Source organism: Euprymna scolopes, chromosome 2 (assembly GCF_053919585.1).
Source record: "Euprymna scolopes isolate OS-2025 chromosome 2, ASM5391958v1, whole genome shotgun sequence".
NCBI lineage: Eukaryota > Metazoa > Mollusca > Cephalopoda > Sepiida > Sepiolidae > Euprymna > Euprymna scolopes.
In genome coordinates this window covers 26,588,850-26,660,938 of record NC_136483.1, presented here as the reverse complement: position 1 = coordinate 26,660,938, position 72,089 = coordinate 26,588,850, and the positions used below count along the sequence as shown (strand labels likewise).

The following is a 72,089-nucleotide window of genomic DNA, read 5'->3' as shown; positions in this document are numbered from 1 at the left end:
AATTTCCATTACTAACGATTACTATATTGTCCAATTGACTACTGTACACTCTTTAAGCCTTATCCTCGAGTGGCCTCTTGACCTTGATAAGTGGTGATGCCTATGTAAAAAAAAAGGCAGAAAACACGTTCAAAGTCTCGTAACTTTGTAACCCGTGTATATTAGAATCTAGTAGAGATATTCGTTTGGGAAATGAAGTGTAATATTTAAGCTATCGCATCACGTTTTAATGAACAGAACATGATGTGGTAGCTTAAAAGTTACACTAAGTATTATTTTTTAATGTATAATTTATATGATTTTATTAATATTAAATGTATATTTTACATTACATTATTATAGCAATGATGATAGTTGTGATGTCATCGTGAGTATTGTGAGAACGGTGACAATGAAAGGTGTTATTATTGCTTGTAGATAAAGTAATAAAGCTTAATAAAGTTAAAGAAATGAGCCAAAGTTTCACTGCACTTACATTGCTTCTTCGCCATTTTGGCCTGATGTTCATGCCAATTCATAAATTATATACGACATAATCACGTCCATACACCGGGTCCCGTTAGATCACCGGTTAAGCAACGCTGAGCTTGGTCATGACTAAAATGGGTGACCAATTTGTGAATTCCAGGCACTGTATGTAGGAGGATGTCAACACCTTCAACAAGAGTTTCAAAAACCTAACATCGTCATCTCCCCTAGCGGGGCTATACATGCGACTGGTGGCCACTTGCGAATTTCATACTCCTATGGAACTTCCTCCTTTGGAGGAAGACGGTTAAACGCAAATAGGGTTAGTGCTGTTTCACATACACACACACACACACACACACAATTCATGAATGCGTTGCCATCAGCTGAATCAACAATGTCATCAGATTCTTCAATAACAACCGCAATTGCCTGTCTGGTCGGGTTTTTTTCCATGTCTTGACGAAAATATTTTTGGTCATCTAGAACACCACGGAGATAAGAGACATGTGCAAGAGGTACAAAGGTAAGCAGACCGTCCACATCAACCAGAACAGGTAGTGTTGGATATCATTATAACATTGAATTTTGACTGTATTGTCAGATGCATTCTGCACCTTCGACCTACGCTCCATGTATATTACCCGTTTTCCCCATACATGACGCTTAGTACTGCATGATGCTGGGGGTCTCATATATTCTTGGGTGTAATTTATTATTTTTTAAATATGTCATTAATAACTGAAATAAATTAAAATAAAATATGCTCAATGAGACATATCTATTGTTTCATTTTTAGATAAAATTTAGACTTTTAAACCTATAGGCCTATCATTTATAGCATGCGAAATGCAATAAAAATGTGTTACTTTTAGACAACATTCTCTTCAGTATATTAGACAAAACGCGTTGGTTTGATGAAAGAGTTTCTGTGAAACGAACCGGATCCGAACTTGATACTCCCAGGGTTTTAGTCCGTGTCGTTAACTACTTAGTCACCGTCACCCCCTTTACAGAAATCCTTCATTGATAATATCAAAATTATATTTATAATGTTTACTTGTTTTTCGTTTCTTGCATTTTGTTTCGTGTTTGTTTTGCTTTTGTTTGTTTTTGTTTGTTTGTTTGTTTTTTGCGGTGCATTGATTTTTTATGGGAATTTTTGTTTGTCTGTTTGTTTTGTTTTGTTGTTTTTTTTTTTTCTTTTTTTGTTTTTTTTTTCTTACTCACGGACCAGACAAAACATGCCGTGAGCCGGAGTTTGTTCACTAGACGTAGTTTGGTAACCCCTGCCTTAGATTATAAGACCAATAGTCCTTACCCTTGAGATCAGACTTTTGACACGTACCCCCTGAGATGTCTATCGACTTTTACTTCCAAACTTATCAAACAATCGATCAATAGCGCTTGGTTATTCGGCTATCTACATTTGTTTTCATTAATCTCACACTGAATATAAAGATGTAATGATATGGTTCTGTTTAATAATAGCGAATTAAACTGATTTCAACAAATTACAATGAAACAATTGAAATCATTATTAACTTAAATCATTTCTCGCTAAACTTCCCCGATCACCGAGTCTATTAAAAACACGCTACACTGTGAACCATCGTAAATTAACTTGGCTCTACAAGTGCTTCTCTATCGACATTATTCGAGGAAACGTCTTGAGCCTGCTCTCGACCTACCAAGCAAGTGAGATATCTGATGAAACTTCTTGATGTTCTGGGTATAATCGTTTGTAAATGTAGCAGTCAAAATATTTAGAATACTACGGCATTGAAATAATTAACACTAAATCATTCCAATCAAGTTGTTGCTTATTCAAATGATTCATTTCATGAACAAAAATGTAAACGCGCAATATTAAAGGGAGATAACTTTATAGTTAAACTAGTACAATCTTTGACATTATTTAAATAAAGGTGTTGATTTTTAACTGAGTTTAAAATCAATATATTTTGTTCTTGTCCTAAATATGGATACTGAAACTTTGATTGTTGGATTTTTCAGCTGATATTAAAACGAAAAGTGTCTTATCTAAAATATGAAGGTAAAATAATCGTCAATCTGTCATCTTTTTTGTTTCATTTTACTTCAATCGAAGTTCTCAGAAATGAGGGGGCCCTTTCTTGGGACTAAGATTTGATTTCTGCATGAGATACATAGATATTCAAATATTCCATTAACGTTATTCCCTACCGTTCAAACACTAAGTCAGTAAAGAAGTTGAGAATATATTTTTCCTCTCAACAATTGACCATTTAAATATGTTATCCCTTTCTAGTTGTCTCTTTTTTTTTCATGGTAGTCACCACTTATCAAGGCCCGGAAGCCACTCGAGGATAAGGATTATTGCGTGTACAGTAATCAATGGGATAGTATCGTAATAATCGCTAGTATTAGAGATTTGATAAAGTGTCTTACTTAAGGGGAAGTTCATCAGGAATTTGTTTATGTTGGACTTGAAGACATCCAAGTTGTAATCAGGTGGAAAACAGGCAAACGGAAGAGAGTTCCACAGGCGTGCACCTCTAAGAAAGAAGCTTTGTTCATGGAAACTACGTTTTGGTTTAGGCACAGATAAAGAGTGGGGAAAATTACTAACAGTGGTTTCAGCTAGACAGGTGTTTATCGTGAGGGGGACTAGAGATTTGGAGCTCAGACGAGCACTTGCCATGGACGTAACGATAAAACAAAGACAGGCTCGCCATGTCTCTTCTGTGGGAGAGAGGTTACAGGTCTTTTGGTATTACTGGATCCCAAGACCAGAATTCGTCTAGTCTGGTGGAGTATCGAGCTTTGTGCTGTTAGTCGAGATAACATCACTTGGAGAAGAGGCACCATTCTTTGTAATAGCCAGTATGGGTTAGCGATACTGAGAAGATCTTATTTGTGCTGTGAATACTATGTGATTTTGAATATTTAGTCAGAGTTTACTTGTAGGTTAAAGTATCCTCATGCCAGGTTATTCTGACAAGTCCCTGTACAAAGAGACCTTAGACACTCAAGGAAAGTATCTAGTAGGCATTCAAGTTCTCTGTTTTTTTAATCTGTGTGTATGTGTGTTTGTATGCCTAGCTAAACGTCATAAACTACAAAACAAGCACTTACAAAGCTGGTATCAGCGTTGCTCTGGATAAATAATATCTAAAAGTTAGATGCAAATTATTCCTTCTCTGTGGGTCAACTGGGCCAGGTTTCATCAGGGTGTGTCGGTTTTTCAGTGTTATAATGTACTACTTTGGAAAGATTCTTTACTCGAGGAATCTATAATATAAAAGAGAGTTGTATGTGTGTATGTATCCAGCTACTAAGGGATGGGTTGAGAGAACAAAAGAGTGTTGGGAAGAGAAAGATAGAGAGACGGATAGAAAGAGGTAGAGAGATATATCTTAATAAATATAGATTATTTTTGCTCCGCACCATGTCGTGTAGACCTGCTAGTGTTTTAAATATGACAATAGTTACGGTGAGTTTCTCAATACTCATAAACTCTGGGAATCTCGAGTAACTTTATATAACCACACCTGTTTCTAATCGGTTGTTTTTAAGGTTACTTGTAGAGTTAATGATAAATTGTTCTCGGAAATTAAAAGAAAATTGGAAACGGGAGTAATTTTACTGTTTACCAAGATACCAGTAACCAGGGTCTATGGCCTGAGTTTGTTTGTTTGCAAAAAATATGTATAATAGTTAATACTACCGTGATGTGAATGCGAATGACGTGTTCTTGTGACAAGTTTGGTCTCTCACTAGTGAAAGCGCTTGGGCTTTTGCTTATACAGATAACGTAAAAAGGTGCCAAGCTCCCACAACAAACTCTTTCTGCTTGATTCAAGTTTGATCTACACAACTAATCAAGATTGGGTATTTAGATCTAATCAGTATTAAAATCCCAACCAAATAAACACTGAATATCTCAGCGGTTGTTTCTCTGTGGTTGTTGTTGTTGCTGTTGTTGTTGCTAATGGATCGACAAATCTATGGCTTAAAGTACAACGTAAATATGCATTATTAAAATGATCATTCATTTTACTTTAAAATAAGCATAGCTTTTAATATATTTTTCAATTTTAGTTTTCACTAATCTACTGTTTTCTTAATATGGTTCCTTTTTGTTCCTAAATCAAATAAAAAATTAACTTTCACGTGCATTTTTGTCTTATAAATGAACCATTTTATATGATATATGCTTTAACTAGTATTTCCATTTACGGTCGAATTTACCTATATAATTTCTGTGGTACCTTATAATTTAAAAAAGCACCGGTGAGATAGGAAAGTTATCTCCCTTTAACTTCCTATGTTTTGAATTTTCAATTAAGTTAATCATTGAAACGTATTAATTATCGAAACCAATTTAGAACGAGTGACTTTCGCCATTCTAATTGCCTCCCGCGTAAATGTTTATGATTAAACTCACCATTACTTAGCAATACACACATTTTGTAATATCTTTTAAAATTTGTTTTTCACTAATTTATTTTTTCTTTTCTAAAGTTCAATCAATAAATCACAAATTTAGCCGAACCTTAATCTGAAATGATCATTATATAATATTATATTTATATTATGTTTATGAATTTTTGAGCTGAGAATTGATTATTCATATTATTTGGATTCTTACAACTACTGTTCTCATCTTGAATATTATATTCACAACGTTTCGGTCGATGCAACCTCTGACCTTCTCCAGGTGTATTTTGTCAGGCTTGAGAATCTTTCTGTCAAACTCTGGAATTTGCACGAGATTTCAAGAACCTGTGGCGCAGTTGATAAAATACTTGGTACAATTCAGTTATAAGTGACACTTTTCTGGAAGTTGAAGGTTCAGTCCTCAGTGCGGGTGACACTCAAAATAAAATAGTGAATTATTCAGGTCTTCTCCGCAATCATGGTTGACGGAAAGAGAGAATGCTACTCCTCATGGCTTAAATAATGGATTCTGTTAGAAATTCCGTGCAGATTTCCGAGTTCAACAGAAAAAATTCCCGAGTTCAATAAGATACAATAGAAGAAGGTCGGAGTTATATCGATCGAAACATTGTGAAAATAACGCTCAAGATGAGAACAGTAGTCCAAAGAAGCTAAATAATACAATTATATTTATACATATTTACCGCAAAATGCGAGCAAAGGTTTGTGTTGGCATCATTCGGTCAATATAATGATTATCTTGATTTTTTGGTAAAATTTTCTTTGTCAGAATGCGATATGCTTTGGTTCTACCCTAGGAGACATTCATCCCAGGTATAACCCCATTATTCAGAAGGAGTTGTATATATATATATATATATATATATATATATATATATATATATATATATATATATATACTGCTGATCGTCTGGGGCTCTCCTATGGATAAGTCCCAACGTATCCATTCTCAGTAATTTTTTTTTTTTTTTTTTTTACTCAATCAAAATGGCCTTCTAGAGGGCGCTGATGTATTTCACCTTCCAACCTTCTGTGACATCTTACTACTGTAAGGAGCACTTTAATAAGGAAGTGTGTGGGCACGGTTGCACTGACTCCTCACTCTCTAGAGCTTCCACATACCTTTTATAAATAAACACATTTCAGGATATCCTGGGCCCCCAAAATGAACAGAGATTAGACTATTCCTGTAATGATCCGGTCTTTGTTTATTTTGTGATGGGAGTTGGGTTCTGTGCAGTTCCAGAAGGTCCATACTCCCAGGCCTTGGTTTCTCCCTTTGCTAATCGCCTGAGGCGCCCTCACCGGGGAATGCCGACGAGGCTTCCCAGGCACTTTTTGCAGGTCAGAGTGTCCCTTTTCTGTGGTGCTTTCCGACCCTGGTGTCTAAGTTCTTGCAGTGGGAGAGAACTAAATACCTTCAGGATTGATTCAATAAATTATATTCGAATAAAAGCTGGACACATCCTTTGAAAAGGTTTTTTTTTTTTACGTACACTTTTGCTGGAATCCACTTTTATCATAGAAAACTTTGTAATATGTGTATTTTTTTTTTCTCATTTTTATTTCTTCATTTTGTCTTTTCATTTTGCAAATTTACTTAATATAACCGTCAATAAAAGCGGAAGTGCAATTCTCTCTTCTAGGACAATCACCCGTGGACTTAACATCATCATCAAAATGAGAGAAAAAACGCGCATATTACAAAATTTCCTATGATTAGGGTAGATACAACCGGAAGTCTCAGAAAAGAATGGAATGTTATTTAATGAATAGATAACTCACAGAAATTACAATTGGAAATCCATACAAAAAATCCCCAGAATATATATATATATATATATATATATATATATATATATATATATATATATATATATATATATATATATATATATATATATAAGTCAAGCGACGTGTAGAGGCAGGCTCTAAAACTCTTCTGGGGGACATGTGATTGGAGCTTCTATTAGCAAACATCATTGCGCTCGAACTGATGGATGGTCAAAGAGAATACAAAGCAAATCATCTATTACAGTGTGATAAATGAAAAGAAAGAAGAAGAAGAAGAACTTTTTAAAGTGTCTATGCATATTTTCCCGTTGTTAAAGTAAAGCTTGTAGAGAAAGAAAGGGTGCATTAGATGTTTTATTAAGAGATTTAGGAAATATAATTGCGATATTTTCCTGTGTAGACACCTACGTATACATAGTTCAAGGTGAATTAAAGAGTTATGGAAATGGGTGGAACTTAGGACATATTTTAATACGACATAAACAAAATAAATCTCCAACTCATTACTGAGGCCATCATTTCCGGATCATAACTCCCCGTTTTTTACTTAAATAAAATCACTTCCTAGTCCCCGCAGTAGGATTGGAATCACTCTACTCAGAGTGTTTCGGAGTTGTTTTTTTATGCTGGTTTTGAATACCTGATACTTGGTGAGCCATTAAACCTGGGCTGGGTTGAGCTGGTTTCCTCTGAAGGGGAAAGTTTACAGGGAATATTAAATTTAAAAACGGTCCCCCTTTCAGGAGAGATGACTACGTTAATTTTGCAGTTTTCTTTTTTTAGGAAGATGCCGCCGTTTCCCCACATACAACGCTTGATATTAACAAATCGTCACCCATCTGATAATAAACATCAAGATAAACATAAAGATCAACGTTGCTTAACTTCGTTGATCTAATGAGAACCCGTGTGTTCCGAATATGCTGTACATGGTTAGATATGTTTTAAAAAGTAAACATTATTGGCATAATACTTGAATATTCTTTTTCAGGTTTCTCGTCTTATTAGGTAGACAAAACAAACTTGTGCGAAATTAAGTTTGGTTTTATTTGAGTGAGTTGTGTGTGTGTGTGTGTGTGTGTGTGTGTGTGTGTGTGTGTGTGTGTGTGTGTGTGTGTGTGTGTGTGTGTGTGTGTGTGTGTGTGTGTGTGTGTGTGTGTGTGTGTGCGTGCGTGCGTGCGTGCGTGTGTGTGTGACTTGAAATATTCTTACATGGGACACTTTTAATTGTATCTAAGTAGTTTTTTTTTTTTCCTTCAGAATAATGCTTTCCGGTTCATATTTTTTTTTTTTTTTTTACCTGCGACTACTAAATTGTAACTCATTGAAGAACATTTTGAAGGCCACTTGGGCCCACAGACATCAGGTTGAGAACCCCCTTTAACTAAAAACGTTAAATTTGCTTTCTTGAAGCATTTGATTTTAAAAAAGAAAATACAAAGGTACGTGCATTTATATGCTATAAAACAAAGATGACCTCTTGTTTTGTTGTTCTTGTTTGGTATAAAATCAGATTTTTACTCGATTTTGCTTTGCTTTGTTTTCTATATGGCTTGACAATTTTGTTCTTCATTTTCGGAATAGAGGCCGCATCGAATTCTAAATTTGTTTTAGAATTAAGAATAAACATTTCTATCGACTAAACGTTTTTAGATACGATTTCACAGACAACAGAAATTAATTATCCCGTACTAACTGACCTTCGAGCTAGGGTTAACGTTTATTATCTAGTCTGCCCTCAGTCAGAGGGAGGAGGAAGAAATCCTGCTTGATAAGAGCAATTTATATTCAAGTCCAAACCCAGAGTGTCTCTTTTGTGTGAGTTTTTTGGGGGTTTTTTATATAAAAATATTGTTTCACATCCAGTCCTCGTGGAGAGACACATAAATAGTAACAACGAAAGTATAAATGCATCCATTAAATTTGTACGTTCAGCAATTAAAGAAAAATTAAAGCATAACAAAACGAAAATGTGATCAAAAACAAATATATAACAAAACAAACGGTCGTGCATACGTTTAAACATGATATTTTAATTTATGTAGATTGCATATGTATTATTATAGAATCAATCCTTTATTGAATATTATATATTACAAAGAATAATTTGTCCAGTGGACTAATTCGCAAAATTTTTTTTTTTTAAATATTAGGTTGATGCAAAAGTAATGTCGTTTTTTTGACGTTCAACTATATATATATATATATATATATATATATATATATATATATATATATATATATATATATATATAAACGGCATTATTTTTCCACCAACTAAATAATGATAATATTGTTCACCAAATTCCGTCTGTGTTGGTTTGCAATATCACGTCAACTGATATTTGGGCTTGACGATCTTAAAAATAGTCTTTCTTCTCTCATAGATAAAAAAAAGGAGAATTTTTACAGGGGAATATTTTACGTTACATCGACGAAGGTTACACTGGTGTAACGTAAAATATTCCCTGGTAATTTTTTTTTTTATCTATGAGTGAAGAAATACTATTTTTAAGATCAGATTCTTTTCGATTTTGGATATTTCTCGGATGAATTTCTGTAGAAAACATATCTAAGAACACTGCCAGGAATATAAATTAGCTTTGTATGAAATTTGTAAAAGATGGGCTCAGCCGTTTCAAAACCTGTGAGGAAGGAGCTCACACACACACACACACACACACACACACACAAAGTGACTTGGATATAATAGTAGAAATACTACCAAGGAAAAGACAAGTTACTCTTCTACTTCCATGCATAAGTTTTGAGTGTGTGTCTGTACGTTTTTACTTCTAGTAAAAACGTACTGAATAAATGTAAATGGCACATTTATTGCGAGGTTTTCTACCAATTTTATTGTTTAGATTTCTATTTTGAGCCATTATCGAGACTCTCCAGATGACCGTCTAGTATCAGGGATTTTTTTGTTTGTTTTAACTTAATACTCAACACTATTTGTGTTTTAAAGTAAATAAACGTTTTAAAATAAGTTAAAACACATAAAAAATTATCCAGTTATATAGAAGAGTAAATTATATTGCCTTTGGTAACATTTCGTTGTTATATATTTGTTTTGATCACTTTTTGGTTTAGCAAAATATGAGAAAAGTGTTATTTCAAAATTAAACATGAGAGACCGACGAATGTGACGGATTGAGGAAATGTAATATTTACTAAAATTCCAATGAAAATCTTGAACTGACGAGTTTATGTTGATTTGGTTAATTAAAGATACACATAAAATAGGAAAAATTAACTCCCTTTATAAAAAATGAAAATAATAAAAATAAAAATTTCTTTATTGGTTAATAAAGAGACCATTTGCTGCGGCCTCTTTTCCAAAATAAATGCACTTCACACACATGCATATATATATACAAATAAATGACAAAAGATCTATATTCCAAATTTCAAGATGTTGTCCATCTTACCGTTTATTTCTTTCAGGATGTTAAAATTTTCAATTCTTGACAGCACCTGTTTCATAGCGCAGAATCATTCATGTAATTAATATCTCAGATTAATGTGCTGAACATCATTAGTTGGACATAGCCAACATACATCCTCAGTGACAGTTCCATTCGCTTCCAATGCTATTCCCATAGTGAAGCAGCTTGTATTCACCCAGACTGTAATTTCTTTACCGCCCATACTTCAGTTTTTTCCAATGGGATCTGCTTCTTGTACTCTGTTCAGAGTCTGCTAATACAAGAGACGTGCAATAAGTAATACCCCTGACCCACTTCCAATTATCTGATCTAGCTGAAATTTTGCATGTGCAATGATTTATATCTCTGCATGTTATGTGGCAAATTACAGCTCTGAACTAATTGTGGTTTCTGTTTTACCGGTGTTTGAACTGAGTCAGGTGTGAAATGGAACCTGTTGAATGTCGAACAGTGATCCGGTTTTTGTATTTAAAAGGACGCACACCACAGGAGACTTTTGATGAAATGAAAGAAACTTATGGTGATAATGCCCCATCATATGACCTTGTAAAACGCTGGCATCGTGAATTCAAACATGGCCGGAAGTCTGTGGAAACAGCTCCCAGACCTGGTCGCCCCCATTCTGCCATTGATGAGGCATATGTCCGTCAAGTTGAGGTTGCCATTTTGGAAGATCGGCACATTACTATTTGCCAAATAGCCCAAGATATCAAGATTAGTACAGGGTCTGTGGAAACTATCATTCATGACCATTTGCATATGCATAAGGTGTCTGTGAGTGGATTCCCAGGTTGCTCACACCATTCCAGAAGCGAGAACGCGTCAAGTGCTCGAGGATGAATTTGGAGATGTGCCAAGAAGATGAGTCAAAGTTTTTCAAAAGACTGATTACACAGGATGAAACCTGGGTCCATCACTATGATCCAGAGACCAAAGCCCAGTCAATGCAGTGGAAGCACTTGGACTCACCACCTCCAAAGAAGGCAAGGGTGCAGCCCTCCGCTGGCAAGGTCATGCTCACAGTCTTCTGGGACCAGGACAAAGTAGTGATGACAGATTTCCTGGCAAAGGGTACCACAATTACAGGAGCCTATTATGCTTCACTTTTGAGGAAATTAAGAGAAGCTATCAAAATCAAGAGGAGGGGCAAGATCAGCAAAAGTACCTTCCTCCTGCAGGACAACACTTCGGTCCACAACTCGCATGTTGCCAGATCAGAAGTACAAGCATGTGGTTCTGAAATCCTGCCCAATACTCCCTACTCTTCTGACCTTGCACCCTCTGACTTTTACCTCTTCCCAGCCATGAAGTTGTTTTTGAAAGGAAAGCGTTTCCCAGATGATGCAGCCTTGATTTCTGAAGTCACATCGTGGTTGGAGGACCAACCTGGGGTATTCTACAAAAACGGTCTCCAGACCTGCATCAAACGATGGGAGAAATGCATAACTCTGGGTGGTTCCTATGTAGAGAAAGACTAATAACTGTGCCAAGTTTCGTTGCTGTACTACTATGGGAAGTGGGTCAGGGGCATTACTTATTGCAAGCCCCTCGTATGTGACAGAGAAAAGGATTTTCGATCCTATCATCCCAGCCATTTGTTACTACAGGAACTTGATAAATGCAACTGTTACCCTAAACCATCCGCACTTGATAAATGCAACTGTTACCCTAAACCATCCGCTACAAGTTTTCTGCAGAGAAAAAATATATGCTGACGGATTAATCGATCAGGAATTTCCGGAATTTGATTTTTTCATTTCCATCAGAAAGTGCAATCCTTATCCCAGACCTGCAAGCCAAAAATTCTGGTTCCGTCTCTAAGTCAAACCCACTCCTTGGAAACAAACCCATAGTCCAAAAAATGTTGTTGCATGCGTGACGCAGAAACTATAAATGAAAATGTCAACATATGCTGATATGGCATTTTTGATTGTATCATCCTGAGATACGATAGCATCTATAACGGACTTCATAATATGTGGTGCCACATTAAACCTAAATCCCAATTACGTAAGACAAAAGCGCCGACCCCTAAAACTCACTGTTTGAAATGGTCATAGTGCCTTGTCGACATGGGTTTGAAGATATGCATTTCGCAGATCCAGAAGTGACATATTGACTTCTTGTCACAACCACTCTCTGAGTTTCTATGTGTACACTTGTGCATTGGCAGTGAAAGCATCAACAAAATCGTTCAATTTGCGGCAATCAATCACCGTGTGCACCTTCTTCTTCTACTTCTGCACAACCACCAATAAGGTGGGCCAAGTTTTTCTTCTGGATATTGCAACAGTCAACCATTCCATTGCTACTGTGGGAGTTTATTCTCATAGGTATTCCTGGCATGGGAAGATGCCACATATTCTTGTGCCCTGTTAGTTTGCTGAGAGAGCGACTGTTCGCCTATTTCTATGATGCAGTCCATTCTTTATTACTGCAATCTGCATCATGCTAAAATCATGCAATCAAGATGGCAGTGCATCTGTGTAGGCTTCCGAAATGTGTTCACCTGATTCCATCAGATATACATCACCAAATTCCTTGATCGCATCAATCCCTAGCAGTAGATCAAAGCCCAATAACTGTTTATCTACAACTAAAACCTCGATGTCAATAGCCAGAACTTGGCTAACCTCCACTATTATTCTGCCATAACCTTGGCAATTCAACATCTATCCATATGTATCTAAAGAAGATAGGTTCTAGTTTCAATTATGATTCATTCTAAACTAGCTAATCTGTGTCCTGGCATTTCCTGGGAAAATCAAGACTTCGGTTTCAACATTGATATTTAATGATTTGTTGCTTATGATTATTTGGCATGAACGTAGACCTCACAAATTTATTATAAAACATTTGGGTGGATACAGCCAGGATTTAGGAAAATTTTAATGGCTTGCTCAAACTTAAAGTTAATGTTGAGCTTAACAGTATTACCAAAAGTAAAAACCACATGGCAAAATAAAGAGCATACTTCAAAAAGTCAAATATGATTAATAAAACTAAAAAAATGAGTAAAAAGGTTCCGATAGAGACGGGATGGAGTCTATGAAAAGACTGTTACTAATTTCTACTATCATATAAAAGCCACTTTGTGTGTGTGTGTGTGTGTGTGTGTGTGTGTGTGTGTGTGTGTGTGTGTGTGTGTGTGTGTGAGACAGAGTTCCTTCCTCTTAGATTCTGAAACGGCTGAGCCAATCTTTTGCAAATTTCACACAAAGCTAATTTATGTCTGCCAGTTTTCTTAGACATGTTTTGGACAGAAATTTATCCAGTGAGTATAGAAAATCTAAAAACTCTGATCTTAAAAATAGCTTTTCTCTCTTATAGATCAAAAATAATAATTTTTGCAGCAGAATAATTTACGTTACATCAGCCAAGGGAGATAATAACATTTCAGCAAATCATTTCTTTTAAAAAAAGAAAAAAACAGATTTATTATAATCTGAAAAGATAGGTTACTGGTACAGAATTCGACTACAGATCGAATGATCCCCTGTTCAAGCCCGGGTGTACCACACAATTTTATTTTAATTTTTCTTATCATTGAGTTTAATTTACGATAAAAGAAGAGGTACCATTTAAAATCACTGCAAATCATTTCTTTGATTGCATATTTTAAAACTAAACATTAATCAGAAGTGACTTTTCCAGAGCATTCATCGTCAAACCCAAATATCAGCTGACGTGATATTGTAAACAAACACAGACGGAATTTGATGAATGATGTTATCATTATTTTTTTAATTTTTACGAATTAGTCCACTGGGCAAATTGTTCGTTGTTATATATAATAATCAATAGAGGATTGATTCTATAATATATACACAGTATACATAAATTAGAATATCATGTTTAAGCATATTGTACGACCAAACAACGCCGGGTTGCCAGCTAATAATCTTCTATAATATAAATCTCACCTGTCTGTTTAAATGTATGTATGTATCTATGTATGTATGTCTCGCAAAAACTTTCTACAAAGCGACGGATTTTTACCAGATTGGTATCATTTTGAAGCTCGACCCTTCAGACGACAACTATCGAAAAATTGTCCAAAAACATTAATTCCTTCATCCTATAATGGGCACTTTTCTACAGGGAGGGGTCGCTTTTTTCGCCGATATTTTCTAAAGTCATAGCCTCTTTTCGCTTGTCTAGCCTTAATTTAAACCTATGTCACTTCTGGTCTGACAATGGGTGCAACAGCTAACGCGTCACGTTTTTTTTTTTTTTTCACTTTCTTCTCCTCCTTCGCGGTACAGGTTCGAGCCTGCCTGCCTGCCTGCCTGCCTACTACTACTTTTTTTTTTTTTTGCTCAACAAACACCTCTAAACATCCGGGCAACGCCGGGCACCCAGGCTAGTAAAATAGAAATAATGAAAATAAGTAAAAGAAAATAAGAAGAGAAAAGGAAAGAAAAAAATGAATAAAAAGAATAAAAGAAAAAAAGATGAATTCATCAAAAGCAATAATCCTGTATATGGAAGCCTATGTTTATTTGTATTTTATACAAAAGGAAGGTAGAAAATATTTGTGTATGTGAACGAATGATAGATGCGACGAGTTGTAAAAAGTGGACATTTCATTCGATAAATCTGTCTGTTATTTTTTATTTTTTGTACGTGAAGTATATATTCAAACAGACGCCATGACAGATAAAGAAAAAGGAGATAAAAATATTATTTAGAAAGCGAAATTTATAACCACGTTGAATAGTCACATTTTATTTCGTTATGTGTCCGTAAATTAGATTCTGATAATTTTCTTTTATTCTTGAATGTCTGTAAATAGGTGAAAATCGAAAAGTAAAGATGAAAATAAAATGTAAAAAAGATATTTAATATGACGCTCAAATGTACTTGCTGTTGTGATATTAATTATATCATGTTAAGAATGTGAAAAAACAAAACTCAATAATTACTTTTAATATGAAAATGTAAAATAGTTCTGTGTTATGTTTATTCTTTTTTATTATTATTATTCTGTAATTCTAAACTGCTATTCCTGTATTCTATCATTCTAAAATACTCCTGAAAAAGAAAAAAAATTACTTGGAGGGAATGAACTGTATTTAGATTTCAGATTTAAACAATAGCATTAAGAAAAGGTTAAATACTAAAATAAACAAAAAAATCAATCTTTTAAGAAGATTTCTCGCTGACACTGCAGTTGTGGAAGTAGATATTAGTGTGCGAGTTAAAATACCTACGACGTCCATAGTAAATGACTGGTTGGAGGAAACAGCTTACCCGGACAAAAATATAAAAAAATGTGGAAACGCACATCGGCATTTGGCCTAAATAACTAATGGAATAGATTAGTATAAGAGAATGTTTGTTTTAAAACTAAAACGGCCATTAGACTAGGAGAAACATTGACCTTAGTTTATTACACAGATTAAGACGTAAATATAAAAATGAGCATTATGAATTCACTGAAGAAAGTTTTTAAAAAGCGACATCCCATCTAAACAAAAGAAAAAACATAGTGACGAAAATTTTGAACTATTATTATTCGTCAAAATCCATCAACATACTTATATATTTCCGAGCATGATGTCGCCATTTTGTATTGCGTTTATCTCCAAATAACACGCGCTTGTGTCAGAAGAAAGAGAAAAGACAACAATGAAAAAACAGATTTATATACGTACACATTTACTCACAGATAAACTTCTTGTCAAAAATGAATGTAAAAGTTATAATATAAAACTTGTAAAGTGGTAAATGATATTATATACAAACCAAAGCCAGAATACATTACTGTCGTGGTTGGAGATAGAGAATATAAGTGAACAATATAATCGTAAATATTACATCTATGTTGGTTGTGTTTAGAGAGTCCATATGACTGCTACGAATAAAGAAGTCTGACAAGTATAGTATGGATACTTCAACTGTTGATTGAAAAGAATGTGTGACAATAATTACAGTGATGGCGATCGCTAAATCAATTAGTCAAACGAATTGGAACAAAGAAAGCAGTGAATAACTCGACAAATTTTGAAGAGCACATACTATAATAGTATTTATAGAAAACAATCAGATTAGCAACATAACATCTGTGAGAGATAGGCTGCAGAGAAGAAAGCACTTGGGCTATTATGTAAGGTGCACAAGTTGAGGTAATGGTTGGCGTCAGGGTTTGTAAAGACCATGCAAAGATGATCAGCTATTTGGAACACACTGATGACTTTGAAAGACTTGCCAGAAAGAGAATATAGAATCATTTTTAAATTTTGTGCATAAAACGCGTTTTTTTTTTTTTGTTTTGTATTTTTTTAATATTGGTCAAAATAAATCCAAAAGAGATAACTCTAAGATATCTTCAATAAGTCAGACAATTCGGTGGTCAGCATTGGGTATTTTTTAATCATTTTTCATCGGTGCAAAAAGCTAATAAATATAAAAGATAATAAAACATGACAGTGGAGACCTACATTAAAAACGATACACCAACAAATTTTCGATTTAGAATCTTATTTTAGAATCGGTTGTGGTAGTTCACTGTTCAGAAAACATGTTTAGCTCTGGCAATGCATGGTGTACTTGGACTGTAAAATACCAGTTTAAATGTCCATCGAAAAGCATAAATTCGTCAGTTAAGGTTGGCACAGGCAAGAGAGAAACTGGAGACAAGGTGACTTGATGTGTTTGAAATCCTATTCATCATTCTGCTTTATTTGTATTATTATGTCCAGTTGTTAGTTTACTTCAATGTATATCATTTTTTTTTCGAAATAGCTACGGCTGTAGAAAGATTGAGTTCAGATGTAGAATGTTAGACTACTATAGGATCAAGGAATTGATAGTAGCTAAGTGGTTAACAACATGGACTGACAACCTGGGTGTGTTAAGTTTGCATCAAGTCCGTTCAACACTTTTACTTATGATGTTGGCAACCTTCATGTGGTCCCTCATATAAGTACCCAGTGTTTTTCTAGAAAGGATTCTAACCAGAAAAATATCGGGGAAATGAATGCCAACACTAGAATCTTCTGATTCATACGAAATGAATGAATGATTTTTATAGCATAAGATAACTGCAGCAGCAAAATAACATTTATTTTGCATTATTATCATTGTATAAAGCCATTAAATTTCATACTTATCGTCAAAATATAAGGGTCGTCCCAAAAATAAGGCCTCTTATTTTTTAAGTCAAAAACTAAAACGTTAAAAACTTACAAAGACAGGAGTGGCACCACGAAAGCACTTTTGTGTTCAAAAAAATTTATTTTTCTACATAGTTACCACCATTCTCAATGCACTTTTGCTAGCAATGAACAATGCCTTGGTCATAAAAGTCTGGGGTGTGCTTTATCACTCACATCTCTGTCGCCACTCTGAAATTGACGAATCCATCTCCTAACTGTGCTGACATCAACTGCACCGGCTTCATAAACGTATAACAAGTGCCGATAATACTTGATTGAATCCATTTTTTCTGCATGGAGGAATTCAATAATGCATCTCTGCTTATGACACACGTCCATGCCAGGAGTTGCTTTCTTTGGATCTTATACGGTCAATATCTGCAACAGAGACATGAAAATTTTAGGTCATAAATGCATAGATTCAGTCATCATAATGATATAATTTACAATCCCTTCTAATCCATTCAGGCGGAATTAGAAAAATTGGGGGCATTACTTTTGGAATGTCCTTCATATTATTGCATGCAGGTGATTATTATCTGTGTTGTCGGTTTGATGAGTGGAATTAATTTTCTTAATGAAGATAAAGTCCATTATTATTAAGTCTCAGACTTACTTAAATATTTTCATTGCATTTTTTAATCAGATATTTCATGTTATGATTGGAAATGTTAGTACATCATAACTATTATTAATACCTTGCAGAAGATTATGCCGGAAGACGAATGTGTGTGTAGCATATGAATATATGAATGATAAAAAGTAGCGAAAAACTGAGGCTACTCAGCTGATTTGATGTAGACATTTTATTTGCAAGGCTCAACACACAGAATGATACAAATTGCATCTATCAGTCTTAGTCCGATATTATTTGAGTTTGTTTGTCACAACGATAGAATTAATATAACTCTATCTTCATTTATCCAGGTTTAAAGTGATTTTTTTTTTCTGATGGGGCCTGCTAGAGTCTGTTTCGTCCCATTCTCGCATCTGCACACACAAACTCACATAAAAAAGAGAGGAGGTAATTCTGCCTGAAAAATAAAAGAAGTTAGCTCCCCTTAATCGTAGTTCTATCATCCTAAAATTTCATAACTTTCTAACTGCACCTTGCGATCTGACTTTTCTTTCAAATATATGTACCTAAATTTGTAGAGCAGAGGAGAAGATATCGGATCGTCATTTTGTAGTAGGTTTGCTGCATCAGTATCCATTCTACTGGCCTTGTTTGAAGAAAATAGTCAGCAGGTTTTAGCTAAAACGGGGAAAAAAATCAACATCTTAAATCAATATTATTCAAATGTTTAATCAACACAAAATATGATACAGAAAGGGTTATGAAATAAGGAACTAAAAAATAGGTTACGTCAACGTATATGTACTATAGGAATGGAATTGAGTCTGTTCATTTCATTTCAGTGAACAAAGCCATTTCTAGAGATGAGAAGGGAAAATATACTGCTTTGTCGCATTGACATCTCAAACGAGACTTTTATCTCGGCAATCGTCCAAATCATGATGAAAGGCGAGGAATGAGATATGGTGTCTTCTCAACACAGAACGCAAAATGTGACTGTACATAATGTACTCCCAAAATGAAAATTGACAGAACTCTTCTTCACTTAGCCACTGTAATTCACACCAAGAAATCTTTGTAACTTTTTTTTCCTTTTAGATATTAACTTTGACCTTTCATCTTTCAAGCACAATCAAAATTGAAAAGTAAACTTAAAAAAATAATTATGACAAGCCTATTTCAAAATGCCTAAGCGTCTTTTTTTCTTTTTTCAGCCATTTTGCCTATAACTATATATAGTAAGTGTAGACGAAAATGGTCCTTACGACCGTGACCTTCGTAAATAGTTAGCCTAATCAATGAAAAATAAAATCACGCCTGAGGTCCTAGCAACCAAGATCTGCCGAACACTCAGACTGTCGATAATAAATGAGAGCTTTTTATAAAAACATTCAAAAACTTAAAAACTTGTACTGAAAACAGAAAAATAAGAATGTGATTTATACTAAAACTGAACTTATTCGATATTAATTCATAAAAAAAGGCAAATGAGAATTAATTCCAAACGGACAAGTGTGTTGTTTTTCTGTAAATAAACATTTTGTTGTTTTGTGGATTTAAAAGACTAAAATTCGTTTATTATTTACTTTAAAATTTTATTAGAAAAAGAAAAGAAAGGAACGGTTCGATTTATAGTAAAACTGAACTTTATTCAACATAAAAAGCAAAAACAAGAATTATGTAAATTATGTAAGGTTGAAGCTAGAGACAATCAAATACTGCAAAAACTGAATTATTTAGTGAATAAACAAACAATGAAGCAAACAAAATAAAAAGAACAATAAATAATTTTTCAAATGAAAACGATTTAAATTCAAAGGAAAAATTTAAATAGAAATTTACAAAAAAAAAAGAAAAAAAGAAATTTACAAAAAAAAAGGAAAATGCGACGATGATTGCAGAGGAATTGTAATGAAAAAATAATGCTTTTTTTTTTGTAATATTTTTCTGTTATAAATGTTATAAAGGTTATTTTTGATTACACTTGAATGTTTTGTTTAAGAAAAATTACAATATCGTTGCATTTTACTTCTTTTTTTTTTCTTAGTGATATAAAAACGTTGGTACATTAAATAAAATTGTTGAAAAAAGAACATTTTTCTTTTAAAAATTAAAATAGTCCCATTTTTCTTTTCTCACAATTCCTCTAATGATTTAGCGTCCCAAATTATTGTATGAAAAAAAGAAGCGCTTCTCCACTATTAGGACAAAATTTTGTAGTCGATAAATGCAGTTTTGAAATTAAAAAAAACAAACAAAAAAAATAATGGTTTCTACTGATTTTTTTTTTTTTTTTTTTGTCAATTCTAATAAATTACAGTGGTAGCTTCCAAATTATGCAATCGAAATTACCTGAGTATTACTGAATTACTAAACAAAACAACTTTAATCGTGTTATCAGGTGAAAAAATGCAGCCATCTTGTTTAAATCGAAATGACAAACCCTCATGTGTTTTTTAACTCTCCTGGGTCTTACGATCGTTTTCATCGAATTCTATTTTTTATTTTCTTTAATAAATAATGTTCTACCTTATCGATTTTCGTAATTTTTGGATATAAACGTCTTTAAAATAGAGGAATATCATTGTTTTCAGGCTCTGTTTTACAATTTGTTATTGTCCAGAGGGAGACAACTCTCGTTTACTAAGAGATTCGTCATTTTTTCATCTCATAATTTAGGACGCTCGATGGAACGACGTTTTTATTAAATCAAAACATAAAAAAAAAAAACTGCGACAATTTTTTTTTTGATGTAACAAAGTTGATAACAGTAATAATACAAAATGTAGTCTTTATGCGACTATTTAGAGAATCGTTTCTGTTTTCATATCATAATTTACGACGCTAAAACCAACGATATTTTCATTAAATGAAAATATTTAAAAAAGAAGCTGCAACAACTTTTTTTTTTCTAATTAAAAAGCAAATGCTATGGTAGGGTTTTTAAAAATTTAGTCTTTAACCTTAAAAAATACAAAAGAATTAAACTCTTTAATAAAACAAGGATGAAACTTTTAAAGCTGCGGCGACTTTTTTTTTATTGTAACAAAGCTTATGATATTAATAACACCGACATCTAGTTTTTAACATTACAAAAAATGTAAATGTGACGATAGTTGTAGAGGTATTGTAATTTTTATTAAACGAAAACTATGATTTATTATTTATGTTAAAAATTAGATGCTGGTGTTATTGATATTATATGCTTTGTTCAGTAAAAAAAAAAAAAAAAAAAAAAAAAAAAGCTGCCGCAGCTTTTTTTCATATTTTCATCGGTAAATGTGTAGTTCAGCGGCGTAAATTATTTGACAAAAAAAATTTATAACATTTATTTTATTTTTATATAAAACACATTATTAGACCCAAAGAAAATTCATTTTTATTATTTTTTTCGTTATTTTTTATTAGACTAAATGTACGACATTCGAAGCCATTTGCTTTTAAAATTTGGCCATATGCTTTTAAAATTTGGCCTTTCTACGGTTTAATAGATTGGCCTTTTTAAGGCCAAATTTGGCCTTTTTGCGCTCTTTCATTACAATAAAAGAAATGGCGGCCAAAAACAGTTCATGAAAGAGCGTACAAAAGCAAGAAGGCCACGACAAAAGGCAAAATTTGGCCTTAAAAGAGCCAATCTGTCAAACCTTAGAAAGGCCAAATTTTAAAAACAATATGGTGGCCTCGGTGCATTTAATCTAATAAAAAATGTTTAAAAAATAATAAAAATGAATTTTTTTTCGGGTTTTATTAGGATCTAATAATGTGTTTTATATAAAAAATAAATAGTTTTTATAATTTTTGGTCTGTTAAATAATTTACGCCACTAAACTACACATTTGCCTTTTCATCCTTGTTTTATTTTTAAAAAAGTTATAATTTCCTATCGCCGCATTTATTATCTCTTAGTAAATAGTAAAAATAAAAAAAAAGTTGTCGCAGCTTTTTTTTTAATGTTTTCATCTAATGACAATATCGTTGGTTTTAGCATCGTAAATTATGATACCCTTAATAGTCGCGTAAAGATTACATGTTGTATTATTAATGTTATTAACTTAGTTACATTTAAAAAAATTCGTTGCATCGTTCCATCGAGCGTCCTAAATGAAAAAAAAAATGAACGAATCTCTTAGTAAGCGAGAGTTGTCTCCCTCTGCATATTGACACATTGTAAAACAGTGCCTGTTTTCAAGTGAAATTCGGTATTACAATTTCCGAAATTTCGTCCTAATAGGGTAGAAGCGTCGAAAAAAGCAAATCTCTTAGTAAAATAAAGTTACCTCCCTTAGAATAATGAGTTAAATTTCGAAATTGCATGAAAGCTATACTACGACTACCATTTAATGTTTTATTTTCCATGTTCTCCGTTTTAAATACGTAAAATGCGTTCGCGCCAATGGGTGGTTGTGTTGGCGGGGGTTGATAATGAAGGGGATATAACGAGATTTCACTTAGAAATAAGCATATTTCATTTAATTTAAGATGCTGAAAACGTTCGCAATTTATTAGACGAATGAATTGAACATATTTTTTGTCTTTATTAATAAAGAATATGTAATTTTTAAAAAGGTTTCTGACTCGAGTGATTAATTACATTATTTTTATAGTTTAATTAAAAGCATGCATCGTAAATTTTATATTTTATGTTTTTAAATTATTAGAAATAAAAAATATGTTTGAAACTAATTATCATTGAATTTTACAAAAAAATATTGATTTATGCTGGTGGAAACTGATATTTACTCAACAAAAGAGGGGATTTGATTATTCGGCGTATTTTATAATAATTCTTCGGATTGATTAAAATTAGATTTAAAACTGTATAAATTGGTGTTTTCGCTGACAAATATTTATATATTTGTCAGCGAAAACACAAATTTATATAGTATATAAGGGAGATAACTCGTTATTAGCCATATGAATTATTTCCCCTGCATAGATTTAGAATATCTTTAATAGGCCGCCCAGTGTTGTCAGATCATAAAATTCGCTTAAATATGCTATTTTTTATTTATGCAGATTTCGTTTTAATTATTATGGTAAAGCCAAGTGTCTATTGATTATTATATTGTACCAAATATAAAGTAATGATTTCAAAAGTTTATTATAAAGGCAATGATTTGGGTACAATCAGCTGGAATCGTAGGTACGTGCAAAATGAATGCCGATGCTCCAAATGTATAAACATTTTGACCCCCTCCCTTTTACTTAAAATTCACCAAAAAACAGGAAAGTAACCCATTTTAATGAAATTTTCAGTATTTATAACATAATGGAATAAATGGGAACACATTATTTTTATTTAAATCTTAGTGGAAATGTATTATTTCAGTTAAAGAAAAAATACCTTGACTAAAGTTATGGTCTTCAGTAGTAAAAAAAATAAATAAATAAATAAATAAATTTTGCTTTTTTTATGAAAATAAAGCATCATAAATCATAACAACTAAAAAAAATTATTAAATTTTTCCAGGAACATCATCAAAAAAGTCCCTAATCCATATTATTGAATTCGATATAACTCGAAGAAAAATTAATTTCTCGAACTACCGATATTATCATTGAATTAAGCATTGTTTATTTAATATTTTCATGAAAAAAATTATAATTGCAAAAAATATTTCTACTTTTTTTTTTTTAATTTTCGCATAATTTTTATATGTAAGATTCTAATATTTTCCTTGCTTGTATGAATGTGAAACTTTCAGCATAAAATAATTTTTACATAATCTTGAAAAATAAAAAAATAAAAAATTAATTTAAAAACAGGAACATAGAAAAATAATTAGATTAAAAAATGGTAAAAATTATACAAACGCTCAAGATAGGAATGTGCAGATGCACATATGGAGGAAAAATCTGCACCCTACCTCCTTTTAACTACATGACGTTATTTTCACAGCCTTTCGACTATCTCAGATTTTGGGCTTCCATATAAGCCATGTTTACAAAAACTTTCGTTTGTTGCGATTTTGCGAAGGACAGAATCCCTTGCTTTTGGGGGTTAATTAAGCTAATTTTTGTACAAACTAGGTTCTTTTTTTTTATTTAATTAAATATCTTTACTTTACTAATTATCTTTGAAATAGATCCAGAAAACTAATATTTATCTTTCAAAGGATTTTTACAATGAATTTATTTAACTTCAAAATTTATCTGAATTGGTTAGCTTGCCATGAAAACATTTTTCATCACTTTTGTTATTTTTTTTCATGTGAACAAATTTTTTTTTTTTCCTTTGAGAAATTAACTTTAATCTTTAATCTTTCAAATACAATCAAAAAGTAGTCGGAAACCTACCAAAAATCATAATAAATTGGCTTTCAAAACTATGTCCCTCTATCTTTATTCGGCCATTTTTGTCCGTACCTATGGAATCGAAACCAAAATATTTAGCGCTCCAACCTTAGTCATTACCATTTGAGCTATCATCAAATCGATAAGAAAACGTTAAAATTTAACTGACTTTAACATATAAATGTATATTTGTGCATGCATACAAGGGTACTTTTGTACAATAAAAAATAATAAAAATAATAATAAAAAAAGAATCTAGTTTGTACAAAAGTCGACTTATGCCTGCCAAGTTCAATCTTTTTTTTTTTTTCAATTTTGACCCCTTAGTAGCTATTTTTACCAGCTGAAAACCAAATCGAATTTGTTTAACGAGTCAAATTCCTATATATCAAGTTACAAGTTGTAGGCAAAAAATTGAGAGAGGAGTTTGGTAGCGGCTGTCTGCACACACACCGACAATGTCACTTTGATATGTATATATTAGCAGGCCACCTGGCATTGCACGGTTGTAAAATATATTTAGATATGATATTTTAATTTATGCAGATTTTGTATTTATTATTATAAAGCAAATTCTCTATTGATTATTATATTGTACCCAATATATATAATAAAGATTTCATAGGGTTTTTTTTTTTAATGACTTCAGTGCCATCAGCTGGAATCTGAACCAAAACATTCAGTGCTTAAGCCATAGTTTTTATTTAGTGCTAAAGCCTTTGTCACTGCCGTCTGAACTATCACTAGATGAATAAAAAAAAAAACTAGAAATTAAGCGACTTCAAGCTAAACATATAAATGTATGCATGCTCAGAAGTTAGATCAACTTTTTTTTTTTTTTTTTTTTGCTGGTTGTCTGTTTTGCCAAGGTCAAATGTTTTTCTTTAATTATTTTTATTTTTTACCCTCTTAACACCTATTTTTACAGGCTAAAAACGGAATTGAATGTGTTCCTGATGTCCAAATACCCTATATATCAAGTTTCAAGTTTGTAAACTAAATATTCAAATATATGTATACTAGCAGGAAGACCCGACATTGTTTGGGATTGAATGAGAAAACAAATGTTCCATGCTCCTATACTTTTATTGTCATAATCAAATCGATTGATTGCCTGCTCTATTTAGGGGACCCCATTCCACAGTGTACCGGAAAGAAGCTTCATAGGCCTTCCTGCAGTGACTTAACCCACAATACATTGTAGTCTACATTGCACTATAGAGAATCTATTGTTGATTTTATAAAATGATCTGTAAATAATGGTTTCATTTAAAGTTTAAAATGGCAAAGTCAAGTATTATGGTTGTGCTCTAAACAGAAAATTTATTTCGAACACGCCCCCGTTTTATAAAAGGACCAACTGTTCATTTTATGTAATTATTTTTACATAATCACTTAAATTAAACTAAAACGTACAAAAGTCAAGTATCATGGTTCTAAAATCATGGTTCATCAAGGGTGCTCTAAAAAGAAACATTCATTTCAAACGTGCCTCTATCTTATAAAAGAATCTACAGTCGATTTAATAGGCTTGGCCTTTCTGCTTATACGGTGATAAAACTTCTCAAATGCACTTGTGATGTTAGATTGTAGAGAGTGAAACGATAAAATTGTCACCTTAGAAAAGATGACATGATTCCATTTCTGTTTGATGAAAATCAGGTTTCTTTTTTTGTTGCAGACCATCTACTAGTTGTCCAATTGTGTACAAATCCCAAGAGCAATAGGAGCTTCTATCATGTCTGAAAGTGACACAATGTTCAACGAGCGAGATCAGAGATGCGCCGCTGTACAACTCATGCTCTATACCAATTCAAGTTATGACAACAGGACCATTGCCAGCACCCCTAAAATGCATCTCTGGATTGCCACAAATAACAGGGACGTGCCCAGGGTGATGAAAACAAAACTTCCGGCCATGGTTATGGTCTCTGGTGTGGTTTCAAGTGAGGGCCACATCATGTCACCTCACATCTTTGAAGTTGGCTTGAAAGTCAACACCAAAGTGTATCTGGATGTGCTGAAGAGTGTGGTGATTCCCTGGTGCAATCAGGTCGCCACTGGTAGACCCTGGGTATATCAGCAGGACTCGGGACCAGCCCACAAGTCCAAAGAGAACCAGGCTTGGCTTCATAAGGAGTGCTACGACTTTTTACCCTTCTCTCATTAGCCCTCCTCTTCCGTCGACCTGATCCCACTGGTATACTTCATTTGATCATACGTCGAGAACATCACCAACATGACCTCCAACACCAAAGCCAGCCTGATCGCTGCCATCTGCCAAGTATTTATCGAGCTCCCACCAGCACTTGTGGAAAAGGCATGCTCCCAGTTCCAGACATATTGAGGCGGTGAGTGAGGCAGTGACATTGAATAGCTGTCAGCTCTACTACATAATCTTACTTGAGTTTATTTTTTTCAATAAAAGTTTTAAAATAAAACTGTAGTGTTATTTTTTTTTTAGGGTGGCAACTTTATCATTCCACCCTGTATATAAGTGTTAACTTTGGTCAAAATCAAACTTCTTTCTTTAATCGGATTTTTTTGATTATCAATTTTCGATACTTATCAGAAGCATTCCGATACAAAACCTATGTAAGAACACTCCCCATGCACATCAAGTACTTCCTTGTGAAATTTTTTTAAAAAATCAGCCCAGCCATTTTCATGCCCATAGGGAAGGAACTCACACACACATACACAAAAGTTCTTTTTATATAATTGTAGATAAATTGCGAAATATCCAGCAGTCACATGAAATAGCCCAGTGGTAGAACTTTAGGCTTCTTTTCATGAGGTCCCGATTTCGAATCTTGCTAGATTCAGCCGCTCTGATGAATCGTAGATGACGAAACATGTGTAAGTGGATAATTATATTTGAAACAATCTTGTAGAGATATAAATATACGTTTCGAGTCTCGATTCCAATTGATCATCCCAACACTACTCATTAGTAAACCTAAAACAATCCGGAATGTTTTATGGATAATTTTCAAATATGCCTCTCCCTATTCTGTAATTTGCTTTTAATTAATTACTTTTTAAAGAATTTTTCTATGATTCTATTGTAAGATAATTCCTGGGAGATGATTCTGAAACATTAGTTACAGTTCCATAATTACGATCTATTTGTTGTATTTGAATGTTTTCATTCACAAAGTGGTTTGGTGAGAATGCATTTGTATATTCTTTAATCATGGAGTGATTATTGCATTGTGTGATAAGACCACTGTTTGCATAGGAGGACTTTTGCTTCTGCCTAAAAAAAAACTTTTTTTCTGCAATTAATATACAGTTCCATTTCAGATGTTAATATTACCAGATTTTATTTCTCTTTCGTTTCTCAAAATAACTTTGCTAGACGAAATGAAATTCACAAACTCAATTCCGGTTTTACAGTAAAAAGTAATACAGAGAAAATATGGGGAAAAAGGGAGTTCAGTAGTTTGAAATCAAACTATAGCATTTTCCTTTCATCTTTTAATATTGTGATTCCTATGTATGCTTTTGATCAAGAATTTGGCTGGGTCAGCATCTTTTAACATTTCACTGGAAATTCCAACCCATCAGAAGAACTTCTTGCTACTTATCCATCAAACAACCATGCCCAGCTCAGCAATAAAGAAAAAAATGGGGTCATCTTAGATTTCAAACTACCCAACTGCTATATCCTGCAATCCTCTTTTTCACCTTTTTGTTCTATATTGCCTTTTTGTACTTTCTCACTTCCTCTCTCTCTCTCTCTCTCTCTCTCTCTATCTTTCTTCTTTTTTCTTTGTCATGATTTGTTAAAAAGAAAACACTTTGTATAAATGAAGAACTGATTTAAATATGGTTTTCAAAGAAGATTAGGCCTGAAAACGTTGCTTCTCTAAAGGAGTTGCAGCAAAAACATGTACACTCGTGAGCAAAAAAAATGGGCCAAACAAATTTGATACATTTTATTACACTAAAAGCTATATTAAACAAAGAACAATTGGACAAGAAAACTTAAACGAGACTAATAACACAGAACAAGACATTTGCTTTAATAAATACTTCGGATGGAATCGCATTCCCTTTTGATTTCTTTAAAAGATCAATCCTTTTAGACATGCTCTCAACCAAAGTGGAACACTGTGAAGAGGAGATGCTATTCTATTTGCTTTGCACAGCTTCCAACAGTTTGTCATTGCTCGAAAAAGTTCTTCCAGCCAATGCACGAGATATTATGGACCAAATATTCTCGATTGGGTTTAAATCAGGGCTTTCACCTGGCCAAAATATCACATCAATTGAATTATCAGAAAAAACATTTTTTTTTGTGTGACTTTAGCAGTGTGTGCAGGGGCATTATCATGATGAAAAATAATGTTCTGGTGTATTCCCAGCTTCTGGATACTTGGTAACAGTCCTGTTTCTAATATTCGAATGTACTCCTTTGCATTGATTGACTTCTCACTCTAATAAGTTCCCCAACTCCTGCTGCAGTAAAAGTTCCCCATATCATTATCCCTCCATTCTCATGTTCAACTGTCATTTTTATGCCACTTGTCGAAAATCTTTCTCCAGTTCTTCGATTGTACTGTTCGGGAGCATCAGGAGCATTACTAACAAGACAAAATCTTGATTCATCTAACCAGAAAACATTCCTGAACCAGTCTGTATCTTTCTTGCCATAATGAGAGAAAAATCTCTTTCTATCATTGATGTTCTTCTTAGATAAAAATGGCTTCTTTGCACACCTTCTAGAGGAAAATCCCATTTCTTTCATTCGTCTAGATATTGTATATCTAGAAAGAGAATGTCCAGCCACTGTTTTGAATTCTTTGCTATGGTCAACATAAGTTTTCTTTCAATCCTTCAAAACAGTTAATTCAAGCATGTGGTCGTCCTTCAAAGTGGATGATCTAGGGTGACCAGATTCAGATTTCCCTTTTACCAAGCATTCGACTTCGAACCTTTGACCAATTTGCTTCATTGCAGAAAGAGATGTTTTTACATTTTCTTTTCTTAAAATATCAAAAATCTGCTTGTAAGTCATTTTGGATGGCCTTAATCCTGTAATTCAGATTTTTATATCCTCACCAAGATGCGGTCTTATCATGTTTTGGATTAATTTTTTTCACTTATTATTATATGCTATAATAATAATGATGATTGGCAAAATAGAAATTTTCAGTTAAAATTAACAAAAATTCATGGAAAAATATTAAAAAATCGATTTCTTCCTTCTTTCACTCTTGGCCATTTTTTTTTTTTTTGCTCATGTGTGTATGCACATATGTAGCCAATAATGTTTGCACATATACTATAATTACACTTTGCTTGTTATTGAGCATTTTTTGATAAACACTAGAGTTTCAATGGATTTACATCTAGGGAACTATAACGATGCAATCATTATATCTATATATTATCCATTTGTATATACATTTCATCCTTCTGGAATCGTAACTGTAGAGATAGCTGTTCAACCTATGGCACGAGCAACATTTAACTAAAATCTGAATATCATAATCCATGCAGCCAACTTCAACAGCTATGCAAAGAGACGAGACATAAACCCTATTACATCTTTTTATGCAGATATCTTTTAGTATCAACATTTTCCAACAGTCACTCCTGCTTGAATCCATTATGGTCCATGAGTCGTCTCTCTCCCTCTAACTACCAACTGTCGATTTTTAACTCTGACTAACAACTTTTTACTCTGATTATGTGTATTTCAAATCTATCTTGTTATGCTATTAATTCCAAGTAATCAAAGACACAAACCGGATGCTCTACCTTCGTCACATATTTTTGTTTATGTTTGTTATGAAAACTGACATTCCTTTTCACCAAGTTTATATTTTTGGGAACTATTTTAACATAAATAATTTTATCTATAAATACCTTTCGCTTTGATAACATTCTTTGTTTCTGTGATAAATGCATATTTTTGAGATAAGGATTTTTTGTACTATTTGGACTATTATTCTCATCGTGATTGTTTTTTTCACAACATTTAGGCCGATGTAACCTCCGACCACCTTCAGGTGTATTCATCATATCAACAAAATGGAATGAACCCGGATTTATTAATAAAAAAGAGAAATAGACTTGGCGCTATCTGCGTTTTCAATGTTTAACAGCTATGTTCGTTGGGAAATCAAAAAAGAAAGAAACATTTTTCACTATTTACCAATAACATCCAGTGTGAATACACCTGAAGATGGCCGGAGGTTACATCAGCCAAAACGTTGAGAAGGTTCGTTGGTTGTTTTTGTTTTATGGCATATCAACCCTTTTCGGGTTATTTAATGCCGAATCCAAAGATTTTGAAGAAAAATTTTTGTAATAGAATATATTTGTTGTTTTCACATCGGTTTCTATTTAATCCATAGTTGGGACCCTAACAGGTACTACCACTCCGGGTCAGAAAAAACACCCAAGATGAGAATAATAGTCCCAATAATACAAAAAATTATTATTCTTTGCTTCTGTTTTTACAAATGATATATAATAATAATCGTCCACTTAACTTGGCATTGTCTGGACCCTACGTAACACTCTTACCATCCCATTTTACCAAAAATATATGATATTACAATGTTCGATAAATCACATCGACAGGAACTCACATTTTAGCTATCATTAAACAAATTATTTTACTTCGGTTAAAGGGTCTAAAGTGAGCTATGAACATTTGTCTGATAATATTTTTATTACTGCTTTTATCCTCATATATACACGTTTACCCTTTCGGAATTGTCAGTGTGGAAATAGTTGCTCAGCTGGTTACATATGTCATCCTTTAGCTTAAATCTCAATATTCAAGCCAATGTGGCCAACTCCAACAGCTATGCAAAAGTAAGAGAAATAAACCTTATTATGTCTTTTCAAACGGACACAAAGTAAACTGTCTTACAGTATTCAAAAAATCACATGGATAGGAACTTGCATTTTGAGCTTAAATCAAGCAACTTAATTTATTTTTCTTAAAGAGCCCAGCTATAAATAATATTAATATAAATATATAAGTGAGCTTTAAATTCATAATAAATATTTTTTGAAAATTATCCATATATCTATATGCTCAATACTTGCAGAATATACATGCTTGTGTTCATTTATTTTCTTGCAGAAACGATTTGTCAAAGATAAAGGTAAGACATATATAATGCATGATACATGAAAGGTGCTGCACATTAACAGACATAATTAGTAAAAGTAATTCTACATAAATATCCAGACTACAATTGAAATATACATGTATTACCATGGTAAACACATTAAAGAATGCTGAGCAATGTAAATAAATACAACTTAATTTGGTGATGTCTGATAAGTATTTTGGATAAGAATGTGACAACTAGTTTTGAAAGTGCTAAGTTGAAATGGCTAGCAATGTAAAACAATTTAAAAGCAGATGACAAGGTGGACAACTAAAAAAGAGACCAAACCCTGATTTCTAATTTCACACAACGCATGTGTGTGTATTTTTCGTACTTTGAGAGTCATTCTCATTCATTGAGAGTATGATTCAGATGGGAAAACTTGAAAATGGTTCAAGGGATATTACTCTGAATATACTGTCACAACAATACCTCCAACAAGAATATGTGCTAAAGCTGAAAATAACATTATCAATCAGGGGTCGAAAGTTGGTGACAGCACATAAAATATATTGCAGTGAGGGTAGCTACGATAGTGAAGCAGATACTTTGTTCCACATAAGGTTCAAAAAACACAAAAGACAACCAGGGACAATAAGATTCACTCACCAATTTACCAAACCATACCATAGATAACATAAAATACATATTAGTGGTGGGCAAGTAATTAGTAGCACGGACTGACGACCTGATTGTTCCAAGTTCGAATCCAGCTTGTTTCACAAAAATCACTTTCGCTTAGAATTTTGGCAACCTTCACATGGTCCCTCTTGTAAGTATTCTATGTCTTTCTAGAAAAAGCTCTGACTAGAAAAATATCGGGGAAACCAATGCCAACAATAGAATTTTTGGATTTGATATGATGATGATGCTTATTTATAACAAAAATAAAAAGACATCAAACGCCTACACACAAGAAACTTCATTGACCACAGACAATGAACCATACCTACACCAGACAAGCAGATTTAATTAAAGAATACTCACTTGCTTTCTTTTCCCATTCCTTTTCCTTACTTTTTAATTTATAAAAAAAAAAACAATAGACGCTATCACAAGCATGGGGATAAGTGTTCGCTGGTGGCTAAATCTGAAAATATTCATTTTAGTTCACTATTTCCAAGAACTTTGTTCACAGTTCATTGAAGGCTTGAAAAAAGGAAAGGTTCAAAAAAATTTCTCACAGAATATCCTGACAATAAAGAAAACAAAAAGGAAACGCTGAAGCAACAAGGCTGAGGTTCGATAGCCAGTACGGGAGCTATTTTGTTAGAAATTCATTTTTTTACCCTGTCAATTACAACTAGTATCAGGTTGAGAAGAAAGTTCTTGCAATTTTTAACTTTTAAATTCAGATGAACATATCTCAGCTCAAAAAAAAATTTATTGATTGAAATAAGCACCATCAGAATCAGCACACTTTTACCAACGTAAAACAAGTGTATTTATGCTAGTAACGTAAAAATCTTGCGTTCTGGTGGCAATGAAGTCACTGAAGGCGTTTTTGATATCGTTTAGGTTTTTGAAAGATTTTTCACACAGAAAGTAGTCAAGATACTTGAAAAAGTGGTCGTCGGTAAAAGATCTGCAGAGTATGGCAGATGAGGCAAAGTTTTGTAGCCGAATTCATTTAAGGGTCAGTTTAGCAACATGCGGCAAAGCATTGTCGTGGAGGAGAATTTGGCCTTTTCTGTTGATTAATGCTGGTAGTTGTTGTCGAAGTTTCTGATGCATTTCATCCATTTGTTGGCAGTATTTTTCTGCTGTAATGATTTCGCTTGCATTAAAAAAAAAATGTAATGGATGAGAGACCGGTCACAGACCACCAAACAGTCAGCATGACCTTCTTTTGGTGCAACTCTGGCTTTGGGAAGTGTCATGGAGCTTCGTCTGCATCTAACCACTGAGTTGAGCGTCGCCGGTTGCCATAAAGAACCCACTTTTCATCACAAGTCACAACATGGTCGAGAAATGGATCATTCTTGTTGCATAAAAGAAGGGAAGATGACACTTCATAATGGCATTTCTTTTTCAATTTGTGAGGCAACCACAATTTTTTTGTCTTTTCAATCTCTCTCAAGTGGTTGAAAATCGTATACATTACATCTAATTCAAAATCAATTTCTCAAACAGTTGTGCTTTGACTAAGGCTCTTAATTGATCGTTGTCAACATTGATGGCCAATAACTATGCTTATCATCTTCAAGACTCTTCTCACGGCCACAAAAACCATGATTGTGCTGTACTTTCAGTAGTGGTTCCCGGGCCAAACACTTTGTTGATATTGTGAGCTGTTTCAATGAGCTTTTTGGCCTAGCTTGAATTGAAATAAGAAAATTGTGTGAATTTACTTTTTTTTCCATCTTGTATTCAATGTTCTGAAAAGAAGACAGAATTGTTTTAAAACGATTGTAATTTTAACGATTAGATAGAACAAAAAACTCTCTTTAAAATGATGGATAGAATAAAGGTATTATAACAAAGATTTATTCGAAAATACATCATTTGAAATCAAAATTTTAAATTCTGCAAGAACTTTCTTCGCAACCTAATAGTTGATGCATCAGCCAAGATGTGGAAACAATACTCCAAACACCGCGAATGGTGTTTTTTATGGATGCTAGCAGATGCGAGAAGTTTTCTAACCCAGTAGAAACAACAATATCATGTACTTATTCTACTACATATATCCTGAAAATGTTAATCCAAAATAAATGTTGGATTATCGAGATGGGTGCAATCGACTATCATAATCTGTGGTTGGAAATGTTTCTTATACGAGAGACGTTCAATAAGTAATGCTCCTAACTAGTGATGGGACGATTCCAATATTTTCCCGATTCTGATACAATTACTGATTTTGCACTAAATTCCCAATTCCGATACAATTACCAATTCCAATCCTGATTCTTTTATAAATCTCTAAATATTTAAATATAAAATTGTTATTTTTTCCTGATTACCATAAAAATGTGCAGATATTTTCACAAACATAAAAATATATTTGCGTAGGATGATCTAAAGATGTTAGTTTTATTAGCAGATTTAAATCAATAAATATTTATCATTTTTTCATTACTACCACCAGTGGAAGATTTTGTTTTGAATAAAATCAAATAAAAAAGTCAAAGGACTCGTTTTTGGCATCGGAAAATAGGCACATTTTTTACTGATTTCGACACCCTAAAATTCCCGCTTTTGATATCCCTAAAAGTTCTGATTTCGATTAATCGTTTCAACACTACTCCTAACTCACAATGTTTGAATTCATGATGCCAGCGTTTTACAAGATCAGATGATAGGACATCATTACCATACGTTTTCTCCATTTCATTAAAAATCCCTTGTGGTGTACATCCTTTCAAATACAAAAAACAAATCACTGGACGACACTCAACAATGTCCATTTCACACCTGACTCAGTTCAAACATATGTAAATCAGAAACCACAATTAGTTCAAAGCTGTAATTTGCTACATAACTCACAGAGATATAAATCATTGCACATGCAAACTTTATCCACATACCAACAGCTTACATTGAGACTATAATCTACGTTAATTTATCTAAACCCAAAATGCATTTGCCCTCATGGAATTCCAGCTAATTTCGAAAGAAAGATATCAAACTCTATTTTGGACATAAACGTATATTTCAGCATGGCGCCGCTATTTGAACTGGACATTACTTTTTCTAGAAAGAATCGCATATCCTATGTTAATAGACTATTTAATTTAATATGATATCACAATGTTCGATAAATCACATCGACAGGAACTCACATTTTAGCTATCATTAAACAAATTATTTTACTTCGGTTAAAGGGTCTAAAGTGAGCTATGAACATTTGTCTAATAATATTTTTATTACTGCTTTTATTCTCATATATACACGTTTACCCTTTCGGAATCGTCAGTGTGGAAATAGTTGCTCAGCTGGTTACATATGTCATCCTTTAGCTTAAATCTCAATATTCAAACCAATGTGGCCAACTCCAATAGCTATGCAAAAATAAGAGAAATAAACCTTATTATGCCTTTCAGACGGACACCAAGTAAACTGTCTTACAGTATTCAAAAAATCACATGGATAGAAACTTGCATTTTGAGCTTAAATTAAGCAACTTAGGGTTTGTATTACTGTACACATAGATTCGAAAAAGTTGTCAAAAAACAAATATATAACAAATAAATATTATCAAAGGCAAGATAAGTTACTTTTCTATCAAACTGGATACATTTTTTTTTGTTTTTATTCAATGTAACATGTTTATTCAGCTCGAAAAGCATACAGTGTTTACCGATGTATTGGAAAGTTCAAAATGGCGCCCGACACTCTCTTTAACATGGTAAGTTTGGGAAAAGCTGTTATAAATAATAAACTAGACAAAATACTATTGAAAAAACACCGAATATATGTCAACTTATGTCACGGTAACATATATTGAGCGAATTTCTAACAGTATTTTGTCTAGTTTATTATTTATAACATCTTTTCCTGAACTTACCATTTTAAAGAGAGTGTCGGGCGCCATTTTGAATTTTCCAATACATCGGTAAACACTGTATGCTTTTCGAGCTGAATAAATATGTTACATTGAATAAAAACACAAAAAATATATCCAGTTAGGTAGAAAAGTAACTTATCTTGCCTTTGATAACATTTATTTGTTATATATTTGTTTTTTGACAACTTTTTCGAATCTATGTGTACAGTAATACAAACCCGCAACTTAATTTATTTTTCTTAAAGAGCCCAGCTATAAATAATATTAATATAAATATATAAGTGAGCTTTAAATTCATAATAAATATTTTTTGAAAATTATCCATATATCTATATGCTCAATCCTTGCAGAATATACATGCTTGTGTTCATTTATTTTCTTGCAGAAAAGATTTGTCAAAGATAAAGGTAAGACATATATAATGCATGATACATGAAAGGTGCTGCACAGCTTGTTTCACAAAAATCACTTTCGCTTAGAATTTTGGCAACCTTCACGTGGTCCCTCTTGTAAGTATCCTATGTCTTTCTAGAAAAAGCTCTGACTAGAAAAATATCGGGGAAACCAATGCCAACAATAGAATTTTTGGATTTGATATGATGATGATGCTTATTTATAACAAAAATAAAAAGACATCAAACGCCTACACACAAGAAACTTCATTGACCACAGACAATGAACCATACCTACACCAGACAAGCAGATTTAATTAAAGAATACTCACTTGCTTTCTTTTCTCATTCCTTTTCCTTACTTTTTAATTTATAAAAAAAAAACAATAGACGCTATCACAAGCATGGGGATAAGTATTCGCTGGTGGCTAAATCTGAAAATATTCATTTTAGTTCACTGTTTCCAAGAACTTTGTTCACAGTTCATTGAAGGCTTGAAAAAGGGGCAGGTTCCAAAAAATTTCTCACAGAATATCCTGACAATAAAGAAAACAAAAAGGAAACGCTGAGGCAACAAGGCTGAGGTTCGATAGCCAGTACGGGAGCTATTTTGTTAGAAATTCATTTTTTTACCCTATCAATTACAACTAGTATCAGGTTGAGAAGAAAGTTCTTGCAGTTTTTAACTTCTCAGCTCAAAAAAAAATTTATTGATCAAAATAAGCACTATCATAATCAACACACTTTTACCAACGCAAAACAAGTATATTTATGCCAGTAACGTAAAAATCTTGCGTTCTGGTGGCGATGAAGTCACTGAAGGCGTTTTTGATATCGCTTAAGTTTTTGAAAGATTTTTCACACAGAAAGTAGTCAAGATACTTGAAAAAGTGGTCGTCGGTAAAAGATCTGCAGAGTATGGCAGATGAGGTAAAGTTTTGTAGCCTAATTCATTTAAGGGTCAGTTTAGCAACATGCGGTAAAGCATTGTCGTGGAGGAGAATTTGGCCTTTTCTGTTGATTAATGCTGGTAGTTGTTGTCGAAGTTTCTGATGCATTTCCTCCATTTGTTGGCAGTACTTTTCTGCTGTAATGATTTCGCTTGCATTAAAAAAAAATGTAATGGATGAGAGACCGGTGACAGACCACCAATCAGTCAGCATGACCTTCTTTTGGTGCAACTCTGGCTTTGTCTGCATGTAACCATTGAGTTGAGCGTCGCTGGTTGTCATAAAGAACCCACTTTTCATCACAAGTCACAACATGGTCGAGAAATGGATCATTCTGTTGTTGTTGTTGTTGTTGTTGTAGGGAAGATGATATTTTACAATGGCATTTCTTTTTCAATTTGTGAGGCAACCATTTATCAATTTTTTTGTCTTTTCAATCTCTCTCAAGTGGTTGAAAATCGTATACATTACATCTAATTCAAAATCAATTTCTCAAACAGTTGTGCTTTGACTAAGGCTCTTAATTGATCGTTGTCAACATTGATGGCCAATAACTATGCTTATCATCTTCAAGACTCTTTTCACGGCCACAAAAACCATGATTGTGCTGTACTTTCAGTAGTGGTTCCTGGGCCAAACACTTTGTTGATATTGTGAGCTGTTTCAATGAGCTTTTTGGCCTAGCTTGAATTGAAATAAGAAAATTGTGTGAATTTACTTTTTTTTCCATCTTGTATTCAATGTTCTGAAAAGAAGACAGAATTGTTTTAAAACGATTGTAATTTTAACGATTAGATAGAACAAAAAACTCTCTTTAAAATGATGGATAGAATAAAGGTATTATAACAAAGATTTATTCGAAAATACATCATTTGAAATCAAAATTTTAAATTCTGCAAGAACTTTCTTCACAACCTAATAGTTGATGCATCAGCCAAGATGTGGAAACAATACTCCAAACACCGCGAATGGTGTTTTTTATGGATGCTAGCAAATGCGAGAAGTTTTCTAACCCAGTAGAAACAACAATATCATGTACTTATTCTACTACATATATCCTGAAAATGTTAATCCAAAATAAATGTTGGATTATCGAGATGGGTGCAATCGACTATCATAATCTGTGGTTGGAAATGTTTCTTATACGAGAGACGTTCAATAAGTAATGCTCCTAACTAGTGATGGGACGATTCCAATATTTTCCCGATTCTGATACAATTACTGATTTTGCACTAAATTCCCAATTCCGATACAATTACCAATTCCAATCCTGATTCTTTTATAAATCTCTAAATATTTAAATATAAAATTGTTATTTTTTCCTGATTACCATAAAAATGTGCAGATATTTTCACAAACATAAAAATATATTTGCGTAGGATGATCTAAAGATGTTAGTTTTATTAGCAGATTTAAATCAATAAATATTTATCATTTTTTCATTACTACCACCAGTGGAAGATTTTGTTTTGAATAAAATCAAATAAAAAAGTCAAAGGACTCGTTTTTGGCATCGGAAAATAGGCACATTTTTTACTGATTTCGACACCCTAAAATTCCCGCTTTTGATATCCCTAAAAGTTCTGATTTCGATTAATCGTTTCAACACTACTCCTAACTCACAATGTTTGAATTCATGATGCCAGCGTTTTACAAGATCAGATGATAGGACATCATTACCATACGTTTTCTCCATTTCATTAAAAATCCCTTGTGGTGTACATCCTTTCAAATACAAAAAACAAATCACTGGACGACACTCAACAATGTCCATTTCACACCTGACTCAGTTCAAACATATGTAAATCAGAAACCACAATTAGTTCAAAGCTGTAATTTGCTACATAACTCACAGAGATATAAATCATTGCACATGCAAACTTTATCCACATACCAACAGCTTACATTGAGACTATAATCTACGTTAATTTATCTAAACCCAAAATGCATTTGCCCTCATGGAATTCCAGCTAATTTCGAAAGAAAGATATCAAACTCTATTTTGGACATACACGTATATTTCAGCATGGCGCCGCTATTTGAACTGGACATTACTTTTTCTAGAAAGAATCGCATATCCTATGTTAATAGACTATTTAATCATTGGTGTATCCTTGAATGCAAGGCAATCAGTAAAATATGCAAATACGCACAACCTCATGGGCCCTAGTTTGCATCTGCAAAATAGACAAACTACACCAATAAACGAATCGGATTGTTTGGGCTTAAAATAATTCGGTATTTTTTTACAACCTGCCCTAGCGTAGTATAAACACCCCCAACCTCCCCATGTTAAGAACGGCATTCGGAATAAACACCCCCAACCTCCCCATGTTAGGAACGACTTTCGGGGTTGGGAGTGTTTATTCCGAAAGCCGTTTTTAACACGAGGAGGCTGGGGGTGTTTATGCAACGCTGGGGTAGCTCGTAAAAAAATACCAATAATTCTCTATAAAGGGTTCATATGCCGTAAAACAGACAAATTGTGTTGCGGCATTAAATAAAGCAAAGGTGTTGATATGACGTAATGTAAACTAAATAGAAACGTTTTAAATAATATTGACATTAAAAGCAATCATTGATATTTACGAGTGTGTCTGTGTGTTCGTCTCGCCTGCACATTGATAAACCATCTGTGTGTATGCGTGTATATGTGTGTGCGTGTGAATTGTGAAAATACACTTATTCTTCCATATAAATTCTTCTTTTCCGTGCAGAAACTGTGCCTCCTTCAACTCCATCACCTTTGCCCCTCTCTGTCTCTCTGTCTGTCTCTCTTCTTCTTCTTCTTCTTCTTCTTCTTCTTCCTTTCCTTTATTATCCCAACAAGCTTCCTCTCCTCCACAACCCAATTAGACCTGTAACCTTTAAGGACACACATTCTCAAAAATAACGGAATAACTTTAGTTTTATTTTTTCATGGTATCGCAATTCTACGACTGCTGCTACTACTAATAATAACAACAACAAAAACAACAACAACACTTCTCTTGAAGACCCACAGCCACAAACTACAAAAGGAAGAAAGGATTTCCCGGGTCGTCACTGGGCACCTGCTAAAAACACTCTAAGACAAACAAAACCCCCGAGGATGACCGATGGGTGACACAAAAAGAACTTATCGGTCACATCCTTTATTTTTCCTTATAGGAAAAAGAGGGTGGAGAACCCGTCTCCCCTGCTTGACTCCGCCATTGCGGGGGCCCTTCATCGGAGGAATTGTTGTCGCTAATCTGGTTAGAAACGTGCGAAAAAAAATAGTAAACAAAAAAGTAAATAAAAAAAGTAAACATAAAAAAGAAGAAATGACAGTAGTAGCCGTAATAATAATAGTAGCAGTAATAATAATAGTAGCAGTAAGAGTTGAAGAAACAAGTAGTAAGCATAGTCAACGCCATTGTTGTTCTGCTGACACGGTTTCGCTTATGAAAATTCACCTTTTATAGTTACGGATGGCCGAAACAACCTAATTTATCTCCGTTAAAAGTGGAATTGAAAAGTTACCATCCCGATGTAAAATATAAAATAAAAGCAAGGTGCTTATTTAGAATTAAGCATGCTTTAAAAACAAAAATACAGAAAAAAAATCTTTTAAAAACTTTATTATATAATGTACTCGTCACGGAACAAAGATGTCATATTCCAAAAATCACACAAATTATCAAATATTTTTTTTTGGGGGGGGGGGGGGTACTATACACATAAATTCAAAAAAGTTGTCAAAAAACACAGAAAACAAATATATAACAAATAAATGTTATCAAAGGCAATATAAGTTACTTTTCTACCTAACTGGATAAGTTTTTAGTGTTTTTATTTAATGTAAAATGTTTATTCGATTCGAAAAACGAGTAATGTTGAAGGCTGCCGGCGAACAAGAAAAGATGGCTGTGATATCTATGAAGACTCGATTATCACTTCAAAATAAGAAATAAACCAAAATGGTGCTTAGAAACCATCCAATAAATGTTACAGTGACATTTACTGAGTTTCTGTCACCATTTTGGTTTATTTCTTGCAGATTTTTTTTCAATAAATAAATAAACATATCTATTTATTAAAAGTAAATTTAATAATTCGATTCATGACAGAATCTTCATCAGAAAAAGAAAAAACTGGATTTTCCTTATGAAGGTTCGGGTTTGTATTACTGTACACATAGATTCGAAAAAGTTGTCAAAAAACAAATATATAACAAATAAATGTTATCAAAGGCAAGATAAGTTACTTTTCTGCCAAACTAGATATAGTTTTTGTGTTTTTATTCAATGTAACATATTTATTCAGCTCGAAAAACATACAGTGTTTACCGATGTATTCGAAAATTCAAGATGGCGTCTCACACCCTCTTTAACACCGTAAGTATGGAAAAGGGTGTTATAAATAAAAAACTATACAAAATACTATTAAAAACCCGCCGAATATATGTCAACCTATGTCACGGTAACATATATTGAGCGAGTTTTTAACAGTATTTTATCCGGTTTTTTTATTTATAACATCTTTTCCCACACTTACTGTGTTAAAGAGAGAATAAGACGCCATCTTGAATTTTCGAATACATCGGTAAACACTGTATGTTTTTCGAGATGAATAAATATGTTACATTGAATAAAAACACAAAAACTATATCCAGTTAGGTAGAAAAGTAACTTATCTTGCCTTTGATAACATTTATTTGTTATATATTTGTTTTTTGACAACTTTTTCGAATCTATGTGTACAGTAATACAAACCCGAAGGTTCTATTATGAATTGAAATATTGAATTGAATTTTAATCAATAAATAACATGTTTATTTATTGAAAGAGATTCTGCACTTGTTTGTTGTTTAAACCATTTAATTTTTTAGTTTTATATTCTTATAAATATTTTAAATTTAAAAAATAATTATCCTTATGCGGTGTGTAGCGGCCACCATTACAGGCAGCTGCAATACTTTGCGGTTTACTAGTTTGAATATCTTTGGTTTAGAAGCTCAGTGCTGATCGACGCAGGCATTCAACTCCCCTTCTGGCTTGTCTAATCAGAGGCTATTTCTCAGGTGAGTAGAGTACATGACAGAATTAATAAAAAGATTAAACGCACGGCAACTTCCTTTCTTTCTATCTGGCTCTTAGTATTGACAACATCCAACACAACAGACTGATCCACAAACATTTTTCTTTGGATGCAACAGAACCCTGTTGGCTGATGGAACAAGTTATTTATGATTAAATAAGGAATTCCGTTTGAAATTTCGTTGGATAATGAACCATATTATGAGATGATTGGAAACAATGAGTGGGATAAGGAGAATTTGATTACTTAAGAGTATTACTTGGTGAGGATTTGTTTAGGTGAAGACAACCATGTTGTAGCCAGAAAAGAAGTTGTCCCATTGTATTGTGATGGGAAGTTTTTGTAAGAAAACTCTTCTTGAAAATTTTGTTTGGTTTCAGGTATACAGAGGAAGAAAGAAAGGTTATTTGTAGTAGTGGTAGTTAAACAAGTTCTTGATGTGAATATTTTGTAGGGGTGGGGCAGAGATTGGAGCTCAGTCGAGCACCTACCAACATATCTGAGTCGTCTGTAGGTAATGAATTTTATCAGGAGTTATGTAATTTCAAGAGTGGTAGAATGATTCAACCATTTTTAGCTACTTTAATAATAGACAAGCACGTTGCCCAACATTGCCCAGTCATAAAATACACTTAAATATGATATTTTATTTTTTGCCGTCTTCGTATTTATTATTATAGAACCAATTCTGTATTGATTATTATATTGTATCCAATCACTACTATATAGTAGTGATTTCAAAAGTTAAAAAAATAAATATAACCTGGGTGCCATCAGCTAGAATTGAAACCAAAACATACAACTCTCCAGTGTTATTTGTTATCATATAAGCTAAGTTCATATGCATATCAAAACTCTAAAAATTAACATAGTAAACATATAGATGTATATTTCTGCACACATAGAAGATACATGTTTAGTTGAAATACGCCTGACAAATTCTAATTTTTCAATTTTTACCCCTTAACAGCTATTTTTACTGGCTAAAAATTAAATCAAATTTGTTCCACAAGTCCAAATCCCCTATGTATCAAGTTTTAATTCTGCAAATCCAAAATTGACAGAGTAGTTTGGTAGAGATCGTTCAACATACATACACATGCATACAAGGTCACATTCATATATATATATATATATATATAAATAAATTCCACTTTCAGAATGTGAGAGATTATATATAATAAATTCCACAGCCAAACAATGTCGCAGCCCACAAGAGCCATGACAGTCAATGAACCAGAAGTTCAAGACTCGAGTTTCGCCCTCATTTGGGCTCATCAGTTAGACACATCCAAACTCAGAATTCGAAACCCGAGTCTCTTGGATGCGAGGCAAGCACTCTACCGACTGAGCAAACGCCCCGCACACAAGAATTTCTATTAACCAACACAGATCAAGCAAACCGCGCCAAAATCCGACTGTGAAACGAACCTACTTCGTCTCGACAAGGGACGCGGTCATCCATCATATATATATATATATATATATATATATATATATATATATATATATATATATATATATATATATTACATAGAAAAATGCGAGCATGAAAAATAATATGGTTAAGATTTAAACAGAAAAATAAAAGGACTAGTTGTTAAAACTGGAAAAGAAAAAAACAAAATATTCTAGTAAAAAATTTTAATTTATAATTTAAAATATTGGAGTATTAAGAATTTTTTTTTAAATTCAATTTAACATTATATAATCCATTCTTAATTGATACTGCAACATTTTAAGTTATAAACTCATTATGTTTTTTACTAGAATATCTTGTCTTTTTCTTTTCCAGTTTTAACAACTAGTCCTTTACTTTTCCATGTTTAAATCTTAACAATATTATTTTTCATGCTTGCATTTTTCTATGTAATCCATGATTTTCCCAAGCTTTGCTTTGAAATAAATTTTTCTCTCTCTGTTTCACTTGTTATATGTGAATTATTAGTGACAGTACAGCTGAGTGGCAGATGGGACAGCAGTGAATTATTAGCGACAGTTTTTTTTTATATCCAGCTGATTTTGAGGTAGCATAACAGATTTGGTTGCTATGCCAATCAAAAAACAAAACGTCCCTCTGTTCCTTATAGATTCAGATAAGTTTTGAATACAGTAATTTTATTATAACTTTTGTTTAACTGAACGAAAATTGAAAATTGTTTTTTCCAAATATAGCTGAGAAGGTGGCCTATGGACTGTAAAAAAAAATTGTTTGAAGTTTGGATGCAAAATGAGTGAGCGGTGAAGCTTTAAAGCAGTTCTAAACGAGTAAAACTAACACTTAACCATATATTCAAATACTACCGTGTCTGAATATATATATATATATATATATATATATATATATATATATATATATATATTCGCGCATATTTTATTGAAGAGGATCTTCGTTCTTCTTTTTATGATCTTTCTTTCAAATTTTTCGAAATCACCATCAAAAATATTATAAAAAGATACATAAAAATAAAAAATCCTAACAAAATAAAACCAATAATATATTATAAAAAATACCATACGAAAAACCTAGTAGTAAAGAATAATAACAACGATACAACCGATAAAATGAGTATGGTCAATGCAGTTTATTTGTTTAAATGCCCCCTCGAGGACTGCTACTCGAAAAATATGAACTATATTGGCCATACACGCACTACATTTGGAAGACGTCTCACGGGACATCAGAACACCTCCAGCGCTATTTGCAAACACCTCGAACAAGAACATAACATAATAAACACCACCTCGAAACAATACAAAGAACTTTTAAAAAATAACACTAACATATTAAAAACTTGCAATAATTACCAATGACTAACAATGCTAGAAGCATTAATAATAAAAATTAAAAACCCAACCATTAATAAAATAAACTTTGACAACAGCAGCCGAATTCTCCACCTATTCTAACATGATAAAGGTGAAGAGGAGGAAAAAAAATTCAAATTAGGCGAAACTACACATAGTAAATTAGTAATAAAAACAGTAAAACGACAGAGAACAAATCAATCAATAAGTAAGATGCACGGGAAGAACAACCCTGATGATGGTCAATCGAGACCGAAAACGTTCGGTAAACTAAGGGACTTTATAAGAACTTTGGATCCCACAACAAAAATACTTGTATGAAAACAAGAAAAATTCGAAAGAAAGATCATAAAAAGAAGAACGAAGATCCTCTTCAATAAAATATGCACGAATAATTAAATTCTGCCTAAATATATATATATATATATATATATATATATATATATATATGTATATAAAGAGAGAGGGAGAGAGAGAGAGAGAGAGAGAGAGAGAGAGAGAGAGAAAGTAAGAGAGAGATTTGGTATCAGTCTTTATTGAACAAGAATGTTTTGAATGCTACACGGCTAAATATGAACATTTTTATGACCATCCCATCTCCAGCATCAGCTTTAGAAAACTAGATTTGGCTGTCTCATTAGATGAGCAAAGCATTCGTTAACATAATTTTCATTTTTTCTCATAATTATGTTGCTTGAAAATCACCATGTGTGCACAAACTTTAAATTCCTAAATTATCCCTTTTCAAATTTTCAAGTCTGTTACATAGGGTTATCATTGAAGTTCTCACTAGGGTTATCATAGAGGGGCACCAAATTGACGTTTAGTGTATAACATAAAAGGGGATTATGCGTGTCATAAAAGAATTCCGTGTGCGTATGATCATCTAGTTTCATATGCGGTTGTGTGTGTGTTACATGCATTTTCTTCGACATACCTTACTTCATGTGTCGTCGATGTTGATCCATCTGGAATTCATTTTCTCTTGGAGGGAGACTGGTACCTGTTAGATGAAGATTTATCACTCCAAGACGATGAATTGGTTTTATAGATTTTATTCTCCTTCCAGATGTCGACACAGAATATGGAAGTGAATCTTGTTTGCTTTGAACACGTCAGCGTCCCCCACCCCCAGTGAAGGGGAGGGAACAGCTATTAAGCCGTCCGTCTTCTTCAAAGCCCAAATCCAGTCTCGCAGATCTAGCCAACCTGACCACGTCACTCATACGTAATCTGGTCAGCTGACCCTCGGTTCTGGTAAACGTGTCTACACTCCACATTTACTCCTCTCTCTCTCTCTCTCTCGCTCTCTTTCTCTCTCAATCCATTCTGTAACATTGTCTCCCATTCTTTTTTTGGTCATGATGGCAACATAAACAGGACTTTTAGATTCTTGAAGCTGTTTAAAGAGGGATATTTGTAGAGACGTAATTATCTCCCTTGATAATTGTTTTTTGCCGATTACATTGGCTTGCTCATTAGTGACTGACCCCCAGAAAATCACAGTATCGTTATTTGAAAACATGTCTCTCCTAATGTGATAATCTATTTTATAGATGTTATTATATTAATATTATATATTAATCCATTAAGGACTTCAGAAATGGTTTTGTGTTAGAACAAAAGTACCTCTCCCCTTTGCTACCTTTGTATTTAGGGAGTATTTTTTTACTGCATGAATCATAGTTAAACATAAGAGAGATAAGCTATGATAATAGTATTTATTTATCGAATTAAACTTTGTATTTCGTCTGAATATCCTCATTATCTAACACATCAAAAATTATTTTTGTGAGATTTTAAAAGTTGGGCCTAATTAGCATTTAAGCTGACATGTCAAATTTCTAGATTACAAATTTCTTTTGTTATTATTGTACTGTGTCTTTGGCATTATAATAACATATTCAGCTACACTTTTATCAGACCTACACCTGACTTTGTGTCTAACCTAGTGGCATGGGGAGGGGGATGTCCGCACTTGTAACGAAGTAACCAATTCACCTTGCTTACAGGCCAAGAGTTAGGTGGGGTTTATGACATGGGATTTAAGAAACTTATCTTCTCTCCAAAGTCTGGAATATTTTTTTATTGCCGATATGATAAACAGAAAAGAACAATAAAGTTGACATGGTGACAAAAAGTCTGCTTTGGTATCTAGGAAATATTGTCATTTGGTCCACCTGTTATATTTAAGTACTAGATACCCCTCCTGCCCCTCCATGTAAGTGATAGGAATTAAAACAAAAAGATAGAAAAAATAATTTGAGTTGAAGAGAAAGAAAGAAAAAAGGAAAGAGAGATAGAGAAAGAAGAGATTCACAAGAAAAGAAAAAAAGAAAAAGAACACAAGATAATGGGATAGAGAAAGGAAAGAGTAATCTTCCAATGACAGAGAGGGAAGAAGCCTATTTAATAAAAACGATTGTATTTTTAGAAATAAGAGATTTTTAGTCTCCCACCCAGGGTGGCGTGGGGGCAAAAACCCTCATAACAGCTAAGTTGAAAGGCTCTTGTTCCTAGCTGGGAAATTGTTTAAATGAACTTAAGTTGTACAACCTGTATCACGAAGCCGAAGCCGAAGGCGTTGAGAACCCAAAGAACTTAGCTTTCCATGTACAAAGTTTACCGTGAAGATCTTTTAAGTAATTATTTTTGTTCATAAGAAATGGTCTCAGAGTTATCTTTGAATTGTGGACTTGAAACACAGTTTGTTACAGCATCGATGCCAAATTGCAACTGAGAAGAGCAGCATACAAGCCGTTCATCAGAGCATCTATGAAGGATGAACCCAACCACAGCATCTGATGACGAACGGCCAGCTGAAGATAAGAGTTGACACATGGACTAAAGGTCGTGCACGTCTTGCATGCCCAGAGTCTCAGAACAGTATTTTCCAGTGACCAGTGAGAGTTTGGTCACCCTTGAAGGTTAACAATTAGATGGTTAAGAGTGTAGCCCTGCTGGGTTGCATCTATGGTTCTGTGAGCTGGGATTGACGAACATGGCCAGGGGTATATCACAAATATGATCCCATAAACCAGGATAGCGATGGATGTGGCCCAGAGGACCTGTAGAGTGGGTGGGATGTGCCTGGGGAAGCATTTTGAGGGGGTAAAAATAGAAAAAATTGAAATAAAAAGTTAACAAAAAACCTTGAAATTTTATACCAAAATGAGTTTTTAAGGTTGTAATATGTTTTTGTGTTTTATGTGTGTAATACTGTTTGTAAACATATTTTAGATCCTTGACTATAATTCCATGAAAATATTTTGAGGACTTTCTGGAATTTTGAAGGTTAACAGATTATCAACGGCCAGCGGGTAAAGTGGGGCAAATCTTAGGATTGCCCCAAGTGGCAAAAATAGTTGATACACCACTGGTCTAACCCTAACCCTAACCTGAGAAGAGGTAAATAAAGCAATATATTAAACTACAGTTTAGATTAGAAAGTTGGTACTTTTAGCAAACTTGTAACTCTTGTTTCTCTTATTTGTCCTTTAGTCCTCACATTCTATGAGTAATGTTTCTGACAAAGGAAAAAGAATTGCTATTTTATTCAGCTAACACTTATTGTTTATTTTATTTTTACTTTAAATTAGTTTTTTTTTTAATTTTTTAAGCTTACTATACCAAGTGGTTGTATGTTTCAGGGTTCTCTACCAAAAACGTCTCTCAAACCTTACAAGTAATGAATCTCAGTACATATCCATCCATATCCAGTGCAGCCGTAGTCGAGATTGGACTCACTACATGAGTTTGTAGTGTAATTTAAATCTTGTCAGTAGCTGAATAGTTGATGTTTCGCCAGGACTATCAAGAGTATTTTTTATCGTGACGCCATCACTAGATGGGGTGCCTACCATGGCTTAAGAGAGTCCCATCTATCCTCGAGAAAAGGAGAGACTGTGCCAGTTTCTCAACCTGGTATTTTACCTTGTCGTACATACAGCACCTCGCCTTCCCAAATGATCATCCATCTGGTGCTGGCCATGCTCAACGTTGCTTAACTTTGGTGATCTGGCAAGAACCGGTGTGTCAAAGTGATTGTGCCACATATGAATTTCATTAATCATCCTTAATCCTATCATAAGGTTCTTCGTCTTTTAACTAGTTAACATTTCATCTCTTTAACTCTTATCTTCAAGCAGACTTTATGAGCCATTAGTGAACATTTTTTATTTTAAATTTAAAAAAAAATAGAAATACATTTTCATGCTATTTTGTGTTCCTTTTGTTCTATCACGTAAAACTTGGACGCGTGACATAATACACATTTAATCTATGAGGACATTTGTTTTCATTTTTATTGTATATTTGCAATTTAAAATTTTTTTATGGAAATCGTTCCAGACAAGATATGCAGCCACTTGATGTAAGGAGCTAAAAATGGTCAAAAACTAATCAACAATAAGTATTAGATGGATTCTGACACAGAAAACATCAAGTTTTTCTCTTTTGGTAGAAACATCATCATCCTCTCAGCCGAGATTGAACTCACTACATGCTTCCAGTATTCCCTATCTGTCATAGCATCTAAACGATCTTCCTTGGAGATAAACGTATCTCGTTGCATCATATCTGTAAAAGTTAATTTTCGTGATCGATTGTGAGATGATCGGTGCCTCCACAATACAAATGATCAAACAAGTTCATCTATGGCACGCGCACAATGCCCAGCAAACTAAACATGTCTTTTACAAATGGAGGCTGATACTATCGATAAGTCTCATCATTTTTTTTTTCTTTCTTTAAAACTTCTTGTGAGAAAGCTTACTCAAGGAATGTTAGAACTAAAGGACAAAAATAAGGGAAGCGAAAGTCATTCTCATCATGATAGTTTTTTCTTTACAAATGAATCATTGCTTATCAAGGTCTGCAGGCAACCCCAATGGTTATGGGTGGCTTATTGCCATCCAAATTCCAGTGAAGACTAATGGGTGTTGCCAGCAAGAACTTAGCAGTAAGCAGCTGTTATGATAACTAGGGCTATGACAACAGCATATTCTTTTCATTGTTTTCACTCTCGAGTATATATATGACACAGACATAGTTGATCAACTGAGAACCACATTACTCTATATAAAAGCATATAAGATATCGACGGATACACACTAGAGAGTCAAAACAATGAAAAGAATATATGCTGCTGTCACAGCCCTAATGATAACTAAAAGTCATTTGTAAATGTAATAGAAAGAGGTGGCGAATATTGTAAATCTGAGGTAAATCGTTGTCATCCAAACTCCATTGAACACCACCGGTTATTATCAATGACCTGTGTGAAAATGAATGAAGAAGAAGAAGAAGAAGAGAACTGGTAAGTATAGAAGATTGTGTCGATGACACAAAAAAAATGGAAAAGGAACCTAAGCCTAAACACAGAAACACTGATTACAGCAGTAACAAAAAAAAAAAACACTGAAAAGTGGGAAGAGAAACAGCCACATGAAAGATTTATAAGAGTGACAAAAGAGACGCACAAAAATACCTGAACATGGTTGTGAAAAGCACAGTTAACAGCTGCATAGAACAATGCGATTAGAATTAATTATATCAAAGCTAAAATAGACCCCCCCCCCAAAAAAAAAAAAAACAGAAATACCGACGAAATGGTAAAGCACATAAGCGAATGCAGCGAATCAAAAGAGAATACAAATACTGCGTGGGAAAGTACACTGGGAATTCTGCAAACGACTGGACATCAAAAAGGCACAAACTGAAGACCTTACAATCACAAAATTCTCTGGGGTATGGAGGTAGAAATAGATAAACTGATCCAAGTAAGATGACTCGACGTTATTATAGATAACAAAAATGAAAAAAAAACTGAAGATTTTCGCATCTAAGCAGATTACGACTTGAAGATCAAGGAGACAGAAAAACTAAGCAAATACATGCAACTCGCGAGAGAGTTGAAGGGGATATAGAACATGAAGAAAGTTAATATAATACATATAATCGTAGTAGAGCACCAGGAAAATCTTGAAACACCTGGAAAAATGAATGAGAAAATTGGAATCAAAAAGAAGATTAAGACAACAGATGGCAATGATGAAAAAAGCTGAAACATTAAGGAAAATCCTCAAATTATGTCTTTGAATTTTTAAGATTGATTCTTTATATTATTCTTCAGAGTGCCATTCTTATCTTGAGTGATATTTTTATGTTTTGGTCAATGCAATCCATGACCTTGAATGCAAGGAAACAAGCCACATAAACTAGAAACACTAACTAGCAACGTCGAAATTGCAATAGAAATAAATCAATATAAAAAGAACATTACCACATGACCCCTCTCTCCCAAAGAAAGGATGGAGGAGGGAAAGACTGAAGGGGAACACTAACTAGACCTTTAATGGAAGAATATAGATAATGATAGACTCTTGGGGAGATTTATTGCTATCCAAATATCAGAGGATACTAATAGACTTTAAGTGGTTATCGAAAGAGGTGAAAAGTACTGAAAATTTGGGGACACTTGTTGCCACTTGACTCCAAGGTACTCTACTGATTATGATGAGTGAGGCATCTGGCATCACTGTTGATCACGTGTTAAAACTCCTAGTGAGTACATAATAATAATAATAACAACAACAACAATAAGAGCAATAGCAACACAACCACACTAGACAAAATACTATTTAAAAAACACCGAATATATGTCAACTTATGTCATGGTAACATATATTGAGCAAATTTCTAACAGTATTTTGTCTAGTTTATTATCTATAACACCTTTTCCCGAACTTACCGTGTTAAAGAAAGAGTCGATCGCCATTTTGAATTTTCCAATCGGTAAACACTGTATGCTTTTCGAGCTGAATAAATATGTTATATTGAATAAAAACACGAAAATTATATTCAGTTTGGTAGAAAAGTAACTTATTTTGCATTTGATAACATTTATTTGTTATATATTTGTTTTTTGACAATTTTTTCGAATCTATGTGTACAGTAATACAAACCCGAATTATTTATTATATACATCTTTAATCTCACACACACACACACACACACATACACACATATATATATATATATATATATATATATATATATATATATATATATATATATATATATATATATATATATTCGTCTGTAGCAATGTTCTAGCACTTTTTTGAAAAGAAAAATGTTTCTGAAAACGTTTTTTATATCTTAAACTATTTTGTCAATTTTCGGAACTGACTGGAAATTCTCCGACAACACTTTAAACTGACAACATAAAAAAAAATTAATTTTCTGGGTGCCCATTTCTTATATTGACCTTAAAAAACACTTTAAAATAAGTTTAAAAAAAAAAAAAAAAAAACTCATCCAGGTAGTTTGCCTTTGGTAACAATTATTTGGTGTTCTTTCACACTTTGTTTTTTGTGGGTTTTTTTTTGGGGGGGGGGTCTGCTTTGTTAGCTATTCTGGAAATTCGTTGGTTGTTTATTTAAAAAAAAAAAAAAAAAAAGAAGAAAAGAAAATAAACTGCTTCGTCAGTTTCCGGTACTGACACGAGATTTTCCGTAAAAAAACTTTAAACTGACAACATAAAAATTGAAATTTTCTAGATGTCTACCAAACATGCTTGAAGTAAAAATAATTCACGGTTTTGAATTTTTGAGATAAGAATTGATTTATTCGTATTATTTGGATTTTTCGGACTACTGTTCTCATCTTGAATATATTATTTGCATGAGTTCGGCAAAAAGATTCCCGAGATACACCTGAGGAAGGTTACAGCCACCGAAACGTTGTGTAAATAACACTTAAGATGGGAACAGTAGTCCGAAAAATCAAAAATAATACGAATAAAAAAAAAGTTGTTTGGAAGAAACGCCGAAACTCTAAATATATTACGTAACTAAAATAGGAATTAACCAAAAATGTCGACAGTTAAATAAAGCAACAACTGAATTGACATTTGACAGTGACTTATGCGTGAGCTGGAAAAAAATCTCGGAACCTTTTTTCCAGGTCACAATAAATAAAATCTATGTTTACTTTTAAGGTAAAGGCGTGTTCTTAATTTCTTTCCCGTTAGTTCGGTCGGTAACAATCGTCCTTTTCGGGTGGTCTCGGATTTGGTCGATTTCCTTCCGTAAGTCCCTCCACCCGCTCTGTTCCCCTTGAACGGAAAACGTTTCCTCTCGTTTACGGAGAAACACGAGGTGGACGAGAACTTTCATCATCTGATGTCGCTGTGTGGATTTCGGGCAATTCTTGCATAACATTTATTTTATTTTTATTTATTTGTTTTTCTTTTTGATTAAAAAATTTATACTTAGTTATAATTTTGCATATTTGAAGGATTCGAAATAAAAATCATCATTGAAATTTCGCAATAAAACTCATATAAACGTCCTGTACTCCTGTACATAAAAAGCGCCAAAGCGGACGATATTGCTTCGGCAAATCCAGTAGCCGAAACACGACACTAAAGTAAACTCTTGTGCATAAAATGGAAATCAGAAAAAATAAAACATAAAAAGAAAGAAAATGTCCATGTGGTGTGGGGCTTGTTAAATCGATTTTTTTTAAATATGTCGTTCTAAGAAAGACCAATATTACGTACTTCATTGTCATGTCGAAAATAGTAATATATCCAAAAATTATGAAAATTCACTGAGTAGAACAACTGCTATTGTGTTTTTAGTAAAACAAAATCCTATCCAATAAATGTTATGGTAACATTTATTGCGTAGGTTTCTACTACCATTTTGCTTTATTTTTTAATTTTAAGTCATTGTCAAAACTTCAAACTGTAAAAAGACATCACGGTCATTTTTTCTTATTCTCACGTAAAAACGCCAAAACTTATTCAGTTATATAGAAAAATAACGGTAAATGTTACCTACCTGTTCGGTCTACAACAGAACACCGACCACTCTAATTCATTTTTTAGGAGTATTCAAGGTCGCTGACAACAAATAACCCGTCACAAATTTACTGTTCGCATGGGATTAACCCCTAGACCCCTGGAACTATTTTGCGTCATTTCCACGCGCGAGCGCAGTAGTGTTTTCTTATATGTTGCATGCATGCGAGTAGTAAAGTGACTTGTCACATCGTGGAAGAATCTTTAGTGGACATTTGAAATAATAAGAAAGTTTTTTAAATGAATATATATGGTTCATTTATTTGTGTTGTTGCATAGTTTTTAATACTTTTTAATTGATCTAAAAAGTTAATTTTCACGAACGGTTTACAAAAACATATTTTCATGTAAAATAAAATCCGCATCAAGTGTGCTTAAAAGCCAAATCACAACGCAATATTATGAAAATAAACAATATTTTACTTGTTTGAAATGTATAATTTAAATATATTTTGGAGTCAAAGTCCATCTTCAGTATTTTATACATCTTTTTTTATGTAATGTACATTCTGTTGCACTTTTAAAAAAAAAATCATGGTAAATTTTATATCTACATCATTAATTGTTAGATGAAAGATAATGTTTTTTTAAATTGCAACAAAATGTAAATTACATAAAATAAATCCAAGGTAATTTTTTTGATTCAATTTAAATTAAATTTTTATACCTTACTTTGTAAAATTTATAAAAGTGCACTTTGAAGATAAATAAATTTCAAATTGAATCTTGTACCTTTATTTTTAAAGCCTATAGTGAAAACATTTTGTTTAACAATTTTCATGCCTTGGATGAAATGCTTTTCTAACTTGTATCTTATCTTTTTAAGATTATATTTTAAAACTCTCCTTCTGTCTATTTCAGTTTGTATTTCTCGTCACACCACAACTCATTTTTGCAAACCCTTTTTGTATTATTACAGGTCTGAATATTCTATCTGTTTCAGTTTGTATTTCTTCTCACACCACAACTCATTTTTTGTAACCCTCTCTTTATAATACAGGTCTGAATAATGAGAAAATCTGAATTCTTTTTAACAAATAACTTTTTTAGATTAAATTTTTTAAACTTCTTTCAGAATAGAAAAACTTTAAAATTTAATACAGAACGTATTTCATATAGGTTTCATTAACAAATATTCAGTACATAATGAGAAAAATAGAGATGAAAATTCCAAAAGGACTGTATAACTGGTTACAGTCAATAGTAGTCCTCGCCAGCGAAAGTCTTTGTTATTGTTATTCTATTATTATTATTATTTAAAACATTTTGTGTCCTGCTCTTTTGCGTGAGGACTTATATATATATATATATACTAGCAAAAGTATCCGTCGTTGACTGGGTTCAAAAACAGCCTATAGAAAATGGATTCTAATTTATGAAAGTATGATAGGATATGAAAAGGAAAGGTTGTAAAGAGATAGCTTCGCATTTGGGGGTATTAAAACCAAAGCAAAATATGATGAAAGTAAAAATAAAATAGATAAACCACGTAATTTATTATACCATACCTGTTCACACTGAAACACTTATCACAATATTCTGTGGATCTATATTAAAAAACCTTGTTAAACTTTGTGACATATTTTCATTCTATGGAGGTTAGGCGCGAACGAACACCCCATAATTTTATTATACCATATTTCTTCAAACTGAAACATAATTATCAAAGTATACTTACACAGATAGATATGAAAAGTCTTTATTATATTAAAGTTTGTGCCTATTCCCATTCTATGGAGGCCAGGTGCGAACGCAGACCCCACAATTTTATTATACCATCCCTATTTAAGTTAAAACATACTTATCAACTTATTATTATGTACATCTATATCAAAAACACTTGTAAACGTTTTTTCTTTTAATTTTTTAATTTTTTATTTTCATACTTTGTGGACCATGCGCGAACGCAGACCCCACAATTTTAATGAACCACCGTTCTGCCAGATCAAACACACCCATTCCTGTGTCTCGATACATCTTCTATCATTATATGTAATCAGTTTTTTAAAATAGTCAACCATATAGGAGCCTATTCGTGACCACACACACACAGCTTTATATATATATATATATATATATATATATATATATATATATATATATATATATATATATATATATATTTAACAGAGCTCACACCCCTGACATTAATTTTGTGTAGCCAACACACCGTTCCAACATTTCAAAATACAACCGCTGAGAGACAACACATGCATCTTTAATTAACTGACCTTTCTTTCTCAAACTTTACAACATGGCAAGAAAGAAGAAGAATAAAAAAAGAACAAAAAAAAAGATGTAAAAATACTTTCAAGCACACCTGATGCGTATTTTATTTTATTCAAATTAAATTAACACTTCTATAACAGAACTCACACCCCTGACATATTTTCACGTTTTTCTTTCTTTTTTTTTATGGGGGTGTGGGGGTGGGGGGTTCAATTATAGAACTTGTATGGTTTTTAACATGTGTTTCTGCAGTTTAATTAACCATTTCTTTTCGTAAGTAACATGCCAATGTTAACCAAGCAAAGGAATTGCTTAATATTTGACAAAAGCTCTGTTTACAATGGGGGGGGGGCGTGGATTTCCCCCCTCCAAAAAAAAAAAAAATGAAAAACATAATGAGGAGTTTGTAGCTGGATAAACTACCAGCATCAACAGTACAAATCCTCGCACCAACAGCAGAAGGAACAGAGCCTGACAAACTGGCAGAAATAGCAGACTGGATTCACAAACACCTCCAGGCACGCCGAGTAAACTCGCTACAACAACAGCTTACGCAACGAAGAGATGAGGAGCTAGCTGAGCTAAAATCAATGGTCGAGAAGCTGTCTAAACAAATACAGGATTTACTAAAAGTAGATCGCCAGCACTCACATCACAATTGGTCGCACTATAGGCGAAGGAGTACCAACAGAAGTAGAAGCGTGGAACACGACAGAGCAAATGGACACTGTTTCTACCATAATAAATTTGGCAGTAACGCGCGACGCTGTACCCACCCTTGTTCCTTCAGTAGCCGAATGAAACAGGGAAATGAGAATGCCAGCCAGTAAAGACGACGACTGTCGCTGGACCCTCTGTAAAAGGTTGTCTATTCTATACCCGTGACAACAGCCATGGATATAGTTTTCTAATACACATGGGTGCCAAAGTAAGCGTAATCCCACCGCTGACCAGTCAGAAGATTACGACCCAATCTTATCACTTGCAAGCAACCAACGGTACCAAGATATCCACATTCGGGGATAAATCACTGACTATCAACATTGGCTTGAGGCAAACTTTCACATGGAAATGCTCCCAAAGAATAACTATAACTGATGAAACTAATAGATTTAAAGTAGAATGGACACGTTTTTAAAATGAGATGAAGACTATTGTTTCTAAAAGAACTCGGATTAAAAAGAGAAATCATATTCTTTCTGTAAAGGATTAATACAAACTGAACAGCTTTCAGTAAGTGAATCCCCTTCTCTGTTTCTTTCTCTCTTTCCCTCTCTCCCAGCTCTACCTTTTCAAATGTTAATATACAAGAATTTTACTTGTAAGCCAGATGGACAAGTCTTGGCAGCCGGACGATTAGATTTTTTCCTATCAAGACTTTCTACTTAATAAAAATCTTTTCTTTCAAGTTGTTTTATTTCTCCTTTTCTTTTCCCCGTGGATATTTCTTTCTTTTTGTTTGAGTTGCAGGTAACAAGATATGAAGAATTACCTTCGGCAGGAAATACCGGATAATATTTTTTTTATCCTTCGAAAAACTCGACAAAGAAAAACTCTAGAAAATGGGATGAAAACTTCCCAGAAAAAACCCACAACCAAGTGTCTCCATCTCGAGAACCATTCCCCAAATGAAAACTGATGGACATCCTCCACTTGAATCCAACGGCGATAGCTCGTTCGAAAGAGATAGTAATGCCCCCACATTGATTAAAAAGCCATCCTGGTCAAGGAAGTAAAAAGTAGCCACTCCAAATAAATGGGGGAGCTCCAATCGGACAAACCCAGACCATTGGCTGAAGCTCCCCATATGTACCCCAATGTCAACCGTGCACAGTCTAACAACTTCGGCTACAACCGCAGCTACATAGTACCAACAATCAGGGAGGATGCAAATTAAGACCCCCAGAGTCAGTTGTCACAGAAGACTTACCGGAAACTTAAAAAAAAAACAAAAAGAAAAAACTTACTAACAGCACATGAAGTGAAACACGATAAAAGTCATCCCTGGTACTGTTGAGGCTATGAAAAGGAGGGCAATGCTTCCAGTGACAGACATCAAAACAAAGTCTGATGGGGGTCAGTAAAGAAAACATAATAGAGTGTCTGGGAGACCTGAAAATCCCCACCACATATGTAGCCTGCCATAGCTTTGCCATGCGGTACATTCTGCTTCTAGACCAACAGGAAGCAGATAAAATTACGACCGGCAACTTAAGATGGAAGCACCTGAAGGTCAAGCCAGAGTATCACAGCAGAAGACAGACATGCTATGTTTCATTGAACCTAAGCATCTGGAAACAGTGATGAGCCAATATGGTGACATTGAGGAGGTCATCCCAATCCGCAGTCTATGCAACATCCTAATCAACATTATAACGTCCTGATCTTGTTCAGATTCAAAAGCTGGATATTCTTGGTAATAATGGAAAGATGGAGATCACTTTGCGTACACTGCCATGTAAGGCCATGTAGCAGTCCTTCACCACCAAGTTCCCTGCAGCCAGTAAGAAAGCAACACCAGCAACAGCTGGAACAAAATCTGGTCAGGAATACATCTTTTACCAATTGTACTATCCTTGCCTGCGGACCACCTTAGGTGTTTAACACACTTGCTCTTCTCACTTCTTTGGAAGAAGAGAAAACTTTATGTTCACAGACAAGTCTGTATTCAATGTACAAATGAGGGAAGCTTAGGAATGCCAAATCTGGCAGATGACAGACATGCCAAAAGAGTGTTTTTTTCTGAGTTGCTCTTTGGCATATAAATGTTTCTTGGGTCTTTGCTGTTGGGAAAGCATTTCCCAAACTCATGCATAAACCTGTAGTTGAATCCTGTCATAAAGCAAAGAAGAAACAAAAGTTCTACACTGAATGCCAAACTGCATTTAAGGGGTTGCTGGGGCCCAGCTTAGGAAGAGATTGTATCGGAAGCTAGTGGAGAGTACCACTTCAGATCCACTTGAGAAGCAGCTAAAATGGTTGAAGGGAGAGCTGCTCTCAATGAGTTTGGGTGCCAGGCCAGAGTTATCTCAACAAATCCGAGTACTTTTTGACCTGATGATTGGTTTAGGATGCACTGACTGACAGACTGACCAGAGATTGTGTAGGGATGGATCCTTACTGCCTCTGCTGCAATACTAATGAATGAAAAACAGCCGAGCATGCCCTTTTCAATTGCAGTAGACTTTGGCTTCTCTGGGAGTATGCTAGCAGAATAACAATTTGCATCGACGGCTAGCATCTAATAGTCCTGGATAAAGCATGTCATCCACAATGTAGTCCCGCTGTAGCCCAGAGAAAAAAAAAACTTTTATTTTCTAAACATCCTTGCTGCAGTGAGAATGGTGACATGGGTTTTATGTCTTGATGTGATCATGGGAATAGATCTGTTTCTGATTGAAATCTGGTAGTCTCCTTGAAGCATCAGCGTCAAGTCAAAATCAGATGTAATTGGATAAGATTGCATTGCATGAATTTTGATAGCAGGTGGATGCACAACACTAGTTTGTGCATCTTTTGAGGAGCCAGGTATGAGCTTGTGTTCCCTGCTAAGGCATAGCACACATGTTCCTGGGTTTTGTAGAACCGATCCCTCAATTTTTAAGGACCCTTAGCTAGTAGTGTGAATAAGTCCTGGCCTCAATTTATATTTTGGTATTAGAAAGTCTCCAATGATACCAACTGCCCGCATTTTATTTTGTCATCAGTCACCTCTGCCGTCCTAAATCTTGGAGGAAACCATCCAGTCCCATACCCCACTAAGCTTCTTTTATTTTTAACCTTCTATTTAGCTTCCAATCCCATCTAGAGACTAACCTACTTGCTTTCAGGGTAATCTGAAAACAGTGAGTGATCTACATTTAGCAAAGGGTTAGGAAGGCCTTTACTCACCAACAACTTTCATTTTTGTAAATATCACAAATGTTGTCTCACTTACAAAAATGAATTTTTTCATAACAAATTCTTGTATATAAAATATTTAAAAAAAACAAATTGATAATTATATTAGTAGTTTAAACCTACAGAGTGAATAAGGTATTTTAGTGAGAGAGTCTAGTGTAGTATAAGTAAAAAATATCGACAAATTGTATGAATACCAACACTTCCCCCCAAGAATGATTAGGGCTTCATGCCTAAAGCAACAAGTGGACTTTTGTCACCTATGTTGAAACTGTGGTAAAAAAATACAAAAAATAAATACAAAACAAGAGGCAACGATACCATGCTTCCAACACTGCATGTTCTGCTATGAAGAAACTCAACTGCAAAACGATAACAAAGCTGACACAACTCGCCACTTCGATAATCAAGTCCAGAATCTGCTTGCAACATATGATGTACCGCTGACACAACTCTCACCACTTCAATAAGCAAGTCCAAAATCCAACTGCAAAACACTGTGCCACACAATAAAGACTACTTGTCACTTCAATACTCAAGTTCAAAAATATACCCTTCTAAAAATTAGGCTGGAAGTGTCTCATTTTCATATTGAGCAAGCATATAAAAAGGCGGTCATTTCTTTCTTTTTTTCTCTTTCCAAGATTTTAGAGAATGACGAAAGAACAGATTTGTCACAAATTAAATCATTTAATCATAGAAACAAAAAGTATAAATTGTATAACTATTTGAAATTTGTAGAAACATCATTATAATTGTACCATCTTTTTGTTTAAATAAAATACTTACCTGGCATAGCCTGAGTAGATGATATTCAGGTCCATCAGGGGTACATCCTCAAGTGTAGTCTTTCTATGTTCGAAGAAACAAAGAAATTGTTTTCTTTTAACTAATTAATAAAAAGTGTTTTCATTTTAATTTAAAAATAAAATCCTTTTTTTTTTTTTGGTAAATAATAATAAAAAAAATTGGCTAGAGAAGAACTGTAAGGGCATGCTACAAGTGGAGTGATGAGAGGAGAGACTAGCAGTAGAAGGAGAGGAAAGAGCATGACAAAGGGCTGCAGTAGACATCATCTGCATCTGTAGTAACTGTAACAAAGCCTGCCATTCCAAAAACAGGTTTGCACAGTCACAGAAGATAAGTCAAGTTTTCTTGTCTTTTTTTTTTTTAATTCTCAATATTAACAAATATATAAAACTGTAAAAATAAATTGGATACTTCCTATTTCAGTGATGTAAATTATTTAAAGTCTACAAATCGATTTTTTTTTAAATATGTAGTTTAAAAAAAAAAAACAACAGTACTTGTCATGTAGAAAATAACAATATATCCCAAAATTACGAAAATTCATTGAGATTGTGAAGAAAATTATAGTTAAAAGTAATTTTTACAGAAAATTAGAGGAACTTGCATTTTCCCTAGATGTGAATACTTTGAAGATTGCGAATAAAAGGGAAGGGAATACTTATCTCCCTTTTTGCCACTGTAATGTTTCATACCGATAGACTTTTTTTTTTTTTTTTACTAGAAACACAATAGCAGTTGTTCTACTCGATGGATTTTCGTAATTTTTGGATACATAACTATTTTCAACATGACAATTAAGTAAGTACTGTTATTTTTGCTTAAAACCACATATTAAAAAAAAAAAAAAATCAATCCATCAACTACCTTAACAAGCACCCAAATGAGTTTCACAGCATTATTCCCAAACAATTTATTCGTACTGTCCTTAATGTTTCTTAAAAAAAATATATTCGAAACACTCCATTAAAATGAATTCTACATTACATGTGGACTATCAAAATGAAATTTGGGTCAGGAAAAATTTAGTCATCATTTTTATAAACAAATTCAGAAAGGTGCTAGAAGAGGAAAAAACGATAACTCAAATTCATGTCTTTTTATCTTTGAGCTGTTCTAATATTTTACCTTATTTTTTCTACTGGCGTACTATGAAAGATAATTTCTTCCCGACTGAGACAATTTTAATTTTGTCTCAATTCAAACGCCCCTTTGTGAAAATGTATTTTTCCTTCACATTAAAAAACTGATATTGTGTCTTAACTGCTTTTATGGAGAAGCAAGTAAATAGCGACAGACTTATGAACTTGAGTAATCGTTTTTCCTTAGGTAGCCACATTCTTAATTTATTTAAAAAGATGGTGACTGTATTTTCATAGACAAGTTTTCATTTCAGTGTTTTCCGTCTGCGATGAAATTTGTTATAAATTAGCATGTTTAATGTTATTTTCCTTTACAAAAACATGGTTTAAGGATAAATGATAACATCAGTTTCTTAAACAGTTTCTTTGAAAATCTATAAAAATAGTACATAGGCGATATATATATATATATATATATATATATATATATATATATGATTACGACGTGATGAACGTTACAGAGTAAAAATCAATTTAGTATTATCTAGTAATAGGAAATTAACATATTTAAAATGCTTTTTCCTCTTGAGCGATAAAAAAAGAATCTTGGTTTCATGTGCAATACAAAAAATTGGAACATAAACAATGAATACTGAAACGTAATCTTGCAAGGAATTATACACAAATAATTTATTTAAAAAATATAAGTATTTATGAAAATATGTTTCAATTTTTTTTTTTTAATATAGTAAACACTTTTCCGAGGAACAGCAGCCATTATTAAATATTATTCTGGGAATTATTAAAATTGCTTTCTGAGATAATGAAAGTGCTTATTTTGTTTCAGGTAATGGAAACTCAGTTCTCCATTTACATAATAACCTATTTTTGATTTAAGTATGATGCAATCTTGTAAAAACTTTGTGTGCTTTTTAACATAGAGTTGACAGATCGATGTTTTTAAATACGTGGTTTTAAGCAAATAATAAAAAAAAAACGAAATCAGGAAAAAAAAAAATAGTACTTACTAAATCGTCATGTCGAAAATAACAATCTATCCAAAAATTACGAAAATTCATTGAGTAGAAAATTCAATTATTTAGTAATTTTTACGGAAAATTGGGAGAAATTGCATTTTTCCTAGATGTAAACACTCTGAAGATTGCGAAGTCAGAGGACATAAATATTTTTTATATAAATTTACAAAAACAGAAATTAAATTGTCTCTATTGTTTAAAAAAATATTTATGAAAATAAATTTTATTTAATTTAAAGAACTTACTGTTTTTTCTGGCTTATCTCCTTTTTCGGCACTTATGGCTGACGTACTGTTTTAGACAATAGCTATAGATTTTCTTTTTTTTTTTTACTAAAAATACAATAGCAGTTGTTCTAATCGATGAATTTTCGTAAATTTTGGATATATCACTATTTTCGACATGACAATTAAGTACTGCTGCTTTTGCTTAAAACCACATATTTAAAAAATCAATCTGTCGACTATCTTAACAAGCACCAAACTTCGATTATGCTACTATATTTATTTTAAGCGTTTTTCTTAAGATTTTATGCATAACCTAATTTATAAAACACTATGTCAGTCTTCATATTTTCAAACTATCTCTTCTGAAACTAAAAGTTGGAGAGCGGCGGCACTAGGAGCCTCAAATAATTGGATTTTTTTAAGAACCATTGTTTTATAGATCTTTAGTCGGTTAAAATAGTTTTTATGGGGTCAAAATTGAAGAAGAAAAAAAATCGTTATACATTTTGTACGTTCATATTAGTTTATTTCTAATAAGTTCATATGCGTGTCACGTTGATACAATGTTAACGGTACTAGCTTTGAAAGTTTTGCTTTCGGTTTCAATTCTAGCTGATGGTACCCAAATACATTTTTTTTTTTTTTTTTTTTTTTTACTTTTGAAATTTGATATTACAACTATAATATATAAGAGATCTGGACAAATTAAAATATCATATTTAAGCATATTTTACGACAGGGAAAATCCATCCTCCCCCACTAGAACTGAATAGATTTTAACTCTAAACAGTTCATCTTAAAAAAAAAAAAAATTTATTGCCCATTTACTTTTTTTTTTTTATCAGTTTTTATTTAGGGCGATGATACTACTGTACACAGATTCGAAAAAGTTGTCAAAAAACAAATATATAACAAATAAATGTTATCAAAGACAAGATAAGTTACTTTTCTACCAAACTGGATATATTTTTTGTGTTTTTATTCAATGTAACATGTTTATTTAGTTCGAAAAACATGCAGTGTTTACCGACGTATTGGAAAATTCAAGATAGCGTCTGACTCTCTCTTTAACATGGTAAGTTTGGGAAAAGGTGTTATAAATAATAAATTAGACAAAACACTATTAAAAACAGCGAATATATGTCAACTTATGTCATGGTAATATATATTGAGCGAATTTTTAACAGTGTTTTGTCTAGTTTATTATTTACAACACCTTTTCCTGAACTTACCGTGTTAAAGAGATAGTTGGGCGCCATTTTGAATTTTCCAATACATCTGTAAACACTGCGTGTTTTTCGAGCTGAATAAACATGTTAAATTGAATAAAAACACGAAAATTATATCCAGTTTAGTAGAAAAGTAATTTATCTTGCCTTTGATAACATTTATTTGTTATATATTTGTTTTTTGACAACTTTTTCGAATCTATGTGTACAGTAATACAAACCCCGATGATCTTCTCATTTACCAGTTGAAGTGAAAAATAAGTTGTTTAAAAGTAATGGCCTAAATTCACAAAATCTAATTTACGTGATCAAAATAGGAATTAACCTAATAAATTTAGAAACTAAAATCAAACAAGCGTTAAAGGGAGATAACTTGATAATAAAAAAATAATCTTTTACTCATTGTAGTTGTCTAACAAGGTAACGAATTACACAATTACGTTTCTAAGAAAAATGTAACACAAGTTCTAGGAAATATGATGAAATTGTTTAATACCGTTGCAAAGACCGAAACCTTGAGAGAGAAAAAAAAAAAAAAAAATACGGCGGAGTTGTACAACCCACCCCCATGGGTAATTTCTATACTGATATGTTTTTTGACATTTTTTTCACTGGATTATTATTGATTGGACACTAATTAACCAGATTATGAAATTTCAGAATTTCACGCCTTCCAATACATTGCTTCGTCAACATGGGACCATTTCATATCTCCCGAAGACACTTCCGTATTTAGAGAGAAAAAAAAAAATGGGTGACCGATTTACAAGAACGTTGTAATTAAAAAGTGAACACCCCTTTCAAATATCGAAAATGATTTAAAACATTTTTTTTCATAATCTGGTTAATTAGTGTGCAATCAATAATAATCCAGTGAAAAATGTTCAAAAACCTATCAGTATAGAACTTATGCATGGGGATGATGGTTGTACAACTCCGCCAAAATTACCTTAAAAAAAAACAAAAAAACATACAAGTTTCGCCTGATTTACAAAATAAAATATTTAAAACCTGAGGAAATCTTTTTAGTTCTCATTACGATAAAGAAGGGAACATACAGAAAAAATTTCGGTATTTTTTGTTTACCGACCCCTAGGCATTTACCTTTAATTTGTCGACTTTCAAAGATTTTCGGGTACGCTGAGAACGAATATCGCATTTGTTTTTTGGCAAACAAGCAGTTATCCATATTTGAAGACATTCAGTATCCAACGTAATCATTATTGTTTTTGCTAGCGGCCATCTTGTTTCCCATTTAAGAAACACGCCAAAAAGAGCCAAACGGAGCCAAAACATGGGCCCCCATTCGGCTTCAATGCCGAAATAATCCCCACCCTTCCGGATATTTTTCTGCTTCCCGATATCGAAACAATCTTTTTTTCACTTTCTTAATTACATTAATTTGTTTACTTTCTTACTAAAATACGCGCACGCGCGTAGTCACTTGCCGTTTGCGTTTCACAAGGTGCATGAATACATGGCGGACATTTTAAATGACAAGAAATATTTTTCATAAAATAATGTTTTCACCTCATTTAAGAGTAAAAATATCGTTGTCAGTAAGTTTTCACAAGCGGTTTACAAAAGCATATTATGTTTTTCGTTCTTTTTTTTTGGGGGGGGTATTCAATTATAGAACTTGTGTCGTTTAATAGGTGCTTCTGCAGTTTAATTAACCGTTTTTCCATGGATGGGCGGGGGCCGCAACAACAACAAATTAGTGGTCGGTGTTCTGCTGTAATTAAAGGCAATATTTACCTTTAAATTTATTTTAATAAATATTACTCTTAATATTGTCTTTAATTTGTGGTCTTTTCTTTACGTTCTTTCCTTTCGCTCAAGATTTCTTGGAATTTACCCGTTCCCTCTCCAATAAACCTTACTTTTTTACGCCAATGCCGGTGGTGGGGAGGGGGGATTCCACTTACATGTGGCATATTTAGCTTCTTTTAGCGTTTTTTCGTGATTGGAAAACAAGATGGCCGCCATTAAAAATGATAAGGATTGCGTTGGATATTGAAGGTCTTCAAATATGGATAACTGCGTGTTTGCGCAAAAAATAAATGCGATATTCGTTCTCAGCGTACCCGAAAACTTCTAAAAGTCGACAAATTAAAAGGTAAATGCCGAGGGGTCGGTAAACTAAAAATTTACCAAATTTTCTTATATACATATTCCTTCTAGATATATTTTAAGCCGAAAGCTGGAAGGTTTACTGAGATTTGTAAAGGTAACCCGTTACTTTCAGTTCTTTGATACGACGGGGTCGCGTTAAAAATGTTTCGTTTGCTTTAAGAGATTAATCATGATATTTATTTTTTTTTCAAAAACAGTGGTTTAAATTCGCCAATTTGAATGCTTTAAAATAACTTTGATAACATTTAATGATTACCGACTTTCGACGATAAATTCCAAACTTTGCCAAGTTAAGCAGACGATAAAAGAAAGCAGCCTACAAGAATTAAAAAGTTGATTCTGCGCAACTATTTGAAAGTGCTGAACGTCTCAGTTAATTCTAGCTGGTTTTTCGTAAGAAAGTCGCATGTTTCTTTTAAGAAATTTTGTCCTTTCTTCGGAATAACGAAAATCGAAATATTGAATTTCAATTAAAACCAATGGTATCTGCTTAATTGTCATGTCGAAATTATTAAAATATCCAAAAATTACAAAAAAATGAAAATGTAGAAAATTATTAAGGAAAATATTTTTTGAAAATTGTAAGTTAAACTTAAATAATAAACAAGGGAGGTAACTGCAGTGTGTCTTGTTACATTTTCCTCCAAAATGATGGTTGTGAAATCGTGAAAGTACATGTTTTATGTAACAATGCGGTAATATATATTACTAATTACAACATGACAAGTAGATAACATTGCTTTTTGTTGAAATTGATATAAATTTAAGTAAATAACATACACTCCAAAAAAAAAAAAAAAAATGAAATTGGCCTCCATTCTTCATTTCCGGGATCCTTCTCAACAAGATAAATAAAAAATAAAATTTAAATTTAATGAAATTAAAAATAGAGCCATTAAAAATCAAAAAGGAAAAAAACAAAACAAAAAAACACATACACACAAAAAGTTTGTTTGAAAACAAAACAAAAGTCTGTTCGCTGTTCTGCGAAAAGGCACCATCACGTTTTCAAGCCTTTACACCAACGAAAAGAAAGTCATTGTTGGCGTAAATTAAAAGTTAAGAATTCTTAAATCAAAAGGAATATATTTTCAAGTGCGCCCCTATCATATTGAAGAACATCGTTTCTTTCTTTCTCCTTTTTCTTGGAAATATCAAAATTTAGTATTTACTTATTTTTTTTACCCTCTCCCGAGGGAGGTTTACTTTTGTCACCAGAATCAGGTTTCGCGGGTTCTATTTCCAACGGAATGGTAACAGGTCCGTCATTCTCGATATTAACACTCATATAAGCACCGAATTGGCCGTCCTTGATTTTCTCCGAATCATAGGTTTCTCCCAAACGCTTCAGGAAGGTTTCATAAAATTGCTGCGAGCTTTCGGGCCCCATCGACTCGTGATAGTCGGGCTTGTTACCCTTCAATGTACACATCAGGGTAAACTGGCTGACGCACAACACCTCCAGCTGTCGATCCATCACACTCTTATTCCATCGTTTGCCAGCATCATCCTCGAACACGCGCAAGTTGAGAACTTTTTTCACCATAAAGTCCATCTCTTTCCGAGTATCGTAACGGCCGATGCCCACTAAAAGACAGATGCCTGGCCCGATTGAGCTGATCAACTGACCACCGACACTTACACTGGCTTTGCTCACTCGTTGGAGAATGATTTTCATAATGAAAGTTATTTGTTGGTTGCCTACGATCAGACAAAGTGGAAACACGTGCAACTAATTCTGTTTACGTTCCAACACTGGCGAGAGAAGCGAATAAAAACAAAGTTATCTCCCTTGATTTTACAATAGAAACCGGTGCACTTAACGTTTGTGTTTCAATGTAGTACAATTACTTAACTGTTCCTGTTCAGAATTTACTTTACAATTAGAAAACGAAAATAAAGAAAAATCTGTATGATATAGCCCGTGACGAAACGAAGTATCATGTTCCAAAAAATACGTAAATTGGTCAAGTAGTTTTATTTTTTATCTAAAAAAATTAAATTTTATGAGTATTCGTAGACTATCTCGTTCGTTCATAAAAAAAAAATGACAAGAAAGAAGGAGATAATTCCACAATAATCCATACTACGTAGATGTATGTTGCATTTGTTCCTATTTACAATGCCTCCCCACGGGACAGAGTTAGACACCAGGGTCGTTTTTTAACGTGGAGAAAAGGAACAAAAATAAAAATTGTTTCAGTCGTGAAGAATTTCTCCTCCACTGACAGAGAACAAGAAATTGAAGTGCAGCATCTGAAGAACAGATACTACACTGTGATCTTGTCCCGAAGGCCAAGTATGGTTTTGCATTTGTTGCAATGTCTACGAATTCCCATTAATCGCTTAAAATGAGTTTTTTTACAAAAATTTAACTACTTGATCAATTTACGTGAATTTTGGAATATAATATTTTCGTTTTTCACGTGTACGTACATCAATGATGTACGTAGATTTTTCTTTATTTTTGTTTTTTAATATAGAAGAAATTGCTGTGTTGTTGGTGCATTTGGCATTTTTTTTTTTTTTTTTTTTTTACAATAGCTAACAAAACTAGAAAACTAGAAAGGGTGGGGAGTAAATATATAACAAATAAATGTTACCCAAGGCAAGATATATTCCTCTTCTACCTACCTGGATAAGTTTTTGTGTGTGCGTTTTAACTTATTTTAAAGTGTTTATTAAATTCGAAATAAAAGTAGTGTCAAATCTGTTGAGTTACAACAAAAAAATCTCTATAGTGTTATAGCTATTTGGACCTCAATAATCTCTTAAAATTTGAAAACTGAACAAAATACTGATAGAACATTACATTTTCGTACGCTTGATGACATTTATCGAATGAATTTCTACTAGTATTTTGTTTAATTTTCAATTTTTGAGTGATTATAGAGGATCTAAATGACTAACAAACTGCCATTTTTTGTTCTAACCAACAGATTTAATACTTCTTTAAACTATGTTAAAACATAAAAAACACTTATTCAGGTAGGTAGGAATTATATTAAGTATTCATCCGGCAAGACAATATAATTTAATTTTCATGAGAACGATTCAGGCTAGACCTTGTCAAAGGTTTTGAATATGTCAAGGGTAACAGCTCTAGTTTCCCCTGCTTTATCCAGTGCAAAGTGTATATGCTTAAAGATGATGGTTAAAATGTCCATAGTAGAATAGGTTTGCTTGTGTCTATACTGTCATACATTACTCTAAGGAATCAAAAGCCACAATTGTACGGTGCAAGGTTTACTGAGAATGTCACTAATGACCTTGCAGATGTGGATGATATCTGATCCGTCTCACTAAAGATCACATTCTGGTACCCTTCGCTATAGTGCACTGAGAAAGATTACTCATTTTATGCCAGTAACATTCACCCTAGGCAGGTTGAATCAGCTTCCTCCAAAGGAGGAACTTCTTGTGTAATAATAAAGAGTTACTTGCCCTTGGTTAATATCAGGGGGAGTCTACATAAAGTATTTGATGTGAACGGACGCGTTTCTGGTTCTTTCCTTCCTCCTCTTAAATGTAGTAGCAGCGGTCACCACGTGGTAGCATAGAAATTACAGGGACCCGACGAAACACTTCTATGGAAATAGCAGGTGCATAAGCAGTTCCCAGTCGCATGTATATCCCAGCCAGGAGTGATAATGATATTAGGTTCTTGCAGTTTGTGCAAAGAGGTGTCTGGTATTACCAAATTGGTCACCCATTTTAGTACTGATCAGGCTCAACATTGCTTAACTTTGGTGATCTAATGAGAGCTGGTGTATCAATATGATTATGCTGTTTATAGGTTATATACTCATTAGCATGGCGTGACTCAAACCTGGTATGACACAAAACATGGTGCCATGCATTTCACACTATAAACTAGAATCACGCTCATTGACCATCTTAGAGATAGTAAAGAGATTTTAGCATTTCTATGTATTAATAGTAAACGAAAATGTAGCACAGAAGGAAAAACAAAACCTATCTATTCCTGTCATCTGGTTGATGGTAAGGGGCGCCTTGGTAGGAACTTTCACCAGCTCTCTCTATTTCTGTCTGTCCTGTGCTATTGTGATAGTGTTGCTGAGCCCCATGCCCATCCATTCTCTGATGTCATCCTCCCATCTCTTCTTCTGTCTTCCATGCCTTCTTCTTCCTCTTACTGTCCCCTCTTATTGTATTATTGTTTTAGCATGTCCTCTTGATCTCGTTACATGGCCATACCAGTGTAATTTGTGCCGATTTACAGTGGCTAAGAGATTTCCATCGGGTCCACAAGCAGAAAGTTGGATAGTGTCTGAATAAGGAAAAAGAGTTGAAAGTTCTTTTGGATGTTGAAGATTGGCCAGCAGTTATCTTCAAGCAGGTCATCAATGCTGGAGCATCCAGTGGACGAGGACGAGACAGAGAGAGAGAGAGACAGAGACAGAGACAGACAGACAGACAGATAGACAGACAGACAGACAGAGAGAAGGGATGTTCCAAAAATAATACCTCCTATTTTTTATTCTTCCCGAATGGATTAGAGGTAATTGCAAATTTTATTGTCATGATGACTGAACTTATGCATTCATGACCTGAAAGCTTCAACTCTCTCTTGCAGATATTAATAGTGTGGGACTCTAAGAAAGCAACCCCTGTCATGGATGTGCGTCAGAAGCAGAGATGCATCATTGAATTCTTGGAAAAAATGCATTGAGAATGGTGGAGACGATGTAGAAAAAATAAATTCTAGAGCACAACAGGTCATTCGTTTTAATGGGACCACTCCTGTTTTCATAGCTTTTCAACTTTTTGAGTTAATAATAGGAGGCTTTACTTTTGGAACTAACCTCGTATTTCTGTTGAAATTCTTCACAAAAAAAAAACGAACTCATGCAGGGTCGGCTGATTTTCTATTAAAAACTGAAATCGAGAAAAGCTTTCCATTATGAATGAGGGTCTATTAGTTCTTAAATTGACATCTTTCTTTTTTAATTCAAGTTCCAGTTTAAATAATTTATAAACTCTCTTACTTATGACTGATACTAATACCAACTCTTATAATGTTATTTGTATGTAACAAAAAGCGTCACATGAAAATAAAAATAAAACCTTTTTTATAACAACAAGAAAGGATTATATTTGATATCAGTGGAAGAAAGTTGGACAGTGTCCGAGTGAGGAGAAGAAAAGTCCTTTAGGTTGTGAGCAGTTGTCTTCAGGCAAAAATAGTCTATATCTTGGCATCCATTGGACAGGGGCAGAAGAGAGAAAGGGGGCATCTTTCCTCCATGCTGTATGCAGTATATGTTGCAAAAGAGACCAAGACAAAATAACTTGAACTCACTTTTTCATGTAATAACATTTATTTCTGGGTACTTTCCCAAATAAAGTAGACCATGCTCCTTCTCTTTGACCTGTACAAGCCCTTCAAGTCTTGCACAAAAACACGCATTCACATCTCAAGCCATTTTTCTTGTCATACATCTATGCGCACACAAAAATACGTGCGCACGTACGCACACGTAGATATATTCACGTTCACGTACATA

General features: G+C 33.4%; 1 protein-coding gene and 2 long non-coding RNA genes across 3 annotated transcripts in view; 1 reads left to right on the top strand and 2 right to left on the bottom strand.

Annotated features, from left to right (window-relative positions):
* Positions 1–8,230, top strand: part of LOC145290082 (uncharacterized) — an 11,867-nt gene extending 3,637 nt beyond the window's left edge. Inside the window, exon 2 of the long non-coding RNA XR_013869316.1 lies at positions 1–8,230. This exon is cut by the window's left edge and continues 2,493 nt beyond it. This is a non-coding gene — a long non-coding RNA (uncharacterized LOC145290082).
* Positions 8,231–18,105: 9,875 nt separating this feature from the next.
* On the bottom strand, positions 18,106–46,265 carry LOC145290071 (uncharacterized). Its single transcript, XR_013869315.1, has 2 exons — positions 45,983–46,265; positions 18,106–18,572 (listed from the first exon to the last, which is right to left on the bottom strand). It is a non-coding gene; the product is annotated as an uncharacterized LOC145290071 (long non-coding RNA).
* Positions 46,266–67,413: 21,148 nt separating this feature from the next.
* On the bottom strand, positions 67,414–68,409 carry LOC145290055 (D-aminoacyl-tRNA deacylase 1-like). The gene has a single exon (XM_080136457.1). The coding sequence runs from the start codon at positions 68,237–68,239 to the stop codon at positions 67,730–67,732; it is 510 nt and encodes a 169-aa protein (XP_079992583.1). The 5' UTR covers positions 68,240–68,409; the 3' UTR covers positions 67,414–67,729.
* Between the last annotated feature and the right edge of the window lie 3,680 nt (positions 68,410–72,089).

Bases quoted from the DNA above. Each gene is read 5' to 3' on its own strand.
- LOC145290055 (XM_080136457.1), bottom strand. From the start codon at position 68,239: ATGAAAATCATTCTCCAACGAGTGAGCAAAGCCAGTGTAAGTGTCGGT.